Source organism: Schistocerca serialis, chromosome 4 (assembly GCF_023864345.2).
Source record: "Schistocerca serialis cubense isolate TAMUIC-IGC-003099 chromosome 4, iqSchSeri2.2, whole genome shotgun sequence".
Classification (NCBI taxonomy): Eukaryota; Metazoa; Arthropoda; class Insecta; order Orthoptera; family Acrididae; genus Schistocerca; species Schistocerca serialis.
The window spans coordinates 909965727-910037815 of NC_064641.1; positions in this window are offsets into that span (position 1 = coordinate 909965727).

The window sequence follows — 72089 nt, forward strand, 5'->3', positions numbered from 1 at the left end:
CTCTGTGACACCCATACGTGGAGAGGTAGATCGTAAATTAAACACTATGCTAGAGGTGATAGAATTACGCGGACCGCTGACTAGTATACTTTGGTGATTTATGTATTCGAGAATTAACACTGAATGGACGTGCTGCGCAGTCACTCATCCATGTTCGCAGGGATACTCGCAAAGTGGAGAACGGGTAGTTTTGCTATCATATTGAAATTGGGGAAACATGCTGTTGTATCATTGGCCGGTATTGAAGTTACTGTAAAATTGCTAACATTGTTCACGCTATCAACTGTGATGCTTATTATTAGATTAAATCGATTGTGTCTTTTCCATCCCATCCATACACTGGCACACTGTTGGTTACCACATAATGACTGACTGATATCGCTTGTTTGAGTTGGACAAACAGTTTTATTGGATGAGCAGCACCTTCTGGGAGTGGATAGCAGCAAAACACTGATCGCGTACGTGAGTGCAATATGAGGAATCAGCCGAATGGTAACGCAGAGCTATCAGCTATTCCGTCAGTGTGAGAAACAAGTCTAAATATAGAGTTCGTGAATCACCTTCAGAATCAGGAGACCTACGCCAACGCCGTAAAACTCTTCCAGTTTGCTTATGTTGTAACTGTCTTTTATTTAAAATCAGGTGATACGTGGTGTGTTATGCTATCCGCCGTGAGACTATGATTTACACAGTGCTACGTATAGTTTCTTATGAAAGGGCGTGGATCAGAACTTCTTAATGTCACTTTAGAACCTGGCAGAGGCCTCGAAGTCGTGGCAGAAAAATGAAATGTTTGGCATTGCACTAAAACGTTTTAGAAAACAGTGTTTCAAACTACTGAACGGGACCAGAGGGAGCGTCTTTGGCGACTTAGTATAGTCTGTGGGATAAGATCATTCGCCAAGAGTGTAGGTGATCAAACTTTAAAGTGGACTCTGTAGTGCCCGTATATTTAATAGGATGGCCACACTGGCAGCAGTAGAAGCAGCAGTTTGATGTGTAAATTCGGTGAGGTACGGGTATATCATCAGGAATGCTTGGTGGGCTGAACGCTGCGCTATTCTGGGAAGCATTGCGAAATCTCTTTCTTTGTGCTGGACTGCACTGCATCGGTGCCTAGGTGACTTCTATATCGGATGAAATTAGTGGACTTTTAATAGTTCGTAATTTTTCTCTGTTCGAGGGTAGAGAATAACGATGAAAGCATGTTGGGCTGATTGATTTGAATGGACACGGATCTGCTTCGGACAGTAGTATCTGTATCTAGTTTAGATACGTATCATATTGCGCGCACTTCCGCCGAATGGTCAAAACACGGTCTTGTTGCACTAACTCGTTCTCTTTCTACACGGGTTGCAGAAGGTGGTGGATATGTCTTTCTCCGGCTTCTGCTCAGTTCCGACTTAAATTGGAACGATCACATGTGGAAAGCTGTAGAAATGGAATCAGTTGCAAGACGCTTAGAGGGTGACTAAAACCACGTTGGAATTTTACTGTAGCAGCTAGGCATGGGAAAGGTCACTCGTTTCGAGATATGGGAGAGCAGAAATATGATTGAGTAGTGGTTGTAATCATTAAAGGAATTGTTAATAGGATCCAACGCAGGTATGTGCTTGAATGGAAAGACCTGTCTCCTAATCCCAGACATCTACATCTACGTCTCCGTCTACATCCGTACTCCGCAAGTCACCTGACGGTGTGTGGCGGAGGGTACCTTGAGTGCCTCTATCAGTTCTCCCTTATATTCAAGTCTCGTATTGTTCGTGGAAAGAAAGATCGTCGGTATGCGTCTGTGTGGGCTCTAATTTCTCTGATTTTAACCTCATGGTCTCTTCGCGAGATATACGTAGGAGGGAGCAATATATTGCTTGACTCCTCGGTGAAGGTATGTTCTCGAAACCTCAACAAAAGCCCGTTCCCAGCTACTGAGCTTCTCTCTTGCAGAGACTTCCACTGGAGTTCATCTATCACCTCCGTAACGCTTTCGCGATTACTAAATGTTCCTCTAACGAAGCGTGCTGCTCTCCGCTGGATCCTCTCTATCTCTTCTATCAACCCTATCTGGTACGGATCCGACACCGGTGAGCAGTGTTCACGCAGTTGGCGAACAAGTGTACTGTAACCTACTTCCTTTGTTTTCGGGCTGCATTTCTATAGGACTCTTCCAATGAATCTTAGTCCGGCATCTGACTTACCGACGATTAATTTTATATGATCATTCCATTTTAAATCAATCCACATGTCTACTACTAGAGAATTTATGGAATTAACTGCTTCCTGTTGCTGACCTGCTATATTGTAGCTAAATGATAAACGATCTTTCTTTCTATGTATTCGCAACACATTACACTTGTCTACATTGAGATTCAATTTCCATTCCCTGCACCATGCATCAATTCGTTGCCGATCCTCCTGCATTTCAGTACTATATTCCATTGTTACAACCTCTCGATTTACTACAGATTCATGCGCAAAAAGCCTCAGTGAACTTCCGATAGCAACGGTCCTACGACACTCCCATGCGGCACACCTGAAATCAGTCTTACTTCGGAAGACTTTTCTCCATTGAGAATGACAAGCTACATTCTGTTATATAGGGACTCTCCAATCCAATAACACAATTGGTCTCATAGTCCATATGCTCTTACTTCGTTCATTAAACGACTCTGGAGAACTGTATCAAACGACTTACTGGAGTCAAGAAACATAGCATCTACATGGAAACCCATGTCTATAGCCCTCTGAGTCTCCTGGACGAATAACGCGAGCTTGGTTTCACCCGATCGTCTTTTTAGAAACCCATGCTGATTCCTACAGAGTAGATTTTTTGTCTCCAGGAAAATCATTATACTCGAACTCAATAGGTGTTCCAAAATTCTACAACAGATCGATGCTAAAGATAGAGGCCTATAGTTATGCATATCTGTTAGACGTCCCTTCTTGAAAACGGGGATGACCTGTACACTTTTCCAATCTTTTGGAATGCTACACTCTTCTAGACACCTACGGTACACCGCTGCATTTCTGGCGGACAGTGTAACACTAGAGATCTGAGAAGCTAGTGTACATTTTCTTACGACCTCTCTAAGCACATCAACAAGAAGACTGGACCGGTTGGTAGGACATGTTCTGAGGCATCAAGAGATCACCAATTTAGCATTGGAGGGCAACGTGGAGGGTAAAAACCGTAGAGGGAGGCAAAGAGATGAATACACTAAGCAGATTCAGAAAGATGTAGGTTGCAGTATGTACTGGGAGATGAAGAATCTTGCACGGGATAGAGTAGCATGGAGAGCTGCATCAAACCAGTCTCAGGACTGAAGACAACAACAACAACTACAAGCACATCATCTACTACTACTGTTTGTGTTCCTTCTCAATCAGTCATCGCCTATCACTCAGTGGATATATTGCGGAACCTCTGATATGGTATCGAGACAGTATGTGTTACTAATACTGTAGAATTATCTATATGGGTCGGTGTGTGGGAGGCGCAAATACCGCTTACATACCACTTCCTTAGCCGAATCACTTTGAAAATGCGGTAATTTTATCACGAGGTTGCACAGTGAGTTACGTGTTGGTCTGGTAATATAAATTGCTACAATCATCTAGCCGGTATTTGTCCTGATAAAACCACCTAATTCAGAGGTAATTTCGTAACTCGGTTTGTAAAGTGGGTATAGCTTTTAACGTGGATACTTGTGTGAACCTGTGGAACAAAGACCGCTTGTGACAGTAACATACAGCAGTTGTGGCAATCGGTTTTTTTTTTTAACATCTGGCAGATTACGTCTCTCTTACTAAGACACAGTGATAACACTCGCAAGAAAAACCCAAGAGAAATGCCCACCCGTCATTGATTTTAGGTCAGTATTATTGTGCATCTTGGGGAATCATTTATTGGTCAAGTACTATACTTAGTAATAGTGGCAGGTGCGTGAAATGTTCGCATTTGAGCATCAGGCTTATAATGTATGTGTTTGCATTCCCACAAGTGTAAGGGAAATGATATCCATTCGTAAGGAAGGTACAGATATTTCCATTTCCAGAGTCGTAGCCTTCAGCAGGGTGTATTTCCGATACTTTGCTCATGCTGTTCAATTGAAACAGCGATCATAACATTTAGTTGTAAGTCCAGGTATAAAATATATATGTGACCGATTTCTTAGGATGATTGATTCTACCTGTGAGTGCTTGGCCTGCAGTGCCGGTGACCTGTGCGGGATTGATTCACGTTTCCCATTAACAAAAGCAGCCGTCCTAATAGCGAACTGATATTTAGTATGTGTTGGGTGGCTTTCGTAAGAAACACTCTAGTTGCCCTTGTAAATTATAGGGATGATTTAGAATCTGTTACATCACCGAGATCGGTATTCGACTGTATGTTACTCAGCGGTCTAGAGCACACTCCACCTAGGTAAAGTTTTGGATTTATATAGAAATGATTTCCAGTATCTATCTTTGGAATGATGTTGCGTAAGCAATCTGCAAGATCCTGCCTAGTGGTTCATATCGAGGAGCAGTGCGAAAATGGTATAATATTATGGCGAACCATGCGAAATACGTGTGTTCCTGATATCCCCGAGTCTGGAGATGTGTGTAGAAAAGCGAGCAAGCAAGGAAGCAAGTTCAGAGCAGAAACATTAACTTGTTTGTGACGATGGGAAACGATCCCGAATTTGTAGAATAGTTCCGAGAGTGACGTCGGATCACTGAGGCCGTTCTGATCACCCGTTGGGGGTGGATGACTCGTGATCGTCGGCTGTAAGAAAATATCTTGTGCTGTGAAGAGTATGTATACGGTAGTGTCCGACTTTGCAGTATATGTATGAATGATGTAAAAGAGATGATTTTGTTTGGTTCAGGATATGAATTGTGTGTTGACTACATTGACACCATATGCGGTGATATATTGCTGGGTTGGAAATCGGTTTCATGTACTAATAGTCAAGCTCCTGTCCTTGGTGGGAGAGCACTTTATTTGAGTAGAAGTCTTGCTGTATTTGACTATATGTATGGCAGTTTGAAATATTTAAATGCCATTGCAATATGGTGATCTGTACAAAACACAATCATAATGCTCTATTAATCCACTAGGCATCCTTTGTGCCAGGATGTAGGAGTGTCTACACCCGTCTGTGCTTAGAGAGTGATCTCTTTCCAAACATCAAGAATGCTTTTATGATTAATGGTGTTTTCGCATGTGCACAGGCTGTTTAGCAGTGTGGACGTTTAACATTTCTGACATGTATATTGACAGCAGGACGAACATTTCGCCACGATCCGTCAGCTGCGCTGGTAACACCTGCACGCTAGACACAGCTCGGAAGTTCCGTTAGGATCGCGAGGAACAATGCACCCTGTTCTATTCTGGGAAGCATTGGAACATCTCTCTCGGTGTTGTACCGTACCACAGCTATGTGTCATCGCATATGGGACCAGAGTGACCGCGCCTTGGAGTCCTGTGACGTCAGTATAACATTCAAAGAATTCTAACTGTATACACGAAAATAGACCCAACTTTAACCTGCAGCCATGTCAGAGCGATTGCTCGCACTGGCATGTGTCTAGGGGATGGCTTGCGGCAGCGGGTGTGGAGGAGGCGACGGTGGCGTCGGGCTTCAAGTGGCGGGATGTGTTTCTTTATTAGCAATCTTTTGTTTAAACTATATTACATCGATTTCACCAACCAATAGGATGCTGCGAATTAAGAAAAAGTACCCCATACCTCATCGATTTCACCAACCAATAGGATGCTGCAAATTAAGAAAAAGTACCCCATACCTGTGAAGAATACCGATTTAATTAATTTGCATAAATTTTTTATATCAGTGTGGTTTTACCGGTAGAGTAGTTAATGGGAGGACGTGCGTGAGTGGGTGACATGGAACAGAACAGCAGGTTAAGTGCATAACACTAGGTTAATTTCCGTAATTTTTGTCTAAAACGCCTAATGACTTCATACAAGACCAACATATTTCCAGACAGCAAGGTATGATGAGCAAGAGAAATCCAACCCCGACAAGCAGATTTCTTTTTATAAATAAACAATATACCCTTGAATTACCTGTTATGAGATCCTTCCTCTGCACCAATTTCCATACATTGCATACAATGCCATGGATCTCCTAAGTTGTTTAAATAAACAATATTCCAAATAGTGTCTAAACTGTTTACAAGATATTCCATACACTATAGTCGAATACTCTCCAAATGATTGATCAACTGTGTAACCTTCCCACAAAAATTAATGAAATTACTTATATTTAAATGTTAATGGTCATCGTCACTCCCCGCAGAAATTTGAAAATACTATAACTGAATGTAAATGGGGATCGTGCTAAACGTAAGCTCCCAGCAGCAATAAAAGAAAAGTCTATGGTAATCAAAACGAGCCAAATGTTTGCTCCCCACAAAAATTATAGAATAATAATGACCCAAATGTAAATTCGACACAAAAATTGAGAAATGAACATTAAACCTACAATAATAGGGCAGCAGCGCTGACCTTAGGCCCTGTGCAATAATTAATCTGATAAATTGATTCTGGGCGGAAAAGCATAGGAAATATTGTTTCAATTGGAATGATTCTTCTCTTAAAAACGATTGCTTTGAAAACAAAATTATTATTGGGGCATTTCTTGAACAAATTAATTACAATTAACATACATTACATTATCAGATGTGTGCAATGCTGCTTCATTACATTATTTAACAATATACCTCGTCCCAAACCTTGCCAGAGACCCAAGTCGGCGCCTGCCGACTCCTCACATACAACTCCTACTCGCAACTGAACTCTCGCGCAGTCAAGCGCAGACTAGCAACGATAAACAACTCTCTGGTCAGAGATTCTGTCATGCCACGCCATCGCTGGTACTGAATACATACGCGTTTCATAACCCTCCACTGGGGGGGCAAAAATTTGGCAGCGATTGTGAGTCGTTTGGACTTTTTTTTCTCGACCAATTAACTTTACAATTACAGAATATACAGATGTAGAACATGAAGTAAATGTGGTGCATATGCACCGAGTACAAAACATATTAGACAATAACAAAATGTGAGTACAAAACATATTAACAATGACATAAGTGCACACGCACTGAAAAACACTTTAGCATTTTCAAATCAAGTAAATATAATGGCAAAAAAATCGTGTTGACTAGTGACATGAGTGCACATGCACCGTAGTTCAGAATATATCAGCAAATCACAAAATATATATACAATAAGTAGAAATCATGCTAGAATAATGATAAAAGTGCACACACACTGTAGTTCAGAATATATCGAAAAAAATTTATAGGCCATGAATACAAATGATGTTAGCAAAAAAAATCATTTTCACTATGTTACAAGAATTAGGATAGGAATGGGAAGGATTGCATCATGGTTGTAGCACTTTAGGTTGCATGCAGCTGCATTGAAAGTCCATATCTTTCCACAGAAGTACAACACCAAGTGAGACAATCTGAAGTTCTTTTCCCAGAAGAATTTATTAGCGTAGCCAAGACACTGAAATGTCGTAGTAATATTCTATGTTATCATTTTGGCAGTACATCAGGTACACCAAACAGTGGGACCATAATAACGTCTCCATTGCTCACGGTGGTGGACAGCATGTCGTGTCAACACCACGGTCTTACAAGGCACACCAACGTAGAATTAGTGCAAAAACCAAATATAGTGCTCCATGATCAAGAGGATATACAGGACAAATGGATATTGCAGTAATTCAGGGTAGTTAGGTCAGAAGGTGAAGGACATTAAGTCACATGCTAGTCTTCATTGGGAATTACATTAGTAGCTTGCGGCATTCATTGCCCAGTTATTGAACATTTCAGTACCATGTATGTAGTATTACAGAAACATGTTCATTAATTGTTTTACTGAGAACATTGGCATTCATTGCCTAATTACAAATCATCAGTAGTCATTCGTTTTACAGAGAACATTGAAATTCATTGTCTAATTACAAATCATCAGAAGTCACTCGTTTTACAGAGAACATTGAAATTCGTTGCCTAATTACAAATCATCAGAAGTCATTACTTAAAACTGGAGGTAGTCAATAACATATTATTACAGAATAAAGTTGATAATTAATCATTGGTCATCCCAATACAGTAATTAGTAGCATTCATTTCCCAGTTACAAAGCATTATTAATTAATCATTGGTCATCTCAATACAGTAATCAGTAGCATTCATTTTCCAGTAACAAAGCATTATTAATTAATCATTGGTCATCTCAATACAGTAATTAGTAGCATTCATTTCCCAGTTACAAAGCATTATTAATTAATCATTGGTCATCTCAATACAATAATGAAATTATGCGCATAGTATTTATGCATTCATTATTCAAGTGACATACTGTTCAGAGCTAATCAGAATTACTCAGAATTCTCTTAAACTGGTATCATTATTTGGGACTGGTAATACATTTTCTTGTTAGCAATGCATTGCTTTGGGTATTTATAGGGGAAAGCAAGAAGAGAAAAAGAAAAAAATTTGCTTCTGGGTTGTTCCTGTAAATGAAAATGTGTAACGTCATTCGTCATGAGTCAGCTGTAGCAAGGTTATGAAACAAGTAGAGTATATGTAATCACATTCATAAATGACGTAGCACATTAATTTCATAAATAATTTCTCCTGCAAAAATATATAAAAAATGGATTATTAAGCTGAAAGAAGAAACGCATTTTATGCTGAAAAGTAGTGAACTACGAAGTAACAGGCAGTGAAATGTGTATAAAGATGTGTTCCATAGCTGTCCTTTCCAAAACCTTCAGTCATTATACTATGCAATTTAACACCTGCTGTCAAAGCGAACTGCAACAAATACTTAAATAACTACATAGCATGAATACATAACTTCCACATTATCCTCATCTGTAAAGAAAAAAAACTTCATTATCCATCACTTCATTATCTATATTATCATAACTCCATTATTATCATCACCTGTAAAGAAAAACTTCATTATCCATAGTAGCATATTCTTCATCATTATTCATCAGCATTCATTATCATCTGCAAAAAAATCACTTCATTACTCATTACATAACTATTCCTTATCTCTAGCATATTCCATCACTAAAACTAAGATGTGTAGTTCTGTCTGACAGCCTGCATCAATCGCCTTGTATTCTGAAAGAAAAAGTTAGTTAAGACTGCTATTCTACGATGTGTATAGTATATTCTTGTTAATGCTCTTCCTCACGAGGTTTGCATCTTCTTTCGATCATTCCGAAGGTGAAACACCCATTTCTGTTTAATTTATTTCTTTCGCGCATCATTTCTTTCTGAAATTGATGAACAGAGATTAATGTCTTGCATTTAAATCATATACTCATTAAATAATGACTAGTTTATGGTAACATAATTAAGCATATAGCATAACATGACAGAAAACGTAATATGTGAAAAACCTATATGGTGTTCAGAGGCAAAAATGTACTCAGTGTATCACAATGTAACAGTAAAGTAGTCACGACATTGAGATATCATAAGGCAAAATGTCAAAGTCAACTGGTGTTTGCTATATCTTAACTATTTCATAGTGCATACAAACAAAACATGAAACAATCGTATATACCTAAGAAAGACAAAAAATGTGACGTTCGTTGTGTTCAGCTTGTATGTTGTGTAGTTAATAGAGGCGAGAATTAAAGACTTTAACGGAGAGAAAATTTAATAACATTGCATAATTATTCATAAGATACGTAAGTTTCTCTGAAAAAAATGTGCACAGTCTGATATGTAACGACAAGAAGAGCGACCTGCTAACCTTACCTTGCCGGGCACTTGCCAAGAAAAAATACGATAATCATCAGTAAGTGTTCATGTGAATATAATTGCATAATTGATCATAAAACTAGCAAAATGGCATTATAGCATGTTAAATCATAAAGTGTCTTCATTCAATACAAGGTTTGATGTTTGACCAATGGTGTTTGCCTTTGGATTTTCTGGTTCTCAAAGTTTCGACGTGTACTACATTGGGGTGAGGAATGCTGCGAATCCGATATGGACCTGCGTATAGAAGTTCAAGTTTACTGCACCTACCTTTTCCTTTGTTGGATAAATAGTGTGTACGTACTAATATTTTCTGTCCAATGTGAAAGTCATGGCTTGTACAAACCTGTTTTTGCTGTCTTCTCCGGCGCTCTGCGGCACGTTTGATGTTGTTCAGCGCAATGTCGATTATTTCGTGGTGTCGTAGTCGACGAGATGTAGGAAAGTTTACTAATTCTTTAATTTTGTTAGGTGGTTCAGCATTTTTCAGTATAACAGACGGAGATAGCATAGTAGATTCATTTGGTATAGAATTAATTACATCTTGGAATGAGAATAGGTGTGTGTCCCAATCAATATGTCTTTTGTGGCGGTATGTTCTACACAGTTTACCAATTTCTTTCATTAATCGTTCACAAGGGTTCGAAGAAGCATGGTACTTGGATATATAGATCAGAGAAATGTTTCTAGCTTGTAACATGCGTGTCGATATAGCAGAACGAAATTGTGATCCATTATCGGAAATTACTTTCAACACATGCCCTACATGAAATAGAAAATGTTTTACAAATGCTTTCGAAAAACTTTTAGCAGAAGCTTTGCGTAACGGAGTGAAGGTAACAGATTTTGAAGTGAGTTCAGCAGCGACAAAGATGTAGCAAAAACCTCTATTAGTTCTGGGAATCGGACCAAAAATGTCTACATCGGCCATATGTCTTAATTTAACAGGTACAATGGGATATAATGGAGGAATATGTGAAGTTGTGTCTGACTTAGCTTTCTGGCAGATTTTACATGACGCTAAAACTTGTCGTATACGTTTCTCCATGTTGGCAAAATAACAGTTCTGTCTCAGTATAAGAAAACATTTTCTAGCTCCATAATGTACGTAACTTAAATGAGTATACCAGATTAATTTGTTAACATGCTCGTCAGAAATGCACAATAACCAACTGTTGCTGTCAGGATGAGAGCGGCGAAACAGAATGTCATTGCGTACAGTGTAATGGTTTCTAATCGTAACATAATTCCTATCTTGCCAGGGGTGTTTAATCTCTTTCCACACGTTGTCTTTACTTTGCTCTCTTGCTATGTCCTGTAATGTCGACGAAATAAAATTTTCAAATGCAACTTGTTGAATGTACATCACGCTGAAATTTGCTTTGCAGAAGTTGGTTGCGATGTCTTGCTGATTGTTGCTGAGAGAACGAGATAGTGCGTCTGCTACATTATTTTGTGTGCCGGGAATGTGAACTATTGTAAAATTAAATTCCTGTAAATAAAGCTTCCATCTGCTTAATCTGTCGTGTGAAAATTTAGCTGAAGATAAAAATTGTATCGCTCTGTGGTCTGTGTATACGGTGGTATGTCTGCCATAAAGTAAGTGCCTAAATCTCGTAAAAGCCCATACAACACATATTGTTTCCAGTTCGGTAACGGAATAATTTCGTTCAGCAGGTGACAAAATGCGACTTGCAAATGCGATGTTTTTAATTATTGTTCAGCCATCTTCTTCAATTTCCTGGAAAATATGAACGCCTAAAGCGGTGTTAGAACTGTCGGTCGCAATGGAAAAATTTCTGGTAAGGTCTGGATGCGATAAAAGTGGTGCATTTAACAAAGCATGTTTCAGGTTCATAAATTCAGAATGTGCTTGCTTATCCCAGGACCAAATAGTGTTTTTACCTGTCAATTGGCATAATCTAGGTGTGTCTAAAGCAGAGTGATGAATAACTTTATGAAAAAAGTTAATTAAGCCCAAAAAACTGCGTAGTTGCTTCTTCGTTGTAGGAACAGTAATATCACGTAGAGCTTGAAGTTTTTACGGATCAGGCGCAATGCCTTCTCCTGAAATTACATGTCCAAGAAATTTTATAGAAGTTTTGCCAAAATGCGATTTACTGAGGTTAACTGTGAGTCCTTGTGCACGAAAAGTTCGTAACAGACGTTCAAGAATCATATTGTGTTCAGACCAGTTAGCTTCTGCAATAAGAATGTCATCTACGTACGTTGTAGTTCTGTCTTTAAGTTCTGTCGGAAGTATTGTGTTCAAACCGCGAATAAAAGCTGCAGAAGAAATAGTTAAGCCGAAAAGTAATTTACAAAATAGATAACAGTCACCAAAACAGAGAAAAGCTGTATACTTTCTGCAATTCGGATGAAGCTGAATTTGCCAAAATCCCGATTTCAAATCTAGTGTGGAATAAATAGCCGTACCATGAAATTTCTGTAGTAGTTCTTCTAGTGTCTGTGGTCGATCTGTTTCATTAATAATAATGTCATTAATGTGACGCGAATCAAGTACGAGGCGAAGTGAGCCATCTTTTTTCTTAACAATATGTAGCGGGTTTATGTACGGACTAACTGCCGGTTCTATAATTCCTTGGTCGAGCATATCTTGTAACTCTTTTTTAACTTGTTCTCTGTGGGTATATGGAATGGGATAATGCTTCGCTTTAAATGTGTCGTGCTGTTTGACTTGAAATTCATACATAAAACCGGACATAGTACCAGGAATGTTGTCAAAAACTGGAGCTTGCTGTAAAAGAATTTTGTGTAGTTGCGTGCGTTCGTCGTCTGTATTTGCACAGCTCTGCTTAACTTTATCAGAAATCATCTGCATTATATCATACTCAGCTTCGTCTGGAGTATTATAGTTATGTACGTACGTATCTGTGAACAATGTGGAATCACAGTCTATGCTACGTGATACGGAAATGACCTCTGTGCGATTAATTGTTTGTTCTTCTGCAGATAATGAGTGCTGAAATTCTAAAGCCAATTTTACATTTTCATCCATTAGCATTAAATAGGAATTTTGAAAATCAATAACTGCGTCGTGTTGTACCAGAAAATTAGTACCTAAAATAACGTCTGTTGTCAATAAAGGAACAATCCAAACATTTGAGTGAAAAGTTTGACCTGCTATACAAAATGATAAATGCGTCTGTAATTAAACATCTACTCCTTTACTCGATACTGCTCCTTTCACTTTCGTTTTGCCTAATGGCAATGTAGGATAGGTATTCTCTTTGTTACACTCGTTGAAAGTTTCTTCATTTATAACTGACATAGGTGATCCAGAGTCGATTACTGCTGAAAATTTCGATGAACCAATTTTAATTTCGATGACAAGGTGTGAAATGGTTTTTTGAACAACTGGTCTTTCCTGTAAAAGAGTGTCTCGGATATCGTCAAAGGTAATTACATTTTCGTGAACAACATTCTGCGTGTCTAATGTAGAGCTTGAGTTACTGGAAGATGCGATCTGTACAGTATCTAGTCAAATTCTATCTGACGTGTTATTATTGTCAGGACGATTCTGTGGCATTTCGACTATTTGAACTGCTCTGTAATTTCTTCCAGACGTATTACGTTCTGGATGATACCTACTGTCGGGTTCATTCACGAGAATATGTTGTTGCTGATCATTTTGTTGCTGGTAAGACCGACCGTTATTAAACGTATGTTGATAATTGTGCTCATCGTTTTTACGCCTGTGATTTCTATACGGTGCATTACGATAGGAATTGAAATACTGCGTTTTCTGTACGTAGTTGTTTCTTTGCTGCCATGCGTTACTATTTGTTGTACCCTGGACTATACGTGCACGCGGCGAAACATTAAAGCTTAGTTGACCCTGTGCACTACATTGTTGGTTAGGTATGCTAACCGGATGACTTTCATGCTGCTGCGGTGGAAAATGTCTATTGTTACCAAAATGTGGTTCCTGTTGCTGAAAATTTTGACGATATTGATAATTAGAATTTTGTCTGTTATTAAAGTTCTGGTGGTTGTCATTCCTGGAGCGTCTAATACCTTTACTATTGAAATTACGTGGCTGATCGTAATAGCTGTATGTATGTTGACCTTGGTTATTATATGAAAAATTTTTGTTTACAAAGGAATAATCCGATTGCTGTACTTCGAAAAGCTGTAACAGATCTCTGAATGCCGAAATGTTTTCTCTTTGCTGACCCGTTAGAAGTGACACTCTTAATGATCGTGGTAATTTAGAGATACATAATTGAATAAGTGCAGATTCACTGTACGGTTCACTTAGGTACTGGTTTTGTTGCACCATGTGCTCAAAAAATTGCGTCACACTGGGAAAATTTGAGTTCTCATAATTTGGTAAACTAATTAACTGATCTTTCATTCCGCACTGTGTCGTCTTCGACCAATACGCTGACAGAAAAGCATTCTGAAACTCTTCTACCGAGTAACATTGTCTCGCGATCGGTCTCATATGAGTTGCAGGTTCGCCTTCCAAAAAACTACAAATAAATTCAAGTTTATGTGTTAATGGCCAAGTCGGTGGAAAAGCAAAGCTAAATTGTTGTATCCAATCCAGTGGGTGAATCTGTGTTCTGTCATTTTTAAACACTTTAAATTTTCTCACTGACAGAAAATGTTTGTAATCAAAATTATCGTCTCTGTATGATGGAACAGGTTCAGGATTGTAAGAGAATATATTTGTCTGCGTCTGTTCGGAATCTAAGTCGCGTATTCTCTGTAGATTACCCAAATTATACGCGCTGCGTGAGTCTGACAAATGTTGGCAAAGGGGCGTCTGCTGTGACATGTTATTAACTGAAATATTTTTTATCTCAGTTACCTCTTGCTGTAAACTTGACAATTTTCTACACAATGTGTTATTAGACGAATCGATCTCATTGATTGTCTGCTGTAAATTTTGGAATTCAGGTGTTTGGTTAAACGAAACCGGTGAAGTATCGTCTGATTTGCTGTCATTATTATTTTCAATAACGTCAATATGACTGGCCAATTCATCACATTTTTCAGTCAGTATTTTTACCTGATCATCGGTTTGAGTGTCAGAGGCATTAATCTGTTTTTGCATTTTATGTGTGGTTTCGTTCAGTTTTTTAACGTCAGCTTTGATGTCATCGGAATCCTGTGTTAGTTCTAATAGTTCGAGTCTGTCGGTCACTGTTTGAATATCTGCTGTGTGTGTATCTGTTTTTGATTTAAGATCAGAAATTTCATCACGTAATTCGGTGTTCAACTGTTCGAAGGTATTAGTTTTGTTCGATACTGTAGGAATATTGTTGTCTACGTATGTTTTTGCCTTCGCAAACATTTTACGTTTATCTTCTTGTCTCTGTGCAGTGATTGTTTCCATGACTTGACGTTTTACTTTATTTTGATCCTGTATAAATTTACGGAAACGCGTATCACTGTTTTGTAGGTGATGATTAAAGCGCTCGTCAATTTGAGTGTTCTGTTGTTCGAATTTCGCGTCTATCTTTTCGTCCATTGTGCGCGAAAGTCCTGCTGTCATTAATTTAAACTCGTCGCGTAATTGTGTTGCCTTTTCAGAGCATTGTTTACCGACTGCGCTAATTTCCTCTCTAAGTGTTTCTGTTGTGGCTGTTTGCATATACCTTAATTCCTGAGCAACAGACCTAATTTCTTCGCTACTTTTCCTAGCACAAGCCTCAATTTCCACACGTAATTGTTCCTTAGTATCATGACACTGCGCGGCAACGTCTCTAATTTGTTCACTAAGCTGTCTGGAATTGTTGTATAATTTTTCATTTAACTGTCTGGAATTGTTGTCTAATTTTTCATTAAAGTATTGTTTGAGTTTTTCGTTATCTTGTTTGTTATCTTCACTCTGTTGTCTGACCTGTTCACTAAGTTGTTTGAGATCTTCTTTAAACTGTTTGGAATTGTTGTCTAATTTTTCATTAAGCTCTGGTTTGAGATCTTCTTTAAGTTGTTTGGAATTGTTGTCTAATTTTTCATTAAGCTCTTGTTTGAGATCTTCTTTAAGGTCGTCTTGTTTTTTACCCTGTTGTAGCAATATTGCCATAATTTGTTCCAAGGTAACATTACCTACTCTATTCTCTGTACTGTTTGATGGTGTATCTGCAATTGTCGCGTTTTGTGTGACCATTTGGTCATTCTGTAATTTACAAAAAGGTTTGCCAGTCGGATGTACACTGTCAGTCACTATTTCGGAATTAAATAAATCTGTCCTACTTTGAGTATCCTGTTCATTTTCATTAGAGAAATTCGTCTGTTCGTTACGTGAATTTTGCAAACCGGTTGTGTTAAGCTGGGCAGCGCTCATTTCAACAGAATGCCCCGCATCATCAACTGTCGTCAAATTAACAGACAACACAATTGAATTTGTCTGTTCATCACTAAGATCAAAATCAACATTGGTGGTCGGTACACACTGATTGTCACTAAATGGAGGATTGTCATCATTACATTGTGTGTCACAATTACTATCAGTGAAGTTATTTAAGTCGGTTATTTCACTCATTATACCTCGCGATGAACTATTAATAGTCTTTCTCGGCATTTTTACACTAGTCACAATTATTCGCAGATGAGACAAAGACAATACAAAATGCAACAAACATAAATACAACAAAGAACAACAAATTGCGATGACCTGTGGGAGAAAGTCACAAAATTAGTAAAAGCGTTGCGCCAAATGCTAATTATATTTTATTAAATAAGAGCAGATGTCTAACTACTTCTCAGAAGATTCTCAACGAAATACGATCCTGGTCCGGATGTCACCAAGTGTAACCTTCCCACAAAAATGAATGAAATTACTTATATTTAAATGTAAATGGTCATCGTTACTCCTGCAGAAATTTGAAAAGACTATAATTGAATGTAAATGGGGATCATGCTAAACATAAGCTCCCAGAAGAAATAAAAGAAAAGTCTATGATAATCAAAACGAGCCAAATGTTTGCTCCCCACAAAAATCATAGAGTAATAATGACCCAAATGTAAATTCGACACAAAAATTGAGAAATGAACATTAAACCCACAATAATAGGGCAGCAGCGCTGACCTTAGGCCCTGTGCAATAATTAATCTGATAAATTGATTCTGGGAGGAAAAGCATAGGAAATATTGTTTCAATTGGAATGATTCTTTTCTTGAAAACGATTGCTTTGAAAACAAAATTATTATTGGGGCATTTCTTGAACAAATTAATTACAATTAACATACATTACATTATCAGATGTGCGCAATGCTGCTTCATTACCTTATTTAACAATATACCTCGTCCCAAACCTTGACCAGAGACCCATGTCGACGCCCGCCGACTCCTCACACACAACTCCTACTCACAACTGAACTCTCGCGCAGTCAAGCGCAGACTAGCAACGATAAACAACTCTCTGGTCAGAGATTCTGTCATGCCTCGCCATCGCTGGTACTGAATACATACGCGTTTCAACTGAATCTTTTTTCCGCCAATTCCTGGGAAGAGGAGGCGGTTGGATGACTTAGGTTACCGGAGGTGCCCTTTCTTCACGCCATTTTCTTAGGTTACAAGAGGTTGTATTATCCTTATGGAATTTGAACTTCCCACCGGGGTTGTGGGGGGGGGGGGGCTTTGCACTTTCCCGCCAGAGATTTAATTAATAGATCACTTTAATTAAGTAGTCAATGAAATTGATGAGAGTGAAAGGGGGCCTATTCCAATAACTCAGACCTGAAAGTGTACCTATAGCAGTGAGGGAGGAGGGGTTTGGGGGAATGGAAGGGTTTGGGGGGAACAATAGTTTAAGTGCCTGTCAATCAAAAGGAAAGGGAAATGGGCACCCCCATTTCCCATTTCCTTTTGATTGACAGGCACTTAAACATGGAAAGCATTTAACAGAACAATAGGTTAAGTACCTGTCAATCAAAAGGAAATGGGGCTGACATGGAAAAGCACTTAACAGAACAATAAGTTAAGTACCTGTCAGTCAAAAGGAAATGGGGGTGACATGGAAGAGCACTTAACAGGGCAATAGGTTAAGTATATGTCAATCAAATGAGAACAATTGGTAACTCAGACCTGAAAGTGTATATCTAGCAGTGAGGTGGAGGGGAGTGGGAGGGGGTGGGAGGACAATAGGTTAAGTGCAGCGACATGGAAAACCACATAATAGAACAATAGGTAAAGTACCTGTCAATCAAAGTTGAACAATAGGTTCGCCCCTGAGTGCTTACCTACCAATGAAGAATGCAACTAGCACTAACAAAAGGGCCCAGAACTCCCTTCCTGTTAGTGGAAGGGAGTGGGAGGGGTAGGGCCACAATAGGTTAAGTGCAGCGACATGAAAAAACACTTAACAGACACATAGGTTAAGGATTGGTCAATCGAAGGAGAACACTAGGTTAAGTACCTGTCAATCAAAGGAGAATAGTAGGTTTGCCCCTGAGTGCATACCTGCCCCTGATGTAGGCAACCCACAATAACAAAATGGCTCAGAACTTTCCTAGCTCATCAACTGATGCATCTCGTATTCGCTCGACATTTTCACTAGAGGTTTGTGGCTGGTTGGTGCTCTCATCTTTGCATATGCAACCAACTTCCAAGAATTTGATATGCCAGTCATAAATCTGCTTATGCAAAGGCGTTTTCCATCTGTATGTGAAGGTTAACCTCAGGAATTGATGGGGGGGGGAGGGGGGGAGGTTATAGTGTTTTGACTGATAGCCAGGTTGATTCACTAGGGAAGTTTCTGTGTATCCTAAATACTGTAAACAAGCCGTCTAATCCTAGATTCCTAGGTCTGCCCATGAAAGGGGGGACGGGGGGGGGGGGGGGGCGGTGTTGCTAGTAACTTGTAAGACCGATTCTACAGAGTGCGATAACACACAGTGCAGTACATCTTCTTTTCGTATAGCGTAAAGGTAGCAACGTATGTGCTGTTAAACTTTTCGTAATCAAGCGAAATTTGCTTGCATTTATCTCTTACTAGATTTACGTCAGTTTAGTTTCGAATAATGACTTCAAATTATTCAGATGGTTACTAAACGCATGTACAAAATACACTCCTGGAAATGGAAAAAAGAACACATTGACACCGGTGTGTCAGACCCACCATACTTGCTCTGGACATTGCGAGAGGGCTGTATAAGCAATGATCACACGCACGGCACAGCGGTCACACCAGGAACCGCGGTGTTGGCCGTCGAATGGCGCTAGCTGAGCAGCATTTGTGCACCGCCGCCGTCAGTGTCAGCCAGTTTGCCGTGGCATACGGAGCTCCATCGCAGTCTTTAACACTGGTAGCATGCCGCGACAGCGTGGACGTGAACCGTATGTGCAGTTGACGGACTTTGAGCGAGGGCGTATAGTGGGCATGCGGGAGGCCGGGTGGACGTACCGCCGAATTGCTCAACACGTGGGGCGTGAGGTCTCCACAGTACATCGATGTTGTCGCCAGTGGTCGGCGGAAGGTGCACGTGCCCGTCGACCTGGGACCGGACCGCAGCGACGCACGGATGCACGCCAAGACCGTAGGATCTTACGCAGTGCCGTAGGGGACCGCACCGCCACTTCCCAGCAAATTAGGGACACTGTTGCTCCTGGGGTATCGGCGAGGACCATTCGCAACCGTCTCCATGAAGCTGGGCTACGGTCCCGCACACCGTTAGGCCGTCTTCCGCTCACGCCCCAACATCGTGCAGCCCGCCTCCAGTGGTGTCGCGACAGGCGTGAATGGAGGGACGAATGGAGACGTGTCGTCTTCAGCGATGAGAGTCGCTTCTGCCTTGGTGCCAATGATGGTCGTATGCGTGTTTGGCGCCGTGCAGGTGAGCGCCACAATCAGGACTGCATACGACCGAGGCACACAGGGCCAACACCCGGCATCATGGTGTGGGGAGCGATCTCCTACACTGGCCGTACACCACTGGTGATCGTCGAGGGGACACTGAATAGTGCACGGTACATCCAAACCGTCATCGAACCCATCGTCCTACCATTCCTAGACCGACAAGGGAACTTGCTGTTCCAACAGGACAATGCACGTCCGCATGTATCACGTGCCACCCAACGTGCTCTAGAAGGTGTAAGTCAACTACCCTGGCCAGCAAGATCTCCGGATCTGTCCCCCATTGAGCATGTTTGGGGCTGGATGAAGCGTGGTCTCACGCGGTCTGCACGTCCAGCACGAACGCTGGTCCAACTGAGGCGCCAGGTGGAAATGGCATGGCAAGCCGTTCCACAGGACTACATCCAGCATCTCTACGATCGTCTCCATGGGAGAATAGCAGCCTGCATTGCTGCGAAAGGTGGATATACACTGTACTAGTGCCGACATTGTGCATGCTCTGTTGCCTGTTATTATGTGCCTGTGGTTCTGTCAGTGTGATCATGTGATGTATCTGACCCCAGGAATGTGTCAATAAAGTTTCCCCTTCCTGGGACAATGAATTCACGGTGTTCTTATTTCAATTTCCAGGAGTGTATATTATACCTTTTAGCGATATCTGTTTATACTAGAGGCGTAACTACATTCAAAATTTTTAGGTCACTTAGGGGCAAAACTTGTGGCGCACGTGAATCATTTGACTGTTGCAGTCTATGTTGGCGACATGTCAATATTCGCTCCATAGATGACTGCTAACGATGATAATTAACAGTCTTTCTCGATCGCTGGCCGCCAAATATTAGGTAGTGATGACCGGCACTGCAAACATCAGTCACGATTCCCATTAGCTCCACACGAAAATGTGACTCCATTCGTGAATACGTCATGAGAGGTACTGTGATAGCACTCCGTTCAAAGATATCCTTTGGCTTTCTCGAAGGCGTCGATAGATGTCTCCGTTGTCAAGGTATCGTCGTGACTGAGGGAGCAATTCTAGCAGACGAATTACATCTAAAACTACTTATATGTTCGGCTGGTTCACTCACTTTAAGAAGTAAGTAACATCCTGCCCACCCTATTCTCATGATTTACGTAGCGGTATATAGTACGAAAAGCACTCAAGCAGCTCTCTCTACACAATATAAGTATTCTGGTTGTGTGAAGTACGTTTTAATTTGCGTGAAAAATTTCAGTTCACTGCCAGGAAATTAAACTCTTCCTTTGATCTTGAAAGTAATTGAAACACCAGCAGGGATCCCGGGTTCGATTCCCGGCGGGGTCAGGGATTTTCTCTGCCTCGTGATGACTGGGTGCTGTGTGATGTCCTTAGGTTAGTTGGGATTAAGTAGTTCTAAGTTCTAGGGGACTGATGACCATAGACGTTAAGTCTCATAGTGCTCAGAGCCATTTGAACCATACTGAACCAAAGACGAGCAGAAATATGCCTGCATTGGTATCAGGACATTTCACGTCCACATACGTGCTTAATTTGAAGATGTTCTTGTTTATAAAAGAAATCTCCTAAAGTAACTAACTTGTAACAGGCTGACAGTGAGACTAAGCCGCTTTTTAATTCTTTCTCAATTGTCAGTCTTTTAACGTTTTTTTTTTTTTCTGACGATGAATGGTAGTTAGTTTTTACCAGATAATCGACGTGTTTTCAGTATTCATTCGCATTTCCGTGCTTCAAGCTTAATTTTTAAATTATTGACAATGGTAAGTCCCAGTAGCTCTGAGAACTGTGGAGGTGAATAATACAATTTTTGCTGTTGGCAGGACTCGAACCAAAACTTCTGTACTACGCATGTCTCGCCCTACACGAAAGTGATACCCACATTACAGTAGCATATAGTGTGTCACACGTCTCCTGATATCTTTAAATGCCACTAATTCATTGCCGGCCCTGGTGGCCGAGCGGTTCTATGCTCTTCAGACCGGAACCGCGTGACTGCTACGGTCGCAGGTTCGAATCCTGCCTCGGGCATGGACGTGTGTGATGTCCTTAGGTTAGTTATGTTTAAGTAGTTCTAAGTTATAGGGGACTGATGACCTCAGAAGTTAAGTCCCATAGTGCTCAGAGCCATTTGAACGACTAATCATTATCGGTCATTTAATATCAATAAATCGTACGTTTTCGAGAGAGCCTCAATGTAAAAGTTTTTTGGAACAGCACTTATTTATAGGACATAGGTTACACTGTGGTTATAATATAAAACACACTATATACGAGCTTGACGAAATCCAGTATGGCCTCACACATGTTCTTCAACCAAAGTAGGTCTTTGAAAACAGCATTGCCACAATACCTCTCGGAACGTATATGCAAATAAAGGCACGTGCCATGAAACAAAGAGAGAAACACTTTTGAGAGATTGTGTGGTCAAATTCTCCCCCCACTAGTGCGGCTTTGACTGTTGATAAATTTTTGTTTATTCATAACATTAAAAACGACAAATACCTCCTAATGTTCTTCATAATTATATTTATTTAGTCACGCACCGGGTTTCGACGTCTCAGGTCACCTTCAGGTGACGTCTCAGTATCTCAAACATAGATAAACATCAATAGCTATTTTATATTCCGTGTAACCACAGTTGTTAAAAGACATGACGTTAGGAAGAACTCCGCCAGAACTAGTAAAATTGTTGTTTATGAAAACACGACAGGTTTCGCGGCTTCAATCCGCGTTATCAGGTGAACCTACACCGTAAATGCAAGTACAGTTCCACCATATTTTGTGGATATTGAATTTAACAGAGGAATAATTTTAATATCCACAAAATGTGATGACACTCTGCTTTGATTTTTACCGTGTAGGTTCACCTGATAAAGGGGCTTGAAGCCGCGAAACGGGTTCCGTTTTAATAAACAACAGCCGGCCGGGGTGGCCAAACGGTTCTAGGCGCTATAGTCTGGAACCACGCGACTGCTACGGTCGCAGGTTCGAATCCTGCTTTGGGCATGGATGTGTGTGATGTCCTTAGGTTAGGTAGGTTTAAGTAGATCTAAGTTCTAGCGGATTAATGACCTCAGATGTTAAGTTCCATGGTACTCAGAGACATTTGAACCATTTTTTAATAAACAACAATTTTACCAGCTATAAGTGTGGTTCTTTCTAACATTATACACATAAACATGTTGTGCGACTTACGCTGATACTGTTTGTACAGAAAATGACATAGACGAGAAAACATTTTTTTCTTTTATTTTCTTCACATAGAAATAATAACATTAACTAAAAAAGAGGGTAAATATCGTTTTGATTTGGAAACGAATGTAGCAGTTGATTAGAAATAATACGGATTTACAGTTTTAATCTAGTATTTGTCACAAAAACTTAATTAAACAAAGGGGAAAGTGGAAATTAAGTGTGATCATCTAATAGTACATTCTGTGTCATGGGTTTATTCATTTCCAATATTTCCTGTGAGGTCATCTTTATGCTTATCTTACCAGAATGTAAACCTTCACATTCGACATCGTACGAATGTTTTTCCGCTAAAAGATAATCATCAAAAGTTGAATCTTTGAGTCTTTCTTCCTTAATCTCCAGCGTCTCTCATGTTCACGTAGCTTAACTACCACAACTCTGCTGACTGATATACAGTTTTTCAAATTGCTTGCAAGCTATTTCATATACATCACCCAATGTCAGGGGTTGCAGTTTGTCTTTACTGCTGAATGAAATTTTTCATATATTATTGGTATTACAAAATACGAGTCAGTAGTTACTAGGCTAACGTTTTTGGAAGGTAGTCTAAAATGTTGTCATTTTGTGGGATTTTGTACCAGGCTTTGCAACAGCTGAGCGATTGCTGTTGGCCAGCGCACAGAAGTGGCGTAATATGATGCATTTTCTTTTTTCATAGAATATACTCATTCAAGGCAAAACTATAGCCATTTCTGAAAGTGATATATTTGACAATCTGTAGTTCTGTTTGAAACGCTAATTCAGGTATTGGAACAGATATGAGGCGACGCACCATCAAATGGAAAAGACTATATTACAAATTAACTTCTGACGTTATTTAATGTAAATTGATCAAAGTACGTGGTGATATTGCTAAATTTGTATGCTTCGCTTTAAATAAAGTTTAGTATAAAAACATGACATTCACAAATAAATTGCAGTTTAAATATACACATCGTCGGCCAGATAGAAATGACAGCAGTGTTACCAGCACAATTATGACACTGACCACGAAGAAGAAGTCGAGCTTAACCAAATGTTAATCTAAGTTGACCTCTATGAAGTAATCTAACAGCGTGAATAATCAAATACTGGCCCAAAATTCTTTGAAAGTGGTAGCCATAGTAACGCGTTTAAATGTCATAATATCTGCAAACATAAAGACAAGGCGGTTTAGTTTTGTGTCGCACTTGGTCGTAGGCTCTGGAGAATTACTTCTGTTCTACAAAAATCTTTGTGAAGTTGGCGAAAACCAGAGGAATTTCCCACTTAAGACTTCGACGTCAGCATTAGGGGATAAGAACTGCTGCTGAGAACACCCGCGACCGAATGGCTTGTGGGGAGAGAGGAGGGAAGAATAAGAGCCTCGATTTCTTCCAATCTCAAAGTTTCCTCATTGATCCAGAGCTTTTGAGGCCCGTTGTGAAAGCGAGTGTTACAAGAAACCTCCGTCTGTTGCCGACCACAACTTCGAATTTTAGTGGCCAGCTCCGGTCTTGTGTCGTGTCAGGCGCCATTATGAGCGAATGAACTTTCATATTTTCCTCGTTGACGAATTTACTCGCTCCAAGCGATAGTAAAGAATAGAATGGGCAGTAACATCCACGCACTGAACAGCTTAACTGAATGTTAGTTTCAGTTGACCGACGAGCTTTCCTCCTATATAATTAAACTGCTTTTGGTATATCTCTCATTTTATTATCCTTTCCGCAGTTCTCACTAATCATATCGTTAAATGATTTTTTAGTCTTTAAATTTAGATATTGTTAAACTTTAAGAATAGTGCCATAGTTATACTATAACGAATGTAACATGATGAACTTGTTTGCTACAGTGTTGTTGATATCGTTTCCTTGAAACCAATCATGTGGTTATTAATGATAAACCGCGTTGTTGAATGGTCTAAAAATAACATTCACTACTGCTAATGTTACTTTTTTATGCAAATAATTTTAAGATTTCACATATACGAATTAATGCACGTAGATCAATAGCGCCACGTAACAGTGTACGAGAATATCAGAGATGTGGTTAGTATAAATACTTCTGTTCGATTGACATCCTCTAACACAGCACGCTGCAAATTCGGACACTTCCCGCGTTTATGTGTCTACTCCATTAGCTTACGAAACGGCGCTAGATTCGTCTTCGTAAAAATGGAGGCTCCGTCTATAACTGATTCCTGGATGCTGGTTCTTATCTCAGTTTTGCTAGCCCCCCTTTAGCATAATCTCGTCTATGTCAGGTTGCTTTGTCGGTAGATGTCAGTATACCAACGCAGCTATGTCGAGCTAGTAATGATGATTTGTCATGCCGTGTAATAAGAATAAATTGGTTCCATAGTAGTGGAATTGTCTGTGTGCACCACGAGTGTTGGTACATCCCCGAATTCGAAATTTACACTTATTATTCTTTCATTTAATCAAACTCAGAGTTCGTCTCTCTTTCTATTCAGGTTGAGTCGTTTGGTTTTTTGTTTCCACATCATACATCCGGTAGTCTGAACCCTTCTATGGTATATGCTTCAGGCTCGGTTTAACGGTTAAATATCCTTTCTGTGAGACAGCACAGAACTCACTGAGTGCAACAAATCCCTGTATGTTTGCTTACCATTCTCACCAAACTCGTTTTATTGTAATCAAAATGTTTTGCTTCGTGCAGTGGTCTCGCCCTTCCTTTGTCTATCTGTGGGATCGCTCTTTCACTGCATGGTAGTACTTTCATCAAGTATAACTAATCTATTATATTTGATAATCGTTTCCTCGTTCATATTTATTGAAATAATCGGATTGTGCTAGATGTGACGAACTTCGTATTTCTCCTCCTTTTGGCGTGATAGATTATATGGGACGAATCGACCCTATTTGTTTTATTAACTTCAACAGCATCATACTTGGTTATTCTTATTGATCCTTTAATTTATTAGTTAAATACTGCCTTATGTAAGCTACATCAGTGGATTTACACTCCTGGAAATTGAAATAAGAACACCGTGAATTCATTGTCCCAGGAAGGGGAAACTTTATTGACACATTCCTGGGGTCAGATACATCACATGATCACACTGACAGAACCACAGGCACATAGAGACAGGCTACAGAGCATGCACAATGTCGGCACTAGTACAGTGTATATCCACCTTTCGCAGCAATGCAGGCTGCTATTCTCCCATGGAGACGATCGTAGAGATGCTGGATGTAGTCCTGTGGAACGGCTTGCCATGCCATTTCCACCTGGCGCCTCAGTTGGACCAGCGTTCGTGCTGGACGTGCAGACCGCGTGAGACGACGCTTCATCCAGTCCCAAACATGCTCAATGGGGGACAGATCCGGAGATCTTGCTGGCCAGGGTAGTTGACTTACACCTTCTAGAGCAAGTTGGGTGGCACGGGATACATGCGGACGTGCATTGTCCTGTTGGAACAGCAAGTTCCCTTGCCGGTCTAGGAATGGTAGAACGATGGGTTCGATGACGGTTTGGATGTACCGTGCACTATTCAGTGTCCCCTCGACGATCACCAGTGGTGTACGGCCAGTGTAGGAGAACGCTCCCCACACCATGATGCCGGGTGTTGGCCCTGTGTGCCTCGGTCGTATGCAGTCCTGATTGTGGCGCTCACCTGCACGGCGCCAAACACGCATACGACCATCATTGGCACCAAGGCAGAAGCGACTCTCATCGCTGAAGACGACACGTCTCCATTCGTCCCTCCATTCACGCCTGTCGCGACACCACTGGAGGCGGGCTGCACGATGTTGGGGCGTGAGCGGAAGACGGCCTAACGGTGTGCGGGACCGTAGCCCAGCTTCATGGAGACGGTTGCGAATGGTCCTCGCCGATACCCCAGGAGCAACAGTGTCCCTAATTTGCTGGGAAGTGGCGGTGCGGTCCCCTACGGCACTGCGTAGGATCCTACGGTCTTGGCGTGCATCCGTGCGTCGCTGCGGTCCGGTCCCAGGTCGACGGGCACGTGCACCTTCCGCCGACCATTGGCGACAACATCGATGTACTGTGGAGACCTCACGCCCCACGTGTTGAGCAATTCGGCGGTACGTCCACCCGGCCTCCCGCATGCCCACTATACGCCCTCGCTCAAAGTCCGTCAACTGCACATACGGTTCACGTCCACGCTGTCGCGGCATGCTACCAGTGTTAAAGACTGCGATGGAGCTCCGTATGCCACGGCAAACTGGCTGACACTGACGGCGGCGGTGCACAAATGCTGCGCAGCTAGCGCCATTCGACGGCCAACACCGCGGTTCCTGGTGTGTCCGCTGTGCCGTGCGTGTGATCATTGCTTGTACAGCCCTCTCGCAGTGTCCGGAGCAAGTATGGTGGGTCTGACACACCGGTGTCAATGTGTTCTTTTTTCCATTTCCAGGAGTGTACGTTTGTTCGCTATGCAGTGAATCCTTTCGACGTGGAGACGAATTTGTATGAAATAAATGTTCAGTTGCTGGAACTGATTCCTAGTTGATTGAGAAAGGATACATATTTAACATAAGCCAGTGGCGTGGGTGACAGGGACGAGTAACCGGAGGTTTAGGTAACTTTAATGGAAAATTGATGTTATATGGACGAAAGTTGAATAGCAAAGCGAAGGGCGAACACGTGTGCAGAGCTATCGTCCAAGAGAGGCATGTGTGTGCCACCATCTGTCCAGAAGGGTATCTTAGAACGCAAGACACAAGAGGAAGACACACATAAACGTCTCTCCGCTGGCAGAGGTACGGTCCTTCTCCCACGCTTTCTGATTGGTCATTCAGAGTATTCTGGACTATACAGCGTCTTAGTACGGCTCTGTCCTGCTCTTGGAGTTTTGGTCTGTGAATTCAGCACGAATTCAGCAGCACTGTATACTACATAAGAGATTCGTTCAGAAAGTAACGGACTTATATTCTACATAAATTTTTATTTATCATAATTGAACGAAACTTTATTTTAGATATTATTTGATACCAACCTACTTTTCCACGTAGTTACCGTTCGAATTTTGGCACTTATCGTAACGTTTTATAAGCTATTCTACGCATTCTGTTACTCAGTTGCCCCCAAGCTGTTGAACCACTGATTAACGGCTTCATTATCACTTCAGTAGCGTTGCCCGCTCAAAAAGTCTTCCAGTTTCCGGAATAAGTGATAACAACTTGCGGCAAAGTTCAGATTGCATGGCGCATGTTGAAACGTTTCCCGCTGAAACAGCCGAAGCAAGTCCTGCGTCACTTCCGCTGCAGGCGGACAGGCATTATCATGAACGAGGATGACTCCACTGGCTAGCATTCCGCGTCGATTGTTTTTTAATGGTGCGGCAAAGTCGTTGAAGCGGCTGACAGTAGGCCGCTGCATTTATGGTCTCACCTCAAGCCAAACAGTCGACGTGCGGGACGCACTTAGATCGCAAAACACCATAGGTATTATCTTTCTGGTGCTCAAAATTCTCCTAGTTTCATTCGGGATTGCGGTTGATGCTATTCCATTGTTTGGCGCTTTGTAGCTCGTGTGAAATGTGGTATCCAAATCTCATCAGTAATGAGAATATGATTCAAAAATTCATCACCATCTTTTCATTGCGACTGGGAAATATCAATGCAGCTGCAGTTCGCTTGGTTTCGAGTTAGTCTGACAAAAATCGAGGAACCCACCTAGCACACTCTTCTTTTATGTCGCATATATGCACTAACAATCACGTACAGCAGAGTTCTTGAAACGTCTGGAAAGGGTGAGTGCTGTCCACTAACTGTGAAGCGCCTGTCTTCCTGGAATTTTTATTTCAGTCTTTGCTTTGGGTCCGTTAGTCACCACAAAGGACCGGTCTTAGTAATCTTCGTTGTAAACATTCTTCCGTTGGCCTTTAAACACTTGCCGGGATCATCAATTTTTTACATGCATTTTAAAATCGCAAAGCTAAGCAGTAAGCAACCGCGTTTTTTCGGAGCAGCTATCAAACCGGGCAGATGAGTACCAAAGTCAGTGGTCATTCAGCGGTCATAGGGAGGGGACACGCTCGCGTGTCAAAACAGAGCGTTCTTTACTTTCCTCCAGACCGAAGAGACAAAATACCCTCAGAATCAGCTACCTAGACATTGAAATAATACGTTCAACGTTAACAAGACAACATTTTTTTGTATATTTTGACTTTGCAAGTATTAATGTTTAGCTATGGCGCACTAAATAAATCTGTCTTTGATTTTCTCGTACACTGTTACGTGGCGCTATTGATCTTCGTAGATTAATTCAACATGTTCCACTTCCTCAGAATGTAACTTCAAGTGTACCACTCGCCCTTCGCTGTACTGCTACTCATGACACACCACTGCCGCCTACTGTGCCTCTGAGACGAGAAATCTTCTGTCATGTAAATCATTTGAACTCACTTTATATAGACATACGTTCCGAATGTGGTAAGGGACAAGAAAACGGGCTGCTGATCTCAGGTAAAATAAAACAGAACCGTTCCGTTGTATCCTTTTCTCAATTGCATGTACAACATCAACTTTACAGTAGACGCAACAAAAAACTGTCACATTAAGACTCCAAGAAAAGTTAAATTATGAAAGGGGAAAAGATTTATCCTTTTCAGCAATGGGTGAACATACATTTAGGACTTTCCAACAAAGCTGCCATTTGTGTGGATCAAAAAGTCTAATTTGATAAAGAATTATAATTTACAACTAACGTACGTTATAGAACATGAACATGGCACTAAGCTAAATGTCTATTTTTCCCTGATAGGCGACTGTACATAATTTCATGGGCATTTCTCTAGCATTTGGAGCTCATGACCGAGTAAGCGCCTTTGTACTGCTTGAAATGATATGCGCGCTGTGTCGCCAGAGATTCTGAGTCATCTGGAGGCTTGCTTGGACCATCCCTGCTTTGCAAGATGCGGGGGAGGTTACGCTCACTGTTAATCGTGAGATAAGAGGGCACAGTGGGCGGCAGTGGTTTGTCAAGGGTAGCGGTACAGCTTAGGCCGAGTGGTGCAGTTGCAGTTACATTCTGAGGAAGTGGAACATGTTGGATTACTGAATAATTGTTTGAGATGATGAGAGAGATTGAAGGATTTTGAGAAGCATATTTTATTATGGTTATTTTGGTGAGTAATAGAAGAGAATTTAATTTAAGGTAATTGATTTCAGACTTTGTACGTTATTGCGGTAGCTTGTAGTTGCGCATTCTTGGTTCAGACGTACAAATACTTGCGTATAAGGAAAGATAAAAAGCTATGCATAATTTTCGACTTGAATTTGGGGGTAGGAATAACTGTTGAATTTTTAATGACATTTTTGAGGGTTGTATTTTTGAAAACATCTCAATTGATGTTAACTACTACTTACGTTTGTCTAGTCAAGAACTGTAATTTTTTGTTATATTAGTGTTAGTGAAGAAAAGAAAGAGATATTGTTTCACTATAGAGTTTTTATAATCAGAAAACTAATTGTATTTAATGTTTTAATTCATTCCATGTCATTGTCCCCATCCAAAGTCCACGCCAAAATATGAATTATAATTTTTATTTATTCAGGATTTCCTGTGAACTAAGTACACTTTGGCTTTTCTAAAAAAGAGAGCACATTGCACCAGGCGCACCTTAGTAGTTAGTTTTAGCTCAGCAAAAGCGACGCGCTTTGAAGATAAGAGCGCCAGCACGCTATTTCCATTGTGCATCAGGTAGGCCAAAATTAAGTAATAAAAAACGGAACATTGAGTTTTGTCACGGTCAGTTTATCAGATTAAAAGTTTAATGATTCACAGTGCTGAATTCGGACAGTAGTCTTACCTTTGTAAGACTACTGTTATTTTTTAAACAGACATGAAACAAGTAGCCTCTTTCAAGTTGTTTTCTCGCACTCACATTTTGCAACATTTTCTCGCAGTCGAATTTTTATGATCAAAACTTACAAATACCTATATTGAAAGTTTAAGAGAACGTACAACCAGCTTACACTGCCAATAAACTAATTATCGCCCGGCGGCCATCCGCCCACGGCCCTTGGCTGCTTGCGGCCGATGTGGTGACGCCGACACCAGAGAGGATCGTCTCTTATGCCCTCACGTCTCTGAAGTGTGGGAACCTGCACGTGTGCTATTAGCGCTGATCGGTGGAACAACATCAGACAATGTGTCAATCGACTGGTTCCTTACCTCTGATATTCAGACCATCCCCCGAACGCGACGCAACGCAATGGTGTGGCTTTTGGGCCACACCATTTTCACGATCTATCACCCTTCCCTCACCGATGCTGTCCCTTTCATGGACTACATGTGGAGCCAGCACCGCCTGGCGGAATCTGACCGGAAATATGCCACTACCTTTGCAAGATTTCTGAAAGTTGCAATGGTTCATGGTTATCAAAAGGTGTTCCGGGTTGACTATGGCACCTCGTCCAGGAATTGCCTGAGTTTACCCCTGGAGCTATGTCACTCGGACTTTCAAACTACCCTTGACTTGCCTATACCCAAGATTTGACATTGGCCTTCTGGGCATCACTAGAGTAGACTGTTCTATGATTCTAATGATATGACAATTGGTAACATGGGAATTGTGTGAATCTTGTATGGGAAATTATTGGGAAATTAGAAAACTCGTAATCTATCTTAGAGGATTATTACTTCGTTAATTCTATGGGCGATGGGATTATCTCGCCAGTTTCGTTTTCATTTTTGTGTGCTGCCGTCCCTGTTTTTATTTTGCCTTCATTTCTGTCTTTATTTCTTTCTTCCTTTTTAGTTTCTAAACTCATCACTTGCTTCACACCTGCAGAGAGAGGTGTGTTTCTGAGTAGTGTGTCGTCGCTCCCTGAGGCATAGCAGAGTATGCCTCCGCTTTTATTTTCGGTTTATGGCAATAAGTCTTGCTATTAACAGCACTCTGCTTAGTGTGCTGCGTCGACACTAGAGGATCAAATAAAAGAAAAAAAAAGAAAAAAAACTAAGAATTTAATAAATAACGTAGATTCTATTAATTGTACTAAGCCACCTTGCATTGCGTTAATAGTGATAATTTAGACCATAAGTTCGGAATACTCTCGAGACACCCACCAAACATCAAAACAAGCGCCTAGGTCAAGTAGGCCCATTAACTTACTGGGATTGCTTATTAAGTCGATATAACGCAAAAAACGTAACTTTTGTTCCTTCCTTGAGGAGTACATACAATCGTCTTCCGACAAACAAAGGAATAACTTACATAAATTTCCTATCATCCTAAATGAACACCTTTCTTGGTCGCTCGATAGCAACATTTGTGAGCATAAATAAATCGTCGTTATCGCAGCCGATTGTAGATTTGGACGGCCAACTATTTGTACAGAAGTATCGAAGCGGCGTCGTGTTGAACATTGTATAAGAATTAGAGCCCGCCGTTACGCAAGAATTATTAGTACCAAACGTACATAAAGGCACACAAATCTGAGGCATTTTAAAGAGTGGTCGCTGAATGTGCTCTCTTGCCAAAAATAAATGATGTTAACTTAAGCCAGTTGTTTGTCTGATGACCTTCCCCTGTAAAGGTCACCGACGAAGCGGCGATCGGATTAACGCCGAAAAATTTAAGATCAGAAATCAGTTAACTCTTCTGTGTTTACTTTTAGTGATCTGATTTTCCCTTTTATAAGATCATCCGACAACTGACGCAGTGCGATTACTCTTATCTATATGCCTTCAAATAAAATATTGCATTTGCGAAGACACGCATACCACGGAAATTGTCCCATTGATAATAAGGAACGTAGAAGGTACCAAAGACAACGAAGACGTCCGTATAATTAATTCCTCGTGAAACTCCACATTCACTTTTTTATATGTTTATTTTTTTTAATGTTCCCTCACCTGTTTCTGGTTATTGGCCCCCGTGTAGCGCTAGGTCACCGCGTTCCTTGCATCGACAACGAATACTTAGTATTCTGAGAGAACTGCAGCTGAATCCGGACTGGTACCTGCAACTTTCACATCTCAACTTTTTCACGGTCTGAAACTTTTATAATTACACTATGGAGCGGAGGAGAGGGGGGGGGGAGGGACTAAGATAATCATGGAAAGTGGATGTAAGCTACAGATGACGCAGCAGGTGTAACATGGAAAACTTTGTAATTTTGCTGAAAGAAAGGGCGAGACGCAGGAAATGACGAAGTTTCTGCCTCAGGTATTAGTCTTCATGTTCCTTCTAACAAATACCGACATTGAGACGTAACACGTTGCGACAAAATCTTGAGAGTTAGGTGTAATGAGTAATGAAGACAAATAAGGACGGGGTATTTCATCAGTCACTGCAAAATTAAGTCTCATTTGGTCATAAGCTGTTAACGTATAATACTCTTTATTACGTGCTGTGTTCGCCAGCCCAAATTGACGTTGGAGAAACAAAAATAAAAAAAATCATACTTAAAAACAATTCCATTCAGAAGAAAGTATTGTCCGAGAGGAAATGGACTTCAATAGCTTCGCGTTGTTACATGTGAACTCTGTTTCCGTACTCCGCAGCATCTGTTCTATAGAATAGATAGTGTACATCTGATGCGACTCCTTCGCTATAAAGTTTGGCGTATTATTCGTTTCCCATGCTGTCTGTATTCCACAAGCAAAGCGATCAGCTGTAAAGTGCGAAGAAACACATGTGCAAAATAAAATAAAAATTACAATAAATTTTTGGGAGATGGGAGGTGAGCATACCATCCTACACACACACACACACACACACACACACACACAGGTGCGCGCGCGCGCGCACGCACACACACATTTACCGGACCAAATATCTCACGAGATAAGCACCAAAAGAGAAAACTACGAAGAACGAAACACGTCTAGTTTGAAGGAGGAAATCAGATGGCGCTATGGTTGGCCCGCTAGATGACGCTGCCATAGGTCAAACGGATATCAACTGCGTTTTTTAAAATAGGACCCCCATTTTTTTATTACATATTAGTGTAGTACGTAAATAAATATGAATGTTTTAGTTGCACCACTTTTTTCGCTGTGTGATACATGGCGATGTAATAGTCACAAACGTATAAGTGCGTGGTATCACGTAACATTCCGCTACGCCACCTACTCCAACAACCAGGCCCATTTCACCTTCTCCCGCCTTGACACCCTCGTCTAAATCCCTATCATGGCGCGACAGCAACGTATCCTTTTCAACAACATCCGCTCCCTACCCGCCAACAGGAACCTCTTCCTGCACACCCTTGCCACCCGCCGCGTGGATGCCTTCCTCCTTAATGAAACCTTCCTCCAACCCCACCACACCATTCACACTTCGCCCTACCTCCTCCACCGATCCGATAATCCCCTCCCAATTGCGCGTGGCGGAGTTGCCATTGGTCACCACCGCCAGATCCCCGTTCGGCTCCAACCTTTCCTTCCCGACCCCACCGAGCACCTGATCCTTAGTCTCTTCTTCCCCGGCCTTACCGTTACCTGCGCCACCATCTATGTCCGCCCCCACGCTCCTATTCCCTTCGACTTCCTCTCCCACGTCGATCGTACCTTTTCCTCCTACGTGATCGCCGCCAACCTCAACATCCATAGTCGTTCCGCTGCCCAGTTACGGCGATGGCATAGGTTCCTCTCCACCCTTCAAGGTGTCCTCGTCCCCATCCCCCGGCATACCCGTCCTGAATCCAACTCCACTCCTGATGTTATCCTCTCCTCCCCCAACCTCCTTGGCCGCATAACGGTGGATGTCCTGGAGCCTATTGGTAGCGACCATCTCCCTGTCCTCCTCACCATTTCAGACGGTCGTCGCCCTCGCCCCGACCCTCGTACTGACCCTCCCCCTGAGTATGTCCACGACTATTCCCGAGCCGACTGGAATGCCTACCGGGATACCCTTTCCACCCAGGTCGATAGCCACCCCCTCACCTACCACCACCCTGACGATGTCACCCATGCCGCCTCCTTTCTCCAGCAGACCTTGTCTGAGGCCGTGGAGACCCACGTTCCTACTGTCGCCATCCACCCCCACCGTCCTACCTTACCCCCACAGGCCGTTCTCCTCCTCTGTGACTCCCGTCGTCTCTCCCATGCCTTCCTCCCCACGCGTGACCCGGACACACTACGACGCCACCGGCAACTCCAGCGACACGTTCGTAATTTGCTCGCGGCTAAGAAACGCCGGGACTGGCGACAGACATGCACCCGTTTAAATGCAACCCTACCAATCAACTCGCCCAAGTTCTGGTCGGCCTTCCGTCGCCTTACCGGAACTAAACCCTCCCCCTATTATCCTCTTCTCCATGATGATCACCCTTTCCCTGACTCCCTTAGTAAGGCCAATCACTTTGCCTCCTACCTCTCCTCTGTATTTTCCATCCCCGATGATCCCCAGTTCGATTACTCCCTCTTCCCAGATATCCGCGATCGAACTGACACATCTTCCCCTCCCCTCGCTCCTGGTTTCCAGTACTTGGACAACATTACACACACGGAACTCAATGCCCCTATCACTACACAGGATCTCATTGATACACTCCGCACAAAACTCAACACCGCTCCTGGTCACGATCGTGCCACCTACCGTCACCTTCGTGAAGCTCCTGTCTCTTTCCTCTCCACCCTGGCCAGGCTCTACAATGTAGTCCTGTCCACCGGTTACTACCCCGACCTGTGGAAAACCTCCCGTATCCTCATGTTCCTTAAACCTGGCAAAACGCCGTCCGCCGTCTCCTCCTACTGTCCCATCAGCCTTACCTCGGTCTTCAGCAAGGTCCTAGAATCTATCCTCACCCGCCGCATCCACCATCATCTCCGCCAGCACCGCCTCCTTCCCGTCACCCAGTGTGGCTTTCAGCCATCCTTCTCTTCCGACGATCTTCTCCTTCACCTCACTCATCTCCTTTCCGAACAGCTTAATTCCCGTCGCTCCGCCATCTTCCTCTCACTTGACCTCGAACGCGCTTGTGACCGCGTCTGGCAATCCGGTCTCCTCTTCAAGCTCCAAACCTTTGCCCTTCCCATTAACTACGTCCGTCTCATCGGTTCCTTTCTCTCCCGCCGTCCTTCCTATGTCACCATCCATAACACCGATTACTACACCTTTTTCCCCTCCGCCGGTGTGCCCCAAGGCTCCGTCCTCTCCCCCCTCCTGTATCTTTTGTACACGGTGGACATGCCGCCGCCGTCACCCCCCATCCACCTTCTCCAGTTTGCCGATGACACCGCCTTCCTTGCCCTTGCCCCCACCCTCCAACGCTCCCAACGCCTACTCCAATCCCATCTTGACCGTTTCACCGCTTGGTGCAACCAGTGGTTGCTCAAGGTCAATCCTTCCAAAACCCAGGCGATCATTGTAGGCAAAACCACCCCTTCCTTCCGCCTCCTTGATTTCTATCTCACCGTCTATGGCCATCCCATCGCCCTCACTCCCACCCTTACGTACCTTGGCGTCACCCTCGACCGTCGCCTCTCCTGGACTCCCCATCTCCAGACAATCCAAGCCAAGGCACGTTCCCGCCTCCGTCTCCTCAAGCTCCTTTCCGGCCGTACGTGGGGTCTGGACCCCTCCACCATCCTCCACACCTATAAATCCCTCATCCGCCCTGTCCTTTGTTATGCCCATCCAGCATGGATCTCCGCTCCCCCTACCTTTTATAAATCCCTCCAAATCCTTGAACGCCATGCTCTCCGCCTCGCCTATCGCATCCGTCTCCCCTCCCCCACGCAGATCCTGTATGATCTCATCCCCTTCCCCCACCTCCTCCTTTTCCTTGAGAGGATATGGATCCTGTACACCTCCTGTAAACTCGACCCTCCTCACCCGCTCGTCTCCCCGCTCCTCTCCCACCCCCGCCCGCTGCCGCGCCTGTATTCCCATGTCCCACCCGGTCTCCATCTCTCCACCCTCCTTACCCTCTCCCAAGGTGGCTTCCGCCAGCTCCCTCTCCCTGATGATGTCCTCGTCCCCTCCATCTACCCCTCCTATCAACTTTGACCCTGCCCCGCCCCCCTCTCCCGGTGTCCTTTCCTTTCGGCGCCCTCCCTCCCTTCTCTTCCCTTCCCTTCTCTTCCCTTTTCCCCTGTCCTCTCCCTCCACCCCTCTTCCCCCGGGCTTCCTTCCCCCTTCCTCCCTCCCCCCCTTTCTCCCCTGCCCGTGGCATCTCTGCTCTCCCATCTCGCTCTCCCACTCCCCTTCCTCCTCCTCCTCCTCTATTGGCAGGTCCCCGGACTCGCACACGCTCAGTGGACTTTCGCGCGCCGGAGATCACCGCCGTCAGTGTATCGTGTGTGCTGTCATGTTTAGTGTTCAGTGTTTCACCGTCACACTCCATCGTTCACCAGTGCCGTCGTCTTCTTCAGTGTTTGTGCTTCGTGTCACCCGTTCGTCGTGTGGATTGCCATCGAGTGTGAACGGCTTCTTGTGTTTTTATGTTCATGTGTCTACTGTTTTTTCCCGCCGATTTTTTACGTGATGTCTCTTCTCTGTTTATCTCATTGTACTCTCTTCGGCTGAAGAGCGGCGTATTGTGCTGCTGCCAGCCTACCTGATTGTTCAGGTGTCAAAATAACAATAAAGTAAAAAAAAAAAAAAAATGACATTCCGCCAGTGCGGACGGTATTTGCTTCGTGATACATTACCCCTGTTAAAATGGGCCGTTTACCAATTGCGGGAAAGGTCGACATCGTGTTGATGTATGGCCCAACTGGCGTGTGCTATGTATGCTGCTCTGTATACAGGACGACATCATTCAAGTGTCCGGACCGTTCGCCGGATAGTTACGTTAATTAAGGAAACAGGAAGTGTTCAGCCACATGTGAAACGTCAACCACGACCTGCAACAAATGATGATGCCCCAGTAGGTGTTTTAGCTGCTTTAGCGGCTAATCTGCACATCACTATCAGACAAAATGTTCGAGAATCTGGAATCTCAAAAACGTCGGTGTTGAGAATGATACATCAACATCGATTGCACCTGTACCATATTTCTGTGCGCCAGGAATTGCATGGCGACGACTTTGAACGTGGTGCACAGTTCCGCCACTGGACACAAGAGAAATTACGAGACGATGACAGATTTTTTGCACGCGTTCTATTTAGCGACGAAGCGTCATTCGCCAACAGCGGTAACGTAAACCGACATAATATGCACTATTGGGCAACGGAAAATCCACGATGGCTGCGACAAGTGAAACATCAGCGACCTTGGCGGGTTAATGTATGGTGCGGCATTATGGGAGGAATGATAATTGGCCCCCATTTTATCGATGGGAATGCAAATGGTGCAGTTTAAGCTGATTTCCTACGTCATGTTCTACCGATGTTACTACAAGATGTTTCACTGCGTGACAGAATGGCGATGTGCTTCCAACATGATGGATGTGCGGCACATAGCTCGCGTGCGGTTGAAGCGGTATTGAATAGCGTATTTCATGACAGGTGGATTAGTCATCGAATCACCATACCCTGGCCCGCAAGTTCACGGGAACTGACGTCCACGGATTTCTTTCTGTGGGGAAAGTTGAAGGATATTTGCTATCGTGATCCACCCACAGCGCCTGACAACATTCTTCAGCACATTATCGTGCATTGAGGTTGACGGACATCATTTTGAGCATTTATTGCATTAATGTGGTATTTACAGGTAATCACGCTGTAACAGCATGCGTTCTCAGAAATGGTACATGTATCACATTGGAACAACCAAAATAAAATGTTCAAACGTACCTACGTTCTGTATTTTAATTTAAAAAACCTACCTGTTACCAACTGTTCGTCTAAAATTGTGACCGATATGCCTGTGACTATTACAGCGTCATCTATCACAAAGCGAAAAAAGTGGTCCAGCTAAAACATTCAGATTTCTTTACGTACTACACGAATATGTAATAAAAAGTGGGGGTTCCTATTTAAAAAAAAAAACGCAGTTGATATCCGTTTGACCTATGGCAGCGCGATCTAGAGGGCCAATCATAGTGCCACCTGGTTTCCCGCTTAAAGCTCGACAAGTATCTTTCTTTGTAGTTCTTTCGTTTGACGATTATTTCGTGAAATATTTGGTCCGGTCACGATCAATGGACCACCCTATATATATGTAATTAAGTAAAAAAGCTAAACTCCGTCCGAACAGGCCATGAAGGTCCGAAGGTTCCGACCGGCCACCGTGTCATCCTCGGCCCATGCGGATATGGAGGATATGTGGTCAGCAAACCGCTCTCCCGGCAATATGGCTGTTTACGAGAGCGGAGCCGCTACTTCTTTATCAAGTAACTCCTCAGTTTGCCTTACAACGACTGAGTGCACCCAGCTTGCCAACAGCGTTCGGCAGACCGAATTGTCACCCACCTCAGTGGTAGCCCAAACCGACAGCGCTTATCTTCGGTGATCTGGCGGTAACCGGTGCTACCACAGCGGCGAGGCCGTTGGCTGAAATTAAGTAACTATTAACGAATAAATACATCCTTGTGGTAGGATTCATCCGAAAAGAAAGACAATAAGGAAACCATCCCCACGAGTTTTCTAAAGAGGAATGGACGTATTTAACTGGGGGCATGTCCAGAAACTGTTTAAAGCAGTCCGCATAAATCGTTGAAAAATTACTTATTACTTATCCCAGAACCTTCGTTTTATATTCGAGCGCTTCATATAGAGGTGTTCTTTCAACTTTTCTGACAGTTGTTAATATACAGAGTGAGTCACTAACTATCGCCACTAAGAATTACTCCGAAAGTATGATAGGAGCTGAAAAGTTTGTGGGACAAAAGTTGTATGGGACAAAGGGGGCCAAAATATGACGATGGTTTTTTGTTGCGAGGTGGGGTCCCTTCAGAGATATGAAGGTCAACTTGTTTTTTTTTTTTAATGAGATGCTGTGGTTAGGTACTTATTTTCTGATAGCGACTATCGAGACGAATCCGATGATGGGTAACAGTAAGCTCTTTGAAGATCAACGAAGCTCACAACGGCGGCATGAACGTCCATTTACCGAAGGTGATCGAAGTGATGACAATTGGTATCAATGCAGTGCTGCAATCTTCTTATCATGGACAGAATGGTATTCCTCATTACATCGGCACATAGTGAACCACATTACATGGTATGTAATGGAAAAGGTGACCAGAGATCAGCGTATAACTAGGCAATCGGGTGCGATTTCTAGTCCGTTTGCAGAATTTATACTATATCGACAGTGTGGAGAAGCAGACGTTATGTTCAATAATGCAGTCTTCTTTCTAGTTTGATCACTGATTTGGATTTGTTATCTGGGAAAGATCTGGTGCGCTATACTGTTGATAACATCTCTGCAAACTGAAGGTCGTGTTCCGGCGTCTTTTCTGTCAGATGGGAGCATCGCAGTCACTGCGTCACAGCAAATCATGCCGGTCGATGCAGGTAAGGTATCATTGAGGATGCTTGTCCAATTCCTTTGTGCATATGTAGTTAACATTCGATGGGTTGGATGTTTGTAGATTAGCATGGTGTTGATGTCGGTGTGCCTTGCTTAGAATTTCTTCCCCAGTACAGCTGATTTCTTAATAGTCTTCAATCATATATCCCATCAGTCCATGACGAATTGTGTAGGATGAATATGGACTGGCGGATTCAGGTTGCGAGGTTAGCGGACGTGGTTTAGGCTCACTGAGATATTTCACGCTCAAGCGGCGAGAATCTTATAAGCGAGTTCTCCAAAGTTAGAGGTCGTTATGTGTAATTAACTCTGCTGTGTCAAGTTTGTGGGATCACGTGTTGATGTTTGCTACCTTCAACTTGGAGGATGCAAGTCAGCACCATGGATTGGGTCATTCCATAATTAAACATATATATTGAAAGCAACGCCGAATCCAGGAAACAGAAACTTTTGTGTTAATTGACTAGTTTACGAAGATTACGTAAACATAACGTCTAAGGTTACTTTGGTGTATAGGCTCGAGAAAACTCATTTTGAAAATTAGCGTTCTGTGATCCGGTTTTTACTTGATCGGGATTACCGGCATATAGCCGGCAAAATATTCAGTCGCATGAACTTCGTGTGGCTGAACGGTATGGTGCACGTCTTTCAACTGGACACCGTTTCGTGTAATTGTCTGTCCCTAATGTATCCCACTTATCCAACCGGGGAACGGGATGCTACAGTTATAATGTATAATCCGAAAAAGATATCATTCCTGACGAATCATCACATCACTGAAAGGTGTAGGCTAAGGTAAACGTAGACTGGAAAATTGCCATGGTTTGACCGGAATTCGATTAAGTGACTTTGCGGTTCTCATGCACGAACTTTACTACTAGACCACCAGAGATGAGAGGAACAAGAAGTACTCCAGCAGTTGCATGTCCGTGCCAGTTATTCGCGTAGTTAAAAAAGGTTGGAAGTGACCTCAGAAGCGTAACCGACGAATGCCACTCCAGGCGTAAGCAGTACTGACCTTCGCGTCGCGAGTTCGTCTTCATTCACTTATCCAAGGAGACTGACGACTTACAATCCAGAAAGTTGCTGAAAAACATCGAGTAAGCGTTGTTACAAGTCATTTCATCATCCAGAGCAAATTGAAATATCATAAGACTTTTGTAAGGTGGGGTACAATAAGCAGAGAGTTCTGAAACTGTAATCATTTGTTTGGCTGTACATGTACATAACGTTTACCGATATCCGTCCTATTCGGATAATTCTCTCGTGGAGCGCCATTTTTCTTTGTCTTAGGGTGTATATACATCCTACGTTCTCTCGCTTTCACTTTTCCGCCTAAGCTGATGCTTGCGGAGTGGTCCACTGTCTTTAAGCTGTTCTTTGTTTCTGATTATAAATTTCAGAGAACTTCAGTGCTTGTTGAAAGCAAGAGCACGTCTGTCGTTAAAAATACATTTTATGCGCCCAAGTGGTTTCTAAGTGTCATTTCTCGTGCCTAACAAGGTACTCATGTGTGATTCAAGAGTGAAATCACAATCTGTAACGATAGTAGCACCCGAGCAACCGACAGCTGTGCCGTTTCCGAGCACACATTCCCCGGCGCCGGGAGGTAATAATCTGTCCTTTGTCAAAGTCTCTAATGTCAGTGCGTGCGGTGAGCAGTGGTTGTAACGTTTAGGTTCTTTATTGTGTACTCTCTCTCTCTCTCTCTCTCTCTCTCTCTCTGGTTCACTTGCCGTATTCTCCCAGCATCGGGCCTTAGCGTCAAGTGGTCACTTTGGCGTGCCTGCTAGGGTACTGGTTCCCCCACAGTGGCCTGGACAAAAGCTGTGACCTTACCTGATGCGTGCTACATGGGGTTTTAGGAGTATAGATACAGACATTTTGACAACTGCTACTTAATATGTACTCACTTCAGTACGTTAGATGATATTTCTCTCCGTCTAAAAGTCTTCGCACAGAAAAATCATAATTTAGCACCTGATGTTTTCCACACGGTCGTAATCGGGCCCTGTAGTGGACTATGATTGTCACTGTAGATTGTCCGTTTTGCGTCTATGCGTCTACACTTCAGTTCCTAACATGCTGTGCAGGCGAAAACACAGGTATTTGTAATACCTATAATTATTAGTCTGAAAAAGAAGTAAATAATGGCGCAACGTTTCTCAGTACACTGTCCTGAGTCTCAGATAAAAGTATGTGCATATATATACTCATAACACCCTGTATATGGATGCCACAGTTTCGCCATTTGTCTCCTAAAGTGAGGAAATCAGCAATTTTGTACGAAACTAGCACTTGGCGAGGTTTGTAATCGAGATCATGCACTCAGATAATTTTTATGTAAATCACTGTTGAGAACGAGACTTGTTGGATTCTTCCCAGATATAATCCACAGGAAAATACGCAAACATCAAATACCTCTCTTAATTGTTCAATGAAAAAACAAATAATTTGAGCTATACAGATCAATCTTTCTGCATAATTTCACACATATTCTTTCTGCCTTAACAAGCAATTCAGTTAACACTAAAAATATCCAGAGAAGAGCCAACTAACCTGATAATTCACAAAATCCACCACTCAAGAACTAATGAAATAAATAACTAGCGTAAAATGTCAACCAACTAGGACAATGTAAGTACTGGCGCCATATTTATACTTGTTGCTCTCCATCCATTGTATTATAGAATACACTGAGGGGACAAAAATCATGGGATAGGACATACACAGATGGTGACAGGGTCATGTGCACAGGGTATAAGACGGCAGGGCATTAGCGGAGCTGTCATTCGCAGTCAGGCTATTAATGTGAACAGGTATCCGACATTATAATGGGCGCAGGACGCGAATGAACAGACTTTGAACGCAGAATGGAAGTTGGAGCTGGACGCATGCGACATTCCATTTCGGAAATCGTTATGAGATTCAATGTTCCGAGATCCGCAGTGTCAAGTCTGGGCCGAGAATATCAAATTTCAGACACTACCTCTCACCAACGACAATGCAGTGGACGAGTGATTTCACTTGCCGACCAAGAGCAGCGGTGTTTTCGTAGACTTGTCAGTGGTAAGAGACAAGAAAGACTGAGTGAAATAACTCAGAAATCAGTGTGGGACGAACGGTGAGCATATCCGTTAGAACAGTGCTGCGAAATTTGGCGTTAATGGGCTATGGAATCAGGAGACCGACGCGAGTGTCTTTGCTAGCAGCACGACATCGCCTGCAGCGTCTGCCCTGGACTCGTGAGGATAACGGTTTGACCCTAGAGGACAGGTCACCTGAGTCCCGATTTCAGTTGGTAAGAGCTGATGGCACGATGCGAGTGTGGCGCTGACCCCACGATACCATACACCCAAGTAGTCAATAAGGAACTGTGCGAGCTGGCGGTGGCTCCATTGTGGTCTGGCCGTTACTTACATGGAATTGACTGGGTCTTGTGGCCACTGAACAAATCATTGCCTGGGAATGATTATGTTCCGTCACTTGGAGACCATTTGCAGTTATTCATGAACCGTACGTTAGCAAACAATGACGGAATTTTTAAGGATGAAAATTCGCCATGACACCTCGTCACAAGTGTTCGCTATTCGTTTGAAGAACATTCTTTACAGTTCGAGCGAATTGTTTGGCCACTGAGATCGCCAGGCATGGGACGTGATTGCGAGGTCAGTTCGCGCACAAAATTCTGCAACGTCACCACTTTCGCAGTTATGGACGTCTATAGAGGTAGTACGGCTCAATGTTTCCCCACTGCTGACGGCTTGTAGAGCCCACACCACATCGAGTTTCTGCACTATGCCGGGTAGAGTAAAAGGCCTGACACTATATTAGAAGGCATCCCATGAGTTTTGTCACCTCAGTGTATATGAAAATTAATTTACTATCGAATTCCAGCTTAATGCCCCATTATTTATTATAGATATATATTATAGATATTTTGAGACGAAAGAAACGACGCACCACGAAGGAATGAGACAAGACTTAGTAGATGTGATGTACGTGTACAGACAAACAAATGGTTACAGATTCAGAACAAAAATGGATGAATTATTGGGGAGAAAGAACTTCTCAAATTGAGCAACTCAATAGCGTGTTGGTCTACTCCGCCCCTTACGCTGGAAATATTCGGCCTGTCATTTAACGAGTAAGATCGTTAAACTCCAGAACTGATTTGAGGGCCCTGCCCACAATGATCCAAGCTTTTGCAAGTGGACAGAGATCTGGCGACATAACTGACCAAGCACGAAGACAAGCAGCAGAAAATCTCGCCGTTTGCAGGTCGGCGTTATCTTGCTGAAATGTATGCCCAGGTTGGCTTGCAGTGAAGGGCAAAAAGCTGGGCGCTGATCACCATCCACGGACCACTGTGCTGCAAGGGAGCCGCGAATGACAGTCTAAGGGGCCCCGTCTGTTGTGGATTGGCAAGACAGCCAACCCACTATGAGAGGAAGCCGAAAGGCACGCGTTTAAGCTCACGCAGGCTGGCGTGAGGTCTGGAACAGGTCAAGGAAATGAGACTAACAAAAAATGTACGTAGCTGCTGGAATACTTAACTTTAATCCATAATTGGTGAACATCGCTCTTGACGGTACATGTTTTACAGCATCAATAGTAACTGGTAATGGCGCGTTGCTAGGTCGTAGCAAATGACGTAGCTGAAGGCTACGCTAACTATCGTCTCAGCAAATGCGAGCGTATTTTGTCAGTGAACCATCGCTAGAAAAATCGGCTGTACAGCTGTGGCGAGTGCTAGGAAGTCTCTCTAGACCTGCCGTGTGGCGGCGCTCGGTCTGCAATCACTGATAGTGGCGACACGCGGGCCGACGTATACTAACGGACCGCGGCCGATTTAAAGGCTGCCACCTGGCAAGTGTGGTGTCTGGCGGTGACACCACACCATCTATGAAAAGAAATGGACATGACTCCTGGTTGTTGGACCTTTCGGTGGCCGACAGCCAGATTGGCATCCCGCCACCGTCTGGGGCATCTCCAGACAACTCTTCGGCATGTAATGTCATTTACTGGAGAAGAATTGTGTTCAGAGATGAGCCAACTTCGAATTGAGCATCCATGACCAGCAGAGACAAGCCCGAAAGATTAGATACCACACATTCACATAACTGAGCCACTTCAAAGGGGCAATGAATCCACAATTTTCAGTGTGAATGCGAAATCACATCGACCTCCTGCGGGAATCTCAAAGTGGCGAGCGTAGAGAACATGGACGGGACTGTGGACAGATGGCGCTAGATGGAAACAAGGGTCAGCCGTGGGGCTTGCCGAGACAACCCGTGCAATTTCGGTACACACTGTGTCCAGGTGGGCCAGTGGTTAACGCAACTGCCCGGTAAGCAGGAAATCCCGGGCTCGAATCCTGATCTGGCACACATTTTCAGCTGACTCCACTGACTCCACAAGAAGTCGCAATGCTGCTGACATGAGTTTCTCCACGTCTGTCACACATTTTGACTTGGCGCCTTCACATAAGGTCCATATGCAGCTGATAACATTAGTTCCCTTTCTTTCCTTTCCTTTCCTTTCCTTTCCTTTCCTTTCCTTTCCTTTCCTTTCCTTTCCTTTCCTTTCCTTTCCTTTATCCTCTCTTGACCTTCAGTTTACGTAACGAAGTCCCCATGCCCACGCTCCACAATATTCCAGATCACTCCATGGTGTCCGTGACAGTACTTATCTACTTGCAAACAAGCCCTCTCCTTGATGTAGTTGCACGACTCTGCCTCACTGGGTGAACTAATGCCACTCCTGTCTGGCGCTACTCGCTTAGTTGTGGTGAGATTCTGTATGGTGCTGAATATGGCCCCGTCACCCCATACATTCCCTGTCTTTGTGAAAGTCGTGGGATGCCGACCAACATGAGGATTTACATCGCGAATCTATAAATCGCAGCACAAATCGAGTTCTGAGATTTTCTGGTAGGTATTTCCCCCTATTTACACCGTGCGTAGCACTGTGTTCTCTTATGATAAATACAGATGCGATTTCTGAAGGAGAAACCCACATGAATAGTGGTTACATGTATAGAATGGTGTTAGTCCTACATAGGTGGTTTGCGCTCAAATGTTAATCATTAATACACTTCATGCCAGTCTGAAACTTTGCATCGGTTTACTGTTTTAACTGCCTTTAGTGTAGCTCCTCAGTTGGCATCACTGCGCTGAATGCTACCCATACGAGTTCCCACCTCATGCGAGTTCTCGCTTCAAGGAAAAGTCCCTGCCTCTGGGTACTCTGCATGCCTGCGAGGCAAGCTGACAACTCAGCTGCAGGCACAGGTATAACATTTAATGCGTAAGAAACAGTCGACCCAGTATAAAGTGTACTATTCCGTTAAGTAAATAAATAAATAACTTACGTGATGGGGATACGTACACATGCTGGGACCGCTGGGTGGTCAGCTATTCTGGAGCCGCGCGACCGCTACGCTCGAAGGTTCGGATCCTGCCTCGGGCATGGATGTGTGTGATGTCCTTTGGTTAGTTAGGTTTAAGTAGTTCTATGTTCTAGGGGACTAATGACCTCAGATGTTATGTTCCACAGTGCTCAGAGCCATTTGAACCATTTTTGGTCAGCTATTTATCTATAAAAAAAGCAATCATCCTCTATCAATAACTGCCCATTCATCCATTGAGCTGATATGTTCAGGGTAGCCAGAAACAGTCTGAAAAGCTTGTAAGGGATAAGTTACTTGGAGAAATAATTGCTAAGAAAAAATTCAATACGTTGAGCTGTGTCCGAGTCAATTAGCATTGCTCATGCGCAAGCTATTTGCCCAGACAAGGTGTCGCCAAACGTGCTTTCCTAGAACCGAACAGGGAACGATGCAAAAATTGATCATCGGACGTTAGTAAGGATCGAAGCAGAGCCAAAGACGGAGTAGTCCCATGCGCTACCATCTTCGCTATGAGAACAACTGACGCAAATATCTACTACCTGAATTTTCAGGCGCAGCGGCCAATAGGCTAACTTCAATGCTAATTAACTCGGCAACGGCGCAACGTATCGAATTTTTTTCCTAACAATTACTTCTCAGTACAACCTACCCTACAGCTCTTCCTTACAAGCTATTCAGACTGTCTCGGACAACTACAGGGTGATACACGAAGGGATGCAAATATTTTAATATACTATTCTCGAACTAAAGAAAAAAAGTTGATACAAACATAGGGTCGCAAATGATTACTTACGGAGCTACGGCTAATAGAAGATTTTGTCTGAAATGCAGCAACTTCGCTACTATGTTGTTGCTCTGGTGAATCTAATAAAACATGTCGCAGACGTGTATCTGCAGTACTTTTACAGAACATCTAGAGAAGCAAAGACATAATTTCGTAAAATTTTTAATTTATTACTTACTTGGTGCAATTTGTTTTTTTAAATTCCAGACAATTGCACGAAGTTTTCAACAGAAGTGGTGGAGAACTTAATTTTGGAAAAATGTTGGTAATAACGTTAACTGAAAGTGTATGAATGTGTCAGATAAACTGCTTTTATTAATACCGTAGCACACGTGAGTTCGTGTTAAACCGAAAAAAAAGCTCAGCGTTAAGGAAGGTGTACAGTGGTCATAAAATTTCGCAATACATTCACAACAAATGTTCAAAAACTTACTAACGGTTGCCAACAACGACATAAACGTTTCTACATTCTTAATGGAAAGCAAACAAATTTACTTGTATAATAATCTTTGCTTCTCGGGATGTTCTAAAAACTACTACAGCTACACATCTGGGATATGTTTTACTATATTCACCAGACTAATAACAACAAAATAACAACCCACAGTTTTGCGATGGCTTTATATTAGCGAAGTTCTTAACTTCGGGCGAAATCTTTTACTAGGCGTAACTGCGTAAATAAACAATTGCGGATCTATGTTTATGTCAACTTTTTTCTTTATTTTTACTTGTAGAATAACATATTAAAATTTTGCGTATCTTCGTGAATCACCCTATACATATGGGAGTAGTATTGTAACCTGTAGGATGTAGGTCACATTATAAACAACCTGTCTAGTGCCATAGTGTGACGAAAAGTATTTCATGTGGATTTATGATTTTTAATGTCGATTTCACCTTTAGAAGAACAGTTGTGGAATGTAAGAGCATGTGACTATTAGGTTCTTCGTCACTGCGGACTACTGTTCAGAAAATTCTGTTATGTAGTCACCCTTTGTTTTGAAACACCACTGCTAGCGCTGGTGTACTATAGTCGTACTTACCGACGTTTGTTATTCTCTTTCGATGTGTGACGGACAGCATTTGCTAAAATATACACACACAGCAGGTACTGTTCAGAAAAATGAATGAATTTCGCACAGTTTCCTGACAAAAAGCAAGCCACTCGCTGCAGAAAATATCGAAACAAAACTGACAGCTTTCGCATTCGTTCATATTAATCCAGTAGGGAAAAGCAGAATAGATTACAGTAGCAGCAGATGCTTTATTGAATTTTTTTACGGACTGCGGACAATGCATTAGTCATTAGTAGCCGTAACGTTTGGTGTTATGACTAAACGTTTGGTCTTTTGGCTAATGATGACTAATGCGTTATTCGCAGTTCCCAAACAAATAATCCAAATGCTTCGACAAGGCGAAACGCGTCAATGAAGCTTCTGCTTTCATTTTAATCCAGACTGTTTTTCCCTACTGAAAATATATCGAGGTTTCTGCACCATATCCATATAGGGGTAGAATCTACATATTAATTCAGTTGCAATTGCATCATGCACTTTAATGTTTTAAGGTCCTGTTTTAATTCTCGTAAGATATAACCCGCAACGCAAGGTGATAGTTGACTGGTTTAACCATTCATGAGTCTAACTTGAGAAAGGTGGCCTTAGAATAGACTATTGGTTCCTCTCTTTCCATAAACGAGACGAAATACTTCAAGAAAATTTTCTACTTTACCTTTCTTTTTTTTGTTCAATCTACTACTTTTTATAGTGTATGCTTGTTTCTTGGACAGTATTAGTGATTTTTCAGGAGGAGGGTTAGAAGCAACGGCCCTTCGACACTAATGGCATTAGGGACAAGAAACTACTCCAGTTAGCCCGGAAGCCATTTGGCAAGTGGACGGAACTACGTCAATAATTTTAAACGAATAAACAAAACAGGAAATTCCCTTAGCATGATTCGAACAGAGTAAATACTGAATCAGGAGATTCTCCCAATCCGAGTTCTCACTCATCCTCTTAACTAGTTTTCCTCTTTCTTTTGTCCTCTATAGATGGAGGTGAAGCCTGCAAAACTGGCATGTGATTTCAACCCTATTATTCAAACTAATGGTTACACAGTACTGTTGTTCTTGGCAACACGTCGAATATATTGCAGTTGGTGTAGGTATACGCATATGTACGTCAAGATAAAATAGTTGACCCTGTTTTCTTCATTCTGGGTGACGGTTAACACGACCAAAGCTTCATCCTCATTATGTTGCAGCGCTCGTATATTTTTACGGCCGTAATTTTAGAAATGGAATATGGTATGGTATTTCATGGACAGAGGTCTATGGAAACAGTTATGAATAATTTAATTTTATTTTGATTTGGGAAAAATTTTCAGCTTGAGATACTAGGCTACAGTGCAATGACTACGAGAATCATGGAAGAATTTTATGACCTATGTGAACTAGCATACGAAGCGTTCTTTATTAAAAGTGTAAAATGGATGTGAGTGGCTACGTGCTACACCTGTGTCTTGTGACGCAAGGTGCAGAGATAATCAAGGTGAGTAATGCGCCGCGGTTAGCGAGGCGTTAAGCGTGCGATAAGGATTACTGCGAACCTTTCAACTTAAATGCTGCTATCTGGTCTTCAATTGAAACACATCTCCTAAAGGCAGTATGGTGGAGAAGTAGCTTACTTTTGGTACGTAAACCCTGCTTGCAAAATGTCGCAGACTTTTATCGTTACTGTAGTGCAACATTTACTGCAACAGAAAATGTCAGTACGTAGGTGGCAGTGCGCTATGAGCAAAATGTTGAGGAATTGTGATACTTTGTACTGTCAGACGTCCTCTCGACTTTATTCAGCATTATAAGGTAATTATAACCACTCTGAATCATTTCTTACAAACATCATGTTTGTTGTTAAATGTTGTGATAATTTATTTTGTAAAGTCTCTTCTCATCTAACCTAAACAGGTTATCGTAAAATTCTTATTTTCCTGTCTGACTTACTAATCTTTATATCGGAAATCAAAGCTTCATAAACTACCTGTAAGGTTACAATCTGCTACACGTAGCGTTTGTGACAGTTCTATCGTCTTTTATATCTCCTGACTTTTAAAATGAATATAAACGCGACACCTGTGCCCATGGCTAACGTTTAAGTCGTTACGATTATAGTTTAACATACGTCTACCCGGAAATATTGTGTTCCTATCTCGCTCTCTTAAGCATTTTATCTTCAGTGATATTTATTAGATATTAGTTATTTGAATCCTTTTTAACGGACTTATCCTCTAATTAATTAAGTTATGAAGAGAATTGTTAATTAATGTTGACCACAATAACGCTTGAGACTTTTCACCTTGGTTTTCCTTTCTTACTTCCATTATCGGTTCGGTATGTACAGATACACTTCTGAAATCTTGTAATACATCACTTTACAGTCAGCTACCAGTATTAGATATGACACAGAAATTAAATTAAATTATCCAGTGGGAACAAACGACAAGGGCACTTCATTTTACTGTTTAGTCCACAGATATTATTGTCTGCTGCACGTTATTTATATGCGAATTACTGCACTGAATCAAAATGCTTGGTCACAGTTACAGCAGTAACTTCAGTCTTCAAATAGGGAATCGAACCCGGATTTCCCGCTTTACCCGAGCGGTCGCCTCAACCGCTTTGGATGTCCATGCAAGCCTCATAGTCACAACAAAATTTACGTATGCCGTCGTCCCTGCTTCAAAATCTTACAAAACAGGCACTGTGGTATCGCATTTCTTGACAGTTTTAGTTTTAATAAAAAGAAATGAGACAAAATGTCGATTGATGAAGATGAATGATATTGCTTTACGTTCAAAGAAGCCTTTTATGCAAAAGATGTAGCCAAGTCCATTACAGTATGAGCGTTAAAACTCAAATTTAAATGTTAGCAAGAACAGAAGAAAATAAAGTATAACCTCACATGGAATCTCCACCCCCCCCCTCCTCCTTCAGTACTCCGAAAACCATCTGATGGCGAGTGGCGGAGGGTATCTTCTGTGGTACCACCAACTGATCCCCCCTATCACGTTCCATTCGCGAATGGCGCGTGGGATGAATGATTGTCGACAAGCCTCTGTATTAGCTGCAACTTCTCGAGTTTTCTCATTGCGATCATTTCGCGAGACGCAATTGAGAGTAAATAATACTTCGTTCGACTTTTCCCGGAAAGTTTTTTCTCTAAATTTCAATGACATACCTCTTCGTGCTGCGCAATGTGTCTTTTGTAGCGTTCGCCACTGGATATCGATGAGCATCTGAGTAAGGCTGTTGGGTCGAGTAAACGTTCCCGTGACGAAACGCGTCGCTTTTCTCTCTCTAACTCTTCTATCAAACATACCTGCTAAGGGTCTCAGACTGATGACCAACACTCAAGAACCAGTCGAACAAGCGATTTGTAAGCCACTTCCTTAACCTATGAATTACATTTCCTTAAGATTCTTCCCATGAATCACTTTCAGAAATCTGCTTTTCCTCTTACATATTTTATGTGGTTATTCCACGTAAGCTCGATCCGGGCACATACTCCTAGATATTTTACGATGGTTACCGTTTCCGTCAGTTTCTCATCAATAATGAAGTTGTTCAATAGTCGATTTCTTTTCCTACGTACACGCAATATGTGTTCAGGATCAACCTCCAGTGCCGGCACCATTCATCAACCATCTGTAGGAGCCGAGCGGTGTCAGGCGCCTTGTCACTGTTCGCGCGGCCTCCCCCAACGGAGGTTCGAGTCATCCCTCGGGCGTTTGTGTGTGTGTGTTGTCCTTAGTGTAAGTTAGTTTAAGTTAGATTAAGTAGTGTGTAAGCTTAGGGACCGATGACCTCAGCACTTTGGTCCCATTAGACCTTACCACCAATTTCAAATTTCCCTCTGTAGGATATTCTGGAAATTATTACTGCCTTCAGTCGTTGTTACCTTCTTCTAGATTGCTGCGTCACCTGCGAACAGTCTTAAAGAACTTCAGGCGCGTTTTACTACATCGTTTCTAAATATTGTAAACAGTATGATGTTGATGATGTTTGGTTTGTGGGGCACTCAAATGCGCGGTTATCAGCGCCTGTACAATGTCCCAACCGTTGCTCAGTCCAATCTCACCGCTTTTATGAATGATGCTGAAATAATCAGGACAACATCCAGTCATCTCGAGGCAGGTGAAACTCCCTGACCCCACCGGGAATCGAACCAAGGACCCCGTGGTCGGGAAGCGAGAACGTGACCGCGAGACCACAGTAATGATCCTATCACACTTCCATGCGGAACTCCCGAAATTAACTACATCTGTCGACTTTGTTCCGTTAAGAGCAACGTATTGTGTTCTGTCTGCAAGGAAGTCTTCAATTCAATCACAAATCTGGTCCCATAGTCGATAAACTCCTATTTTTTCAGAAAACGTTTGTACGATACGGTGTAAAATGCCTTCCTGAAGTCGAGGAACATGGTATCAACCACAGCGCCGATGACTAGAGCGCTGGGTACCTCATCGAGGAGCAGAGCAGGCTGACTGTCGCAAAATCGGTCTGGGGAATCCGTGGAGGAGATTTTCGTTCTCCAGGAACGTAATAATACATGAGTATACAAAATGTTCCGTAGTTGTACAAGAGACTGACGTCAACGATGTAGGCCTAAAGTTTTACGCGTTCGTTCTACGACCGTTGAACACCGGAATGACCTGCGCTTTTTTCCCACCCATTCTTGGTTGCTTCGTGCACCCCCATTACGAGGCTGTCAGTTTCTTGGTGCTCCGATGTGTTGCGTTATCAGACAACCCTTCCATTTAACCAAGTTGTCGCATATGTTTCTTTTATCCCGAAGCTTTTCAGTTACCCCTGATTAATTATTCTATCTGTCCATCTAATCTACATCATTTTTCTCTAGCATCTTATATCATAAGCTTCTATTCCGTTATTGTCAGTACAGTTCATTGTACAAGTTCACTACAGTCTAAGGCCACCCTTTAGACAAATACTTTTAGAAAATACTTCATAACACTCAAGTCTGTAACAGCAAACTGGGTGAATAGCTGTAAGTTTTGAAGTCTCTTCCTACTAAGATATCAAAATATAAAAAGCAATCCATTTAGTACTTATATCCTAAACATTATTGGGACCAGGTAGCAATTAGGTATTGCAATTGTTGTTTATTACTAACTACAATATATATACTACTGCCCATTAAAATTGCTACACCACGAAGATGAAGTGCTACAGACGCGAAATTTAACCAACAGGAAGAAGATGCTGTGATATGCAAATGATTGGGTTTTCAGAGCATTCACACAAGGTTGGCGCTAGTGGCGACACCTACAACGTGCTGACATGAGGAAAGTTTCGAACCGATTTACCGAAATGCGTGCCATTACGATTCCGAATCTGATAAAGGTCGGATTGTACCCTATCGCGATTGCGGTTTATCGTATCACGACATTTCTGCTCGCGTTGGTCGAGATCCAGTGACTGTTAGCAGAATATGGAATCGGTGGGTTCAGGAGGGTAATACGGAACGCTGTGCTCGATCCCACTAACAGTCGAGATGACAGGCATCTTATCCGCATGGCTGTAACGGATTGTGCAGCCACGTCTCGATCCCTGAGTCAACTGATGGTTATGTTTTCAAGACAACAACCATCTGCACGAACAGTTCGACGACGTTTGCAGCAGCACGGACTATCAGCTCGGAGGCCATGGCTGCGGTTACCCTTGACGCCGTATCACAGACAGGAGCGCCTGCGATGGTGTACTCAGCGACGAAGCTGGGTACAAGGATGGCAAAACGTCATTTTTTCCGATGAATCCAGGTTCTGTTTACAGCATCATGATGGTCGCATCCGTGTTTGGCGACAATGCACATTGTAAGCGTGCATTCATCACCATACTGGCGAATCACACATCGTGATGGTATGGGGTGCCATTGGTTATACGTCTCAGTAACCTCTTGTTCGCATTGACGCAACTTTAAACAGTGGACGTTACATTTCAGATGTGTTACGACCCATGGCTTTACCCTTCATTCTATCCCTGCGAAACCCTCATTTCAGCAGTATAATACACGATCGCATGTGGCAGGTCCTGTACGGGCATTTGTGGATACAGAAATTGATCGACTGCTGCCCTGGGCAGCACATTCTCCAGATCTCTCACCAACTGAAAATGTCTGGTCAATGGTGGCCGAGCAACTGACTCGTCACAATACGCCAGTCACTACTCTTGATGAACTGTGGTATCGTGTTGAAGCTGCATGGGCAGCTATACTTGTACACGCCGTCCAAGCTCTGTTTGACCCAATGCCCAGGTGTATCAAGGCCGTTATTACGGCCAGAGGTGATTGTTCTGGGTTCTGATTTCTCAGTATCTTTGCACCCAAACTGCGTGAAAATGTAATCACATGTCAGTTCTAGTATAATACATTTGTCCAATGAATACCCGTTTATCATCTGCATTTCTTGTTGGAGTAGCAATTTTAATGGGAAGTACTGTATATATATTTACATGGAACGCAAAGGAGTTTTTTCTGAAAATAAGTTGATTTTATTCAGGATTCCAATACACCACATTATTCTCCACTCTTTGGCAACAAAACCCTGTTTCTCAACACAATCTCCGTTCAATGCAACGACCTCACGCTACCTTACTGGGAGGCCTGTTTGCCCGTATGATACAGCTGTATTGATCTTGGTGTATGAATACCATCATAACGTACTTCTTTCCGCGGAGAGCATTCTTTATTCGGCCAAACCGACGGACATCTGATCTTGCGACATCCGGTCTTTACGGTTGACGAGGAAGAATAGACAAATGAAGTTTTGTGAACACTTCTCGGAGCGCAGACTTGTGTAAGGGCTTACGTTCTTACAGGGAAGGAGAAGTTCGTCTGCATATTTGTGGCAACAAATTCGCATTCTTCAACTTCCTGAGGCTAGCATAGTACACTTCAGAGGTTATCGTTGCACAATGACAGAAGACATCGAAAACAATAAGCCCTTCCGGGTACCAGAAGACCATCGCCATGACTTTAACAGCTGAGGATGTGTCTTTCAACTTTTTCTTCGGAGGGGCGTGGTGTGGTTTCAGTCCATGGATCGCAGTCCTGTCTCACGTTCGAATGGATGAACCTATGTTGCATGGCCTATGGAGACGTTAGACAAGACAATTGTCACAATCAGCTTTGTAACGCGCAAGCAATTCCGCGCAGATGGTCCTTTGTTGCTCTTTATGGTCTTCTGTTAGGCGGTGAGTAACCCAGTGGGCACACAACATTGAGTACTCCAACTGGTGGACGAGTGTGTCAGCGCTAACAGCAGTGACGTAGAGCTGAGCAGCGAGGTATTTGATTGTGATCCATCGATCACCTCGAATGGGAGTGTCCGCACGTTCCAACATCGGAGCAATCACAGCAGCACGCAGGAGATCGGACAGGTTAGTGCGACCTTGTTAGTATGATGACAGACGCCTCGTCCAACGAACCATGTGCTTTTGTTCACTGCCAGGCCTCCGCAGACACTCTGTAAGCGTCCATGAATTTTAGCGATCCTCTGGTTTTGCGCCAAAAGAAATTCAATGACAGCTCTCTGCTTCGTACTCACCCCCATTACAGATGCTATTTTGAACGCAACGTATAGCGGCGCACCTATTGACACTTCAGAAGCCTGTAGGGGCAGAAGCGGAAATATCTGACGATGTCCCACAACAAATTCTGCACCTTTTCAAGCGGAACTGTCGGAGAAAAATATGTGTTCTTGAACGCCCCTCCTATATCGCTATCCCTCTTCAGGATACTGGATAACAGAATCTCACTTGTAAATTGCATTGTTCCTGAAACTTCCTGGCGGATTAAAACTGTGTGCCGGACCGAGACTCGAACTCGGGATCTTTGCCTTTCGCGGCAAAAGTAAAGCTGTGAGACGGGGCGTGAGTCGTGCTTGGGTAGCTCAGTTGGTAGAAAACTTGCCCGCGAAAGGCAAAGTTCCGGAGTTCGAGTCTCGGTCCGGCACACAGTTTTAATCTGCTAGGAAGTTTCATATCAGCGCACACTCCGCTGTAGAGTGAAAATTTCATGCATTGTTCCTTTTCAGTACTCCTGTGAGGTTAACAGGGACACGATGGTACAAATTTAAAAAACGACTGTATGTTTATAAATTAAATATTTTATTTGAACTACTAAACTTACAGAAAATATTAAAAAATTATAAATATTTTACGAAAGTATGCGTACCTCTAACAAGTGTTTTCACCAAACTTGTGATCACTCTGTAGCACTTAGGATGTTCAGGAACTGCAATAACATCTCTTCTTCCTTGAACTGGTGTTGGTACTTTTATGAAAATAAAAATATATGAATCTGTTTCAAGTTGCATTCATACATCATCCAACAACTTTCCTACGTTAACTTTTGATCAGTTTATTACAATGAAAATTTACCTTGACCAGTTCCCTTCCAAGAGTTCTACGTTATTCACTGCATTTCGTTCAGAGAATTACATTTAACGACCTGCAGACTTCGAGGTCATTAGAGACGGAGCAAAACCTCGGATTGTCGCAAGGATAGGGAAGGAAATCGACTGTGTCCTTTCAAAGAAACCATCCCAGCAATTGCCTCGAGCGATTTAGGGAATTTACGGAACACTAAATTTGAACGGTCGGGCACGGGTTTGAACCGTTGCCCTCGCGAATGCGTCTCCAGCATTTGGTTCATCCTTTTCAGACTATGAGTATTTTTCCTCACTGCTCTCGAAGAAGTCTTTAAAAGTTATAGGTCGGACGATAGTATTATTAAACTGCTTTTTGCTAGCTATTTTGGGCGTAATGTCTTCTCGAACATTGCTCATTTTTTTCCAGAAATGTGGACAGACTGACACTCGAGTTATTTTCCTCTCTGGTAGTATTGTCTTCAATTTAATGATACCGGATGTGTAAGACTATATTTCTGTTTAAAGGAAATTTGCTTGCTTCATTAAATCCTCATTTTATCTCTCGTTCCAGAGGTGTGTCTCTGAGATAAGCGCTCTTTTTCAGATGTAATGGAAAAGTAATCTTACCAAATGCATTAGCTTTGGTTTTAGAGTCGACATTACGAAGCACGTCATTATAGGTGCATTTAATTGGCATAAATGGTGCATTATCTAATGTCAGAGTTAGGTGCACCGAGTTCACTGCAAGAAACACGAAATTACTGTTCAGTTTTTTACATAGATTAATCAGGGCTGCATATAGATGTGAACAAAAACCATCAGCTATAACAACTTTTTTCCCACAGTTCTAGAGGAATATGGTATTACAACTCTCTAGAACAGATATAAGGGGACATATTACGTGAAATTCTTTGAAATTTGACATTTTCTGTTTTCTACTCCATAATGTACTTTGGACTTTCCTGAACATTTTGATAAATAATAAATTAAAATCAGACAGTTGTGAGACTTTCAATTAATATTTTGAATACTGATTTGTGATTCAAATTTTTCGGCTACGCATGTACTGCCACGGTTGAGCTGAGCAGTCATATCTTGGGAACTACACAGTCTAGGCGGCTGTGAATTGCTTTGTTTTGTGCCTACTGCTACGTCTCAGAAGTTGGGATTACGAATAAACCAATCAGTCTTTTGTTTCTGATACTAGTTTCCCTTGAAAATAGTGTGATTACCGGCTATTTTTGTAGTAAGCAAACTTCTGTTGCTTTTTATACGTAAATAAAATGATTAAGCGTAAAAGTAACTTCAAGAAATATAAATTACTTCATAAGCAGCAGTGTATAAAAAATTGTGATGGCACAAGTGGAGGAATTGAGGTAAAAGTGGTAGTTAATATTTTCCAGCGTTCGAAAAAGGAGGGAGGTGTCAGATTTGTGAATTACTTAGGTGATGGAGACATAGGACTTTTATTGCAGTACAAAACAGTAAGTCATATGATGTTGCTATACAAAAACTTGAGTGTGTAGGACATGTCAAGAAAAAGATGGGAACACATCTGTCTAACCTAAAAACCAAGCCACATAACACAAAACTGTCTGATGGCAAGAAAATAAAATGTGATGGAAGACTAAGAGACAAAGTAATTGAAGAATTGCAGGAATATTATGGGAAGGCCATTAGAGATAACCATTTAGAGAAGATGACCATTTAGAGAAGATTAAAAGAGCTGTGTGGAGCACTTTTTTTCATCGAATAGCATCTGATGAAAAGACATGTCATGCATTGTAACCACCTCCACCAAACAGTTGGTGTAAATATAGGCAAGCTGAATTTTCTGGCATCCTGCATAAACTTACACAAACATTCTCTTCCTTTCGCAGTAATGGAGGCAATCACACCTATTTACAGAGATTTGGCAAATCCTGAGCAACTAAAGAAGTGTTTACGTAAGACCGAGAATGTGAATGAGTCCTTCAATACTGTTGTGTGGTGCCGTGTACCTAAAAATGTATTTGTTGGCCTTGTGACTCTAAAGTTAGCAGTGTCTGATACCGTAATAAATTTTTATAGTGGGGAGTATGACAGACGTAAAGTTCTGGAGAAGTTAGGGGTATGATTTGGACAGAACACAGCTAAGGGACTGCAGGAACTGAATGAGCTTTGTGTACGTGAAGCAGAGTTAGCAGCTCAGCAAATGACAAAAGAAGCAAGAAAGAAAAGGAGGAGGCAACCAGCAGTGGGCTGCTGTGACACTGAACAAGGCACAGACTACGGGCCAGGGCAATTCCAGTGCATAAAAGACGAAGAAATGAAAGTCTGTACAAGAATTTGTATTAAAAAAAGTTTTAAACCTCAATATCTCTGAACTACATTTCTTACAATAAATGACCCGTTTTCTAAAAAAGTACTGATGGTAGAGACATAAAATTATCACAGCATGCCAAGTGTGAGATTCAGCACATATGGAACTAGAATAATTAAAATATCCTGAGCTGTTTTGTTTTTATATTTATTTATTTACAAAATTATGTAAAAAATTGAGTGTTTGGAAAAAAAATAACATGCTCCACAACACCAATTTTAGTGATAATTGTAATTCAGTGTATCTAGAAAAGTGAATTCAATGAATATGGATAATTGCAAGTTGGTGTCTTAAAAAGTTTCCAAAATAACATTCATAGCCACCGAATCCAGTCCCACGGATGTGGAACTAGTCAACAAGTAATAACTGGCAGGGCATGGGGGCGAATAGTGCAGCGGATGAGGCGCTATGGCAAAATGAACCGTAGTTAATATAATAAATAAGGGAATACAAGAAGCATAAAGTAAGACATCATTCGTGGAGTGTCTGTCTGAGAAACTTAACATTAACCCGTTACGTAACTACAAAGGTAAGAAAACCCAGAAGGAAAGAGTTAGGGAAAATCAGATAATTGGAGGCCTCATTTGTAACGGCAAATCTATGAAACCTGAACAACAGATGTTGAATAGATCATCACTTAACAGGTGTTTGCCGTTTTATTAAGGTTCAATCTACTTATAAAGGAAGACATTCTGAATTGTGAGCATTCGTTCCTCCTGTCAGTACCCAGAGGTTACTGTTGCAATTGATCGTTCATAATGCGCCTACCGAGAGTCGTTGCTACAGCAATACACAAAACATTATGACCACTGCACACCGCGACGTTGGTGTTGCTTGGTTGCGTTGTGGGCACATGACGCGGTAACGAAAATACATAAGCGGAGCAGACATGGACAGGGAACCATGCGACAAAGATATGGGCTGCAAGTAGAGAAATCCATTGAGATAAGCGACCTTAACAAAGGACGGATTATTATTACGCAGAGCATGCGAATGGGAATCTCGAGAACGGTGAAGTGGACCGAATGTTCACGTGCTACTGCCTTGAGCATCTAGGGAAAGAGGTAAAAGGACAGTGAACCTACCAATGGCACTAAATGGTTGGACGTCCACGAATGTTCGCAGAACGTGGAGTTGGGAGGCCTGTCTGCTGCGCAAAGTAGGATAGACGGTGACGTGTGGCATCTCTGCCGAAAGATCACAGTGGTGGTGCACGCATAAGCGTTTCAGAGCGCATCGTTCATCGTACACTGTGGCACTGGGAGCTCTGCACCAGACCATGTTCACATGTTTACCCAACAACATCGTCAATAACGGTTGCAGTGGGCACGGGACCGTCAGGATTCGACCGTCGATCAATGGAAACGTGTCGGCTCTTCGGGGTAATCACATTTTTGCTACACTAGGACAATTGTCGTCTGCACTAACGCCGTCATCGATGTGAACGCCGGCTCGAAACATGCGGAGCGCGATTAACGCGGGCTGATGGTAGCAATATGGTGCTACGGGAGACATTCTCCTACGCTTGGATGGGACCTGCAGTAGTAATCGAAAACACGCTGATAGCTGCGAACCACCTGCATCTCTTCATGCTTCGTGTCTTACCTGACGGCGATGTCATCTTCCTGCAGTATAAATGTCAGTGTCTCAGAGCCATAAGTTTGCTACAGTTGTTTGAGGACCACTGTAGGGGACACACGTAGATTTCTCAGCGACCAAATTCGCCTGATGTAAATCCCAAGGAACCTATCTGAATCACTATCGGGCGCCATCGTCGCATATGCAAGTCAGCGGATCGTTATTTAGGTGAATTACACGACCTGTGTGTAAACTTCTAATGTCACATACCTCCACAAACCCACAAACTGTCGGATTCCTGATACGCAGTCACTGAAGTGTTTCGTTCCAAAGACGGACAATGGACAAACAAGCTGTTAAGCAGATGGTCATAATGTTTCAGCTCATCTGTGTAGTTGTATCTTTATGACTTATAGCTTGTACAGACGCTGTCACCAACAGTTTACTTTTCAGGAACTACAATCTGCCAGTAGTTATTGCCGCAGCGTGCCACAAATCCGAACATTTCTGCGTTGTATTATTCGCAGATGAAGGGTACGGGATGGCATTACAAACGTCTACGTATCAGCATATGAAATTCCGCAAGTAATTTTTCCATCTCATCATCATGTGCAGTTCTCCCTCGATATGCCAGGCAGTATCACTAGTGGTCGGTTAGTTCATGGAGGTAAGAACAGAGGGAGACGCCGTGAAGTCACAGCTGTGAAGCTATATGAAGCCAAGGGTAGCCATCCCAATCCGACCACAACATTGCTGCTGTAAGCTTGTGTGCATAGGCTTGTCGCTCGCTTTTGGAAGGATTTTGCGCTATTATGGCGACTTGTGTGGTGTTCGGATGTAAGAATCGTTCTGATTGTGATGCGAAATCGAAGGGAATAACATATCATGAGTAAGTTGTCTCGTTAAGTGTGATTTTACAACTTCATTGTGAATGAACGTGTGCTACATCGGTATTTGTACTATAGCGTGTTTTTATCCTGTATGATTTTAGATTTCCTAAAAATGAAAGTCGGAAAGCTCTGTGGGAGAATGCCGTGACGAGGAAGAATTGGCGTGCGTCTAAACGGAGCACTATATGTTCTCAGCATTTCCGAGAAGAGGACATAGACCGAACTTCCCTTTCAACATTAAGACTCCGAGAAAATGCTGTACCATCAGTTTTCCCTACACACCCAAAACATTTGCAAAAGGTATGTTAATTCAAAGAATTAAATTCTTAGTTTTCAAGTTCACGTTTCAGTATAATACGTACGTATCATCGATAATCGAAGTGTTGAGTAACTCACTTTGTCTTCATCATGTGCCAAATTAAAAGCTAACACTACATTAACTGGCGTAAAGTATAGGCCTAAACAGGATACTGTGTAGATTTGCCATTCTCTGTACCGTATTTCAGTAAATATTGGTGGTAATGAACAGTGTTTCCCAGTAGTGTAACGTAACTGAAATGTCCCAGTACGTATTGCAAACAAGAAGTATTTATGGGGCTTTGGAGGGAGGGTATAGCTAACTTAGTTTTCAGTCTCTATTATTTAGTTTGTGATACACGTTTACTACTGAATTAACAAAATTGTATCGTTTACATTGAAGTCTAGCTATTCGTAATATTACATTAAAAACTATTTTTAATCAGAAGAAACGCGGAATTTCGCCTTTACGAGATTTTATTTTAAACAAAATCTTTGAAACAACCAATCCGATGACGTTACATGCGTATATGGTGCAATTAGCGACTGTAATACATGCACCGCTATAGCACACTGGCAATGTTTTGGTCAGAGCCACTACCCCATAGCTTCAAAACGTAGTACGGCTGGGATACGTAGCGCCATCTCCCCTTATTCTTACCTCCATGGGTTAGTTGGACCCCGTTTACTTCTAACAGGCTCACTGGGCAAGCCTACACAATCTTTCTGCAAAATACCATACCCAATATTTTTGAAGACAACCCCAGTGACACTTCGTCAACAGCATCACTTCTTGCAAGATAAATTTTTAGACGACATAGTTGTGTGGAGATAACAGGGATTACTTTATTTATAGTCAATTATTCAAAATGACAGTCACAATCGCATTATTTATTTTGCCGCCAACCGGTTTCAACCCGCAATGGGTAATCTTCAGGTGCAAATTGCCCTGAAGATGACCCCATCGCCGGTTGAAACCGGTTGGCGGCAAAATAAGTAATGCGATTGTGACTGTCACTTTGAATATTTGATTCTTTCAAGATGACGTCCCTGCACAATTGAGTTACAACTTTCGATCGAGGGTTAGGTCAAAGTGGCTCAAGTCCTTCGTCTCCACGCTCAACTAATTTGAACTCCACCGGTTTCTACTTGTGGGAGCATTCATCTGCGACGTGTGACTTGGAATCCCTTGCCAATCGAACTGTACCAGGTTGTGAGAAAATACTCAGTAATCCTGGAATTTGGGGTCGAGTTCGCACGGCTATGAGACATTGACGTGAGGCCTGTATTCCAACGGTAAGTGTGCATTTTGAACGTATTTTGTAAATCCATCTTCCTACGGGAAGGAAAATATTGCATGGCATATCACTGTTTTGGAGCCTGTAACTCGGAAACCAACCATTTTCGAGAAAATGTTGTAATGAGGTTTTTTATCGTTTACATATAGAACATAAATACATGAAATGTCCTCTATTTTTGAAACAATCTGTATGTTAGTTATTGCCATTTCGTTTCGCGAAGGATTTTATTTTCTCGTTTGTTTCGAACCATACAATTATAATCATAACATGACTTTATCATGTGATGAGGTCAACTGTGAAATAGGCCCAGCGAGCATTTGTAACATGTTACAGTTGACCTCCTGTGAAAACAAGTCGTTTTGGTGTTCACTTCTGTACAGTATAGCTTGTCTGAATAGCAGATACAAGATGTATTGAGGAAACGGTCTGTATTAACATCTTTTATAACACGTCCAGGAGAAGTAAGCACACAGCACAGAGGGGTTAATTGTCGCAGGATACTAAGAAAGACAGTGCTGCGAAAGTTGCAAACTCCAGAAATCGGTGAAAAGTGTAACATACGAAACGCGTCATTGCCTTGATCTTGTCACAGAAATGAGGAACAACGAGATCCCAAAATTAGGCTGCAATCCACAAAATAATACATTCAATGGCGGACAGTGGAAGAAATAGGTTGACTACATCAAACTTTTTACCGATCTGTAATGCAGGTTGTCCGCAAACGATGTAGCCCATCAGCGTTCTGTGCTATTGGCTTTAAGTTCCAGGAGATGTGAGGTGAAATGGGAATGGCTAGAGTGGATTGGTGGAATGCCTTCCTGAAGCGGCATAATCCATTATGCCAGGAGGAAATAATCTCGCCATAACAATAAATTTCAGTAACGGAAACGTGGTAGCTCTCCTTAAGGACCTCTCAAAGTTTTAGATGACCACAAGCCTCCACACCACATGCATATGTTACAATTCATCCCTATGTGTTACAATTGAGCCTCACTGCGATACATACGTAACACACCATAATTTTAGATATACATTTAGGTACTGTGTACAATATCATAGAGATATTAACACCGAGCGGGGTGGCGCAGTGGTTAGACACTGGACTCGCATTCGGGAGGACGACGGTTCAATCCCGCGTCCGGCCATCCTGATTTAGGTTTTCCGTGATTTCCCTAAATCACTGCAGGCAAATGTTGGGATGGTTCCTCTGAAAGGGCACGGCCGACTTCCTTCCCTAATCCGATGAGACCGATGACCACGCTCTCTGGTCTCCTTCCCCAAAACAACCAACCAACCAACCAACCAGATATTAACAATGAGAAAGTGTTCAGTATTGCAACGAAACGAGTATTTACTTCAATAAATTAAAAGTTTTTCTACCGTAATTGGTTGTTAAATCACAAAAATTTGAATTTCGTTACAGCTGACGCCAGGTTGCTCTACGGTTCTAACCGCAGCAGACGATACACTTTCTAAATCTTTGTTTTCCCCAAATTTTACTTGAGGTTAATTTCTTCATTTTTTCCGATTTTGTTTATCAATCATGTTTTCAAAGTCTTCTTCATTTCGTGCTGTAAGTGTTGTCTCATCTTCAGTTGTGGGTCATATTCCTCCACTCCCCACACCTCCTCCCCCCCTCCACACCCCATCACCAGTTTTATTCATATTTCCATTTCCTACATCACTTAAACCTGCTGCTCTGGTTACGTATTCACGTCAGAAATTGAAAATAGTTGGAGACATCCCTTTGTAACTGCTTTCCATGTCCCGCATATTCTTGATGCATTTTTTCTGTTGGTTCTTAGTTTTTAATTAGTCGTATAACGTACTCCGGTGTCCTTATAAAGTCAAGTAAATTCCTCATTTCTGAGTGGCTTACGCAGTCAAATTCTTTGCGTAGTCTATGAAGCACACAGATGCACTGAGGTGACTAAAGTCACTCGACAACTATATGAACATAATTGCAAAGGGGCAGTATCGCGTACACAAGGTAATAAAAGGACAGTGCATTGGTGGAGCCATTATTTGCACTCGTGTGCTTAGTGTGAAAAGTTTTCCGACGTGATCATGACCGCACGACGGAAAGTAACAGACTTCGAAGGTGGAATGGTTGTTGGAGCTAGATGGAAGGGACATCCCATTTCGGAAATCGTTGGGCAATTCAATATTCTAAGTCACACAGTGTCAAGACGGTGCCAAGAATACCAAATTTTAGGCATTACTTCTCACTACGGACTACGAAGCAGCCGATGGCCTTCACATATCGAGCGAGAGCACCGACGTTACCATAGAGTTGTCAGTGCTAACAGACGCGCAACACTGAGAGTAATAACCGCCGAAATCAATGTGGGAAGTGCGACGAACGTATCCATTAGGACAGTGCTCGCATTTTGGCGTTAATGGGCTGAGGTGGCAGCTGACCGACGCGAGTGCCTTTACTAACAGCGCGACATCGTCTGCAGCGCCTCTCCTGGGCTCGCGACCATATCGATAGGGCGATAGGCTGCAGGAAAGCCGTGGGTCAGATGAGTCCCGATTTCAGCTGATAAGAGTCCGCCCCCCCGGTAGCTGAGTGGTCAGCGCGACAGAATGTCAATCCTAAGGGCCCGGGTTCGATTCCCGGCTGGGTTGGACATTTTCTCCGCTCAGGGTCTGTGTGTTGTGTTGTCCTAATCATCATCATTTCATACCCATCGACCTGCAAGTCGCCGAAGTGGCGTCAAATCGAAAGACTTGCACCCAGCGAACGGCCTACCCGACGGGAGGCGCTAGTCACACGACATTAATTAATTAAGTTGATAAGAGCTGAGAGGATGGTGTGCGTGTGGCGCAGACCCCACGAAGCCACGAATCCAAGTTGTCAACAAGGTGCTGTGCAAACTGGTGGTTACTCAATAAAAGAATAGACTGTTTAATGTGAAATGGTCTGGGTCATCTGGTCCAAATGAGTCGATAATTTACTGAAAATACCTATGTTCATGTTGTGGCGTAACAAGACAGCCACGCCACTCTGAAGTAGCCGAAAGGCACGCGCTAAGCTCACGCAGAATAGAGATAGGTCTGCAACAGGATACGTAATGAATGCTATAAAGAAAAGTACGTAGCTCCTGGAATACTTAACTTTAATCCATCCTTGTGTTACATCGCTCTTGACGATACAAGTGAGACTCTTTAGATACAAGCTATGTAAGGCTAATGGCGCCTTGCTAGGTCGTAGCCATTGACTTAGCTGAAGGCTATGCCATCTATATTCTCGGCAAATGAGAGAGCCTCCGTCCGTGTAGTCGCTAGCAAAGTCGTCCGTACAACTGGGGCGAGTGCTAGTAAGTCTCTCGAGACCTGCCGTGTGGTGGCGCTCGGTCTGCGATCACTGACAGTGGCGACACTCGGGTCCGACATGCACTAATGGACCGCGGCCGATTTAAAAGGCTACCACCTAGCAAGTGTGGTGTCTGGCGGTGACACCACAGTTCAACTACTTGGAGACCATTTCCTGCCGTTCAATGATTTCATGTTCCCAAATAACGGTGTCATGTCACTGGGCTACAGTTGTTCGCGATTGGGTTGAAGACCACTGTGGACCATTCCAGGGAATGATTTGGCCGTCTAGATCGCCCAGCACGTATCGCATCGAACATATATGGGGCATAATCCATTCCTGCACAACGTTAAGCATCGGTAACACTTGTTATCGACGGCTATAGAGGCATTGAGGTTCAGTATTTCTCCAGGGGACTTCCAACGACTTGTTGAGTCCATGCCACGTTGAGTTGCAGCATTAGACAGGCAAAAACAAGACCGACACGATATTGGGAAGTACTCCACGACTTTTGTCACCTCAGCGTGTGTCTTGCTCATATTCTCTGAATTTTTGCGTGTTCCCTTTTACGTTTGACATTAGGTCCCTAACACATGGAAAACACGCAACCAATTAGAGAAATGAAAAACTCTACTCAACACATTCAATAAATAAGCAGGTACTGATTAGTTGAAAGTGTACGCACGTGAACTAAACGTTGTACACGAACCAAATACTATTGCTGCTGGTGGCCGCTCGCTGGTCTACTAATTGATTAGTACTGTCAAACTGCCTATTGTATTCTGTCTCTGGTTCTTCGGCCGACGTTCATCTGTTGATTTCGCTGACGTTTCACCAGCACGAGTGGCTGGCATTGTCAAAGCTTCACCCTCCATCGCCGGTGGTGAACTGGAAACGAGCTCGCGGCCCCAGACTATATGTACCTGGCGCGCCAACGTCCGAAGGCTTCTCCGCTGTCATTTCCGGTGCGGTTCTCCTCTTGCTATGTGCGACGGTCGTTCGCTGCAGAACGGGAAGCCAGAATCCGTTTACCTTAAGGCTTTCCTCTTTCTTGTTGAAGGTGTTCGCGTGTTTTTGTATTTCTACAGCTTCTCTGAACAATTGGGTGTGATAGTGCTTCTCTGCAGCCAGAACTTCCGTGTCGGCCCCTCATATGTTAAGTGTTCGATCCCTGATGACGTAGAGGCAAGGGAAACTCTCCATAACGTCATGCAAATTTTATTACGTGATCGGTATCAGTATGTGCTCCAATTCACCACCGGCAATGGAGGGTGAAGCTTTTACAATGCCAGCCACTCGTGCTGGCGAAAGGTCAGTAAAATCATCACATGAACGTCGGCCGAAGAACCCGAGACAGAAGCCAGTAGGCAGTTTGTCAACAAGTGGCCACGAAAGCCTTAAGAATTTTGGATTAGTACTGTATTTCCAACTCCTCCAAAGGAACAACAGAAGCCACCGAACTTCACCAAAGTGGCAGTAATTTTATCATCGTCAAGTACTGCTTAAAAACCTTCCGCTGGAGTAACCCATTTTTGATGAAGCCGAATTCGGGATTACGGAAGGTTCACAAATCTTTGTGGTGTATCTGCTCCGCGATCACAATTTTCTTTAGTAATATTTTTCTTTACGAAAGGGTTCTAGACTACATAAAGTACTCTTAAATTTAAGAACCTAGGTTTCATTAAATCTTGGTTTTATCGATTCTGAAACCTTGTCCATTTACAGCTCATGACAAAGAAGTGAAGAAGCCAGGCAACATGGTCGAATGTCAATGTAACTTCATAGATGTATGTATCGGCTGTAGGTATGTGAAAGATCCGAGTTGCAGTTCTCAGTGGTAGGTAGAATGGCCGAAAGAATGAATTAGTGTTGTTCCTGACTAGTGTGGTTACCGGGCCTGCTAGGGGCGTGAACAGCCTCAGACGCTGAGCGATCATTGTGGCGGACACGGAGATGCAGCGTACTCAGCACGTTTCAGAGTGTTGAAGGGGTCTCCATTTCGCTAGCTGGTCGAATCGTGCAGTATCTAATTTTCTTGTTGGCGGAGGGGGGGATTTGGGTATGATAGTGACCGATGAAGGAACGTAGGAACGTAAGGGCAGGTACACTCACTGTCGAGGTTTTGGTTGACCAAGTATGACCACAACAGTGGAGGATCACCGTATTGTGTCCAAGGGACATCTTAACTCCTTCACATTTTCACCTGCTACCCCGGAACAAGTAATGGCGTCCCTGCAATATTGCGTGTCATCACGCACCATTGGTCGAAGACTAACAGAAAAAGCCATATGGTACTATAGTCACATAGGTAGGTAGTCGTTAATACTGCAGCACAGAAGGTTGCGTTTGTTGTAGTGCCGCAAGCTGGAAACATGGGCTTCTCCAGGATCGCGTAGCAGTGTGTTCAGTGAAGAACGACGGTTCTCCACTACTCGGGATTACCATAGTCAGCGACTTTGGTGGCTACCTGGGAAGAGGTGCCAATCTTCAACTGTTTTGGAGAGGAACAACGGTGTAACTCCTGACGTCGAGGATATGACTTCAGATTACTGTTGGTGGTGTTGAGGGGAACCTGGACAGAACAACGGACATCATGCGTCGTTATTTGTTACTTCTCAAGCGGTTGTATCGTGGCACCACTTGTCAACATGACAATGCTCTTTGACAAATGGCACGTGTTTCCATGAACCGTCTGTTTGATGTTGAGGGATTCCTGTGACCAGCAAAATCTCCATATCTGTCCCCAAAAGAACACGTGTGGCATCAGCTCAGACGTTAAGTACATCGCATCGCCAGTATCCAGGATATCAAGGACCAGTTGCAGCAGATGTGTAACAGCCTGCTTTGGGTTGATGATGTCCCTCTCAACCAAATCAGTGTTTGTATCTAGGCCAGATGGGGAGCAGCGTCAGACTGGTAAGTGGGTTCATGCTACGAAGATCTCCGTAAATTTCACTCGATAGGGTAATCGCTGAAATAAGTTCATGCGCTCTCTCAAGACGGGAAGTTTCACTTCGGTTCCTTGACCCGTTCTTGGTGCTTCACTTCCTGTTAGTGCACGTTCAGCTAGAGGGTGACAGTTATTGAACTGTATGAAATAAACGTAAATTAGTTTCAAAATACAGCGTGCACGCACTTTATTCACCAATATACGTCACTACAGGTACTCGGATTTAGGTTATGACTTGTTCGATATGCCTGCCACTATCATTGGCGATGATGTGGCCCAGACATTTCGTGTCGGAACATAGATGCTGTCGACGACCTCCTGAATGGCTGTTTCCAGCTCATCAATGGCCTTCGGGTTATTCCTGTACACCCTATCTTTAATATAGCCTCACAAAAGAGAGTCCATGTGGTTTAGATTCGGAGAATATGGTGGCTAACCGAAGCTCATGCCAGTGGCCTCTCGGCACCCCAGAGCCAGGAAGCGGTCCCGAAAGTGCTCCTCCAGGACATCACTCTCCTGCTTCTATGGGATCAAACTCCGTCTTGCAATGAACCACGTCTTGTCGAAATCAGAGTCAGTTTGGATAATGAGGAATGAATCATCTTCCAAAACCTTCACGTACCGTTCTACAGTGATCGTGCCATCAAGGGACATCGCACTGGTTATTCTGTGAATCGACATGGTACACCACACCGTCACCCCCTTGAGGATGAAGAGACTTCTCGATCGCGAAATGCGGATTCTCAATCCCCCAAATGCACCAGTTTTGTTTACTGACGAATCCATCCAAATGAAAGAGGGCTTCGTCGCTAAGCCAAACCGTACCCACATCGAAGTCCTGTTCGTCAGTTCTGTCGACAATAGTGTTGGCGAAACACAACCGCTGTTCTATGGTGCTCGGGCTTAATGGCTGATGGGTTTGAATTTTGTATGGGAAGAGATGCAGATCTTCAAACACAATTTGTCGCAGTGTCTCCCAGTTGATTCCCACCTGTTATGCAGCTCGTCTGATCGATTTCCATTGGCTCTTTTTAAACAGAGCGAATCTTCTCCATGTTTTCAGGAGCTTTCACCATTTTTGGACGACCGGTATTGCATACACTGGACCAGTAACACTACCCGTTCTCTCGAATTTTCATAGCCAATTCTTGATTTTGAGCACACTTGGACTGGTTGTCTTCAGCTTGAACTCGGTCGCAGACTTGGTTTGAGTCGAAACTGGGTTGTTACTGTTCACATAGTAGGCCTCCAGAAGCGCTACACGCTCAGGCAATCTGTACCGCGACATATTCACGAGCAAACAGCCGACCACAACAGGGCTCGTGGGCATGCGCACACTAATTTCCATCACGCCCCGCAGCCAACCGTGAAGTTTGAACGTCCTAACGCAAACCGTTTAGAAGTTTTGACGATTTTATCACATTTAGTTCAGTAACTGACACCCTGTAATACTTAAAAATTTGTGATTATTAATGTACTGTCATTTATTATACTAAATAATCTGTGGCTTTTCACACAACAGAATTACACGTCGACGATTGGAACTGTCGGTCAAGTAGCTGAAGAACTTATGAGAAGGAAGCCAAATTTTTGACAGGCGTAAAACAATAATACTGAGTAATATTTTTCATTTGTTTAAAAGTACGGTTAACCTGCCTGTGCGTACAATATGGCTGCATCAGCAGCAGTTCGGACTTTTCGTTCTAGATTCATACAGACCACGTTCGTTATGATATTTTATTGGGTTTTCATACCGTGACGGTAATAACTTTGTAACTTTCCTTCACACTTCCCCGACTGGTATAAGACATTCTAACACGTAAACGTATCAAGTACAGAAACAGTAAAAACAATGAAAACGAATGAGCAATTAAATAATCCGCCGCAAGCATAATCCACAGTCGATCGTGGCAGTTGACACCGGAGATAGCAGCACGATATGACGTCGGTGAACAGACTGAAGGAGCGGCGGCATTCTCCGACTTGTTGTCGCTATAGTAGCTAAAGAAAGAAGGAAGGAAGGTTGGGTTTAAGATTCAGTCGATGTAGAGGTCCTTAGAGACTGTGCACAAACTCGGATTGGTTCAGAGATGGGGAAGGAACCCCACCGGTATGTGCGGGGAGCTATTTAGGGAAATCAAGCAAACGTAAGGTGGGTTTAAACTATCTTCCTCCGGAATGCGAGTCCTGTATGCTAACCACTGTGCCACCTCGCTCCTTCATTCAATGGTTCCTCTGTAAACGAATAGCTGCCGATCACTTAGTTGTTCTGATCTCAGTACAGTGTACGCTTTTTCGTGGGAGTGGGGGGGGGGGGGGGGGGGGAGGAGAGAGGAAGAGGAAGAGGAACTCATTATTTTTGCTGTTCCCGCCGCTCTGACAAGATTAAACCCAGCACTGGTGAGGAAGCAGTCGTAAATACAATCCCACTGAGAGAGAAAATATGAAAGTCGCCATGTTAACGAAGATACACACCGCAACGTCGCAAACAGTGAGAGACACTTGGTAGAAAGCCGTACAAAGAGCAGCTTAGGCCTCGTTT